The 72,089-nt window shown below is 38.5% G+C and overlaps 1 protein-coding gene and 1 pseudogene across 3 annotated transcripts; one reads left to right on the forward strand and one right to left on the reverse strand.

The window, feature by feature from the left end:
* Positions 1-11,877: 11,877 nt before the first annotated feature.
* On the reverse strand, positions 11,878-55,275 carry TMEM67 (transmembrane protein 67). 3 transcript variants are annotated; one of them, XM_043880189.1, is made up of 28 exons: positions 55,026-55,275; positions 53,282-53,370; positions 51,361-51,454; positions 50,544-50,643; positions 49,688-49,757; positions 49,513-49,587; positions 43,969-44,031; positions 42,305-42,459; positions 42,082-42,190; positions 41,233-41,319; positions 40,851-40,916; positions 38,872-39,028; positions 37,795-37,918; positions 36,253-36,358; positions 33,485-33,541; positions 31,789-31,887; positions 29,760-29,858; positions 29,444-29,530; positions 28,131-28,230; positions 27,898-28,037; positions 26,173-26,313; positions 21,709-21,789; positions 21,107-21,223; positions 17,848-17,964; positions 17,638-17,742; positions 16,973-17,075; positions 13,995-14,137; positions 11,878-13,056 (listed from the first exon to the last, which is right to left on the reverse strand). In XM_043880189.1, exons 1-28 carry the CDS (start codon positions 55,249-55,251, stop codon positions 12,976-12,978), a joined length of 2,991 nt encoding a protein of 996 aa, XP_043736124.1. In that variant the 5' UTR covers positions 55,252-55,275; the 3' UTR covers positions 11,878-12,975. The 3 variants fall into 3 exon arrangements, with proteins under 3 accessions (XP_043736124.1, XP_043736123.1, XP_043736125.1); XM_043880188.1 differs by having other exon boundaries at positions 41,233-41,322; XM_043880190.1 differs by lacking the exon at positions 43,969-44,031 and having other exon boundaries at positions 41,233-41,322.
* LOC122679642 lies at positions 23,168-23,510 on the forward strand (annotated as a pseudogene).
* Positions 55,276-72,089: the final 16,814 nt, after the last annotated feature.

Here is a 72,089-nt window from a genome sequence, read left to right on the forward strand (position 1 = left end):
CTTTCTTTTGTGAGGAGGAAGAAATGAGTTTCAGACCTTTCACGTGATCTTCATCCATTCAGACCCTCCTAAACTATTTCTTATTTATAGAGCCCCCACAAGACAACCCTAAGAACAAGGCTTGTTACTTTACACACTCAGACACATACATCATGGGATAAATTCTACTTCCCAGAACAGCAGGACTATATAAATAAGAGCCTGGTATAATCCAGTTAGTCTCTTACCATTGAGTTTATGCTGTGTGCAAGAATAACTGTTCTCTAGTATTTTAGCTCTCAAGGTCACTACCCAATGAGCCAAAGAGACTCCCTTCTTTGATGCGATGATTTTGTCTGGGAAAGCCTTTTTTTAAAATTAACTTTTATTGGTGTATAGTTGATTTACAATGTTGTATTAGTTTTTGCTATACAGTACAGTAAATCAGTTATATATATACATATATCCACTTGTTTTTAGATTCTATTCTCATATAGGCCATTACAGAGTATTGAGCAGAGTTCTCTGTGCTATATACCAGGTTCTTGTTAATTATCTATTTTATATACGGTAGCATCTATATGTTAATACCAACCCCTCAATTTACCCACCCCTGCCTGGGAAGGTTTTGTGTGCACACACAGAAGTGGCAGACTGGGAAAGGACCGTGGAATCCACGTGGCCCATACTTTTCCCAAGGAAGGTAATCTCTCCCTGCATCCCAGACTATTGCCACAGGCACGAGCAGGAAGACCTGACTGATGAGAAGCCACTGTTATTCAGGCGGCTCTAAACTATCTGAAAGGTCTTCCCTTGCTTGAGCTGAAATCCACGGTTTCATAGCTTCCAGTCATTGATTTCAAGTCAGTGGTTGGGAGCTAAATGGCCGTTATCCCCATCTTCCATGGGACAAATATTTGAAGAAGTATTTCACCGAAATCCTGGTTAATCTTTTTCAGTTCCTTCTGTTATTCTTCCTGGGGCATTTCTAGATCCTTCATCATCCTAATCACCAGCCTCCAAATAAAATCCAGTTTGTCAGGGTCCCTAAGAACCGGGTATATTTAGAGCTAGATGCCATGGAGATGAGTGGCACACAGTAGGACCACTTCCTCCTTCCTTTTGGATACTCAATCGAAGAGACCAGAACCGCATTAACAACCTCCTCCCAGTGCTGCTGCCCGGCTTTGCTGGCCCATCAGAGCTCTTTCTCTTCTCCTGGAGTACCATTGTGTGGCCAGGTCTTGCCCTCTGGATTGTCATCTCTACAATCACCTTAGATATACACAGAAGCATTCAGAGAAGTGAACGTGTCACATCAATTTGTCTTGAGGTTGTCAAGACAATAACTCAGTCACAGTGATGTACATTCACTGTGCGCTTACCTGTTCCAGGCTCTGTGCTAATGACTTGACATCTGTTACCGCCTTTGATCCTCACAATGACCCTCTTGAGACAGTGATCATTGAGTCAGATGGATGAAGAACAGACCCAAAGGGTCTACCTGTGATCCCACACAAAGGAAATGGAGGAGTGGGGAGTTCAGATTCAGATCACTCAGAATTCAAAGCTTTTGCTCTTTGCTGCAATTCTATTCTGCCTCTTTATGCTAAGCACACACACACAAAAAAAAAACAGAAAAAAGATTAAATGAGGGCTCTTTCTATCACTTTATAAGAACCAAAGAGAGAGGACATGATAAAAGAAATAGGTTTGAAGTTCTGGTTTTGTTAGTATCCAGGATAGATAGATACTCTGGTCTTATTATCTCCTAATCCTATACACGCTAGGGGTTAGAGCTCCAGTGGTCTCGTAAGTTACAGAAGTTTTGAAAATATCAATTTAATGAGTTTCCCTGGCGGCTGGCAGTGCTGCGCTCATATGATACGAGGCAGCTAAAAAGGATACATGGAATGACACTCAAATATTAATTAAAATATCGGGACTCAAAATGTCATGCAAATACCGGTTATAATTATTCCCAATGAGAGCTGGCTTGAGAAAAGTTCAATAGTGACATAAGGGGGAAAAAGAGCTCTATGATTTATTTTAAACCTATTTTTTAAATACCGTGGTCTGCTAATAGCTGTTTTTTTCTTCTGTGTCAGTTCTGTCCTTCAGAGACAGAGAATGGCTGCAAAAAGAAAACTGCCCACAGGAAAGTGTGATCAGAATAAGAAACCCGCAGCAAGGAGCAGACCATCCCCAAGTGGGACTGGGGCCTTGGTTTTGGCTTTGTGACCTTGGTCTCTCTCACTTTTACGTAACAACAAACTTTGAAACTGTGTAATGATGGCTTCAAGAAAGGCTCCAGAAAAGAAGAACTGTCCCGTGGGTGGACCCACATTTACCTAGCTAAAACAAAAGACCTGAAATCTTGTTCTGGTTTCTGCAATGCGAAAGTAGATGGACTCTAGAACTTGGTTTTTTCTTCTTGGACTCTAAGCAAATCCTCTCTGACAGTTGGTCAGTTCTGTCAAATGGCCAACCCTGAGCGTCTGTAAACAGTTACTCCGACCTCAGGGCCTTTGCTGAAGCTCTATACTGTCACCAAAAACAAGACTGGGAGCTGACTGTGGCTCAGACCATGAGCTTCTTATTGCAAAATTCAGACTTAAATTATAGAAAGTAGGGAAAACCACTAGGCCGTTCAGGTATCACCTAAATCAAATTCCTTATGATTATACAGTAGAACTGACAAATAGATTCAAGGAATTTGATCTGATAGAGTGCCTGAAGGACTATGAACAAAGGTTTGTAACATTGTATGGGAGGCGGCAACAAAAACCATCTCCAAGGGGGGAAAAAAATGCAACAAAGCAAAATGGCTGTCTGAGGAGGCCCTACAAATAGCTGAGAAAAGAAGAGAAGCAGAAGGCAAAGGAGAAAAGGAAAGATACACCCATCTAAATGCAGTTTCTGAGAATAGCAAGGAAGCCTTAAGCGAGCAATGCAAAGAAACAGAAGAAAACAATAGAATGTGAAAGACTAGAGATGTCTTCAAGAAAACTGGAGATACCAAGGGAACATTTCATGCAAAGTTGGGTACAATAAAGAACAGAAAAGGGGCAAGGACCTAACAAAGCAGAAGAGATTGAGAAGAGGTGGCAAGAATACACAAAGGAGCTATACAGAAAAGTTCTTAACCTGGATAACCACGATGGTGTGGTCACTCACCGAGTCAGACATCCTGGAGTGTGAAGTCAAGTGGGCCTTAGGAATCATTACTAGAAACAAAGCTAGTGGAGGTGATGCAATTCCAACTGAGCTATTTCAAATCCAAAAGGATGACACTGTTAAAGTGCTGCACTAAATACGCCAGCAAATTTGGAAAACTCAGCAGTGACCACAGGAATAGAAAGTCAGTTTTCATTCCAATCCCAAAGAAGGGCAATGCCAAAGAATGTTCAAACTGCCATACAATTGTACTCATTTCACATGCTAGCAAGGTAATGCTCAGAATTCTTCAAACAAGGCTTCAATAGGTTGTGAAACGAGAACTTCCAAATGTTCAAGTTGGTTTTGGAAAAGGCAGAGGAACCAGAGATCAAATTGCCAACATCCATTAGATCATAGAAAAAGCAAGAGAATTCCAGAAAAACATCTACGTCTGCTTCATTGACTATGCTAGAGCCTTTGACTGTGTGGATCACAACAAACTGTGGAAAATTCTTAAGAGACAGGAATACCAGACCACCTGACCTGCCTCCTGAGAAACTTGTATACAGGACAAGAAGCAACAGATAGAACCGGACATCAAAAAACAGACTGGCTCAAAATTGGGAAGGGAGTATGTCAAGGCTGTATATTTTCACCCTGCTTATTTAACTTATATGCAGAGTACATCATGTGAAATGCTGGGCTGGAGGAATCACAAGTTGGAGTCAAGACTGCTGGGAGAAATATCAAACAAACTCAGATATGCAGATGATACCACCCTAATGGCAGAAAGTGAAGAGGAACTAAAAGAGCCCCTTGATGAGGGTGAAAGTGATGAGACTGAAAAAGCTGTCTTAAAACTCAACATTCAGTAAACTAAGATCATGTCATCTGGTTCCGCCACTTCATGGCAAATAGGTGGGGAAAAAAATGGAAACAGTGACAGACTTTATTTTCTTCGGCTCTAAAATCACTGTGGACAGTGATTGAAGCCATGAAATTAAAAGACACTTCCTCCTTGGAAGAAAAGTTATGACAAAACTAGACAGTTTTTTTAAAAGCAGAGACATTACTTTGCTGACAAAGGTCCATATGGTCAAAGCTATGGTTTTTCCAATAGTCATGTATGCATGTGAGAGTTGAACCATAAAGAAGGCTGAGCGCCAAAGAATTGATGCTTTTGAACTGTGGTGTTGGAGAAGACTCTTGAGAGTCCCTTGGACAGCAAGGAGATCTAACCAGTCAGTCCTATAGGAAATCAGTCCTGAATATTCATTGGAAGGACTGATGCTGAAGTTTCAATACTTTTGGCCACCTGATGTGAAGAAAGGACTCATTGGAAAAGACCCTGATATTGGGAAGGACTGAGGGCAGGAGGAGAAGAGGGTGACAGAGGTTGAGATGGTTGGATGGCATCACTGACTCAATGGACATGAGTTTGAGCAAACTCTGGGAGATAGTGAAGGACAGGGAAGCCTAGCGTGCTGCAGTCCACGGGGTTACGAATCAGACTCAACTGAGTTACTGAACAACAGGTCCTTTGCTCATGTTCCTTCTCTCTGCCAATCTTCATCCTCTTTCCCATCCCATCATCCTGGCTGATTCCTGCTTATTGTTTATGTCTCAGTTAAACTATTCCTCCTACATAAGGCCTTACCAGGCTACAAAACAATTTCAGGTATTTTAAGTTCTTTGTTCTTGTACCCTATAGATTTGTTTGTGGTAGGCAGAATAAGGCCCTCTGCCTCCAAAGATAGTCACATTCTAATCCCCAGGATCTCTGAATACATGACCTCACATAGTAAAAGGGACTCTGCAGGTATGATTAGGTTGAGGACCTTAAGATGGGAATTATCTGGTGGGCCCAATAATCACAGGAGTCCTTATAAGTGAAAGAAGGAGGCAGGAGATTCAGAGTCCTAGAGGGATTTGAAGATGCTATGCTGCTGGTCTTGAAGAAAGAGGAAGGAGCCAAGAGGCAAAGAATACAGGTGGCATTCTAGAAGCTGGAAAAGGCACAGAAGCAGAGTGTGCGCTTGAGTCTTCACAAGGAACACAGCCCTGCTGACAACTTTGTTTTAGCCTGGTGAGACCCATTTCAGACTTCTGCTGTCTAGAACTGTGACACCAAAAGTTTATGTTGTTTTAAGCCACTAAATTGTGGTCATTTGTTATAGCTGCTATAAGAGACTAGTAGAATACTTATTACAGTTGCATTTTTTTGGTTATTCTGCCTTTTTTGTTTACCTTTAAGTTCTATAAAAGCAGAGCCGAGTATCTGGCATATATGAGCACTGGATAAATATTTGAAAATTGATTGTGCTCCATAAAGGCAAGCCGTAATGGCATCAAGAGATCTTCCCCAGTCTTTGTGACAGTAGACAATACCCCTGACCAGAATACCCATTCATTCATTCACCCATCCATTTTCATCCCTTCACACATTTGCTATTATTTTTGAGGTGTAATGTCAGACAATTAGGATAAGAAAGTAATCAAAACAGACCTGATCTTTCGCTTAAGATGAATTTAAGTGGTGCCTCTTGCTACCCAAGAGCTTCCTTTTATGTCTCACGGTGGTGCCCAAGTAGCCAAAATAACTGACTTTTGGGGGGTGGTAGTCCAAATCTTTGGTGAGAAAGCTTGTTTATATTTGCTACATCATTTAAACATGGATTTGTAATTGGAAGATGTATATAAGAAAGTTGTTTGTAAGTTCATACAGTTACAGGATATAATTTTAATGAATGCAGTAAAATTATATCAATTATATACTGATGTAAACTCCACTATTCTTTCCCCATGGAAAAGAAACAGGTACAAGTTAAAGATGATCAGATTGGTAGAGACCAGGCCCAGTGACAGCACCGACCATGGCTCTCTCAGTCAGGTCAAGACTGTGTGATTATTTTTTTCTGATTCTGTCAGGTAAAAGAATATGAGATATAAAGTAGAAAAGTAACAGTATAATAGTATTAGAAAGTACAAATATTGCACAAGCAAAAAATAGGGGGTAAGCACACACATGTCAACATGCCACATACTTACTGAAAAACTTCTCTTGGAGAAGGAAATGGCAGCCGACTCCAGTGTTCTTGCCTGGAGAATCCCAGGGACGGGGGAGCCTGGTGGGCTGCCGTCTATGGGGTCACAGTGAGTCAGACATGACTGAAGTGGCTTAGCAGCAGCAGCATATTATCTTGCTTAATATAGGGGCCTCACGTAAAGACAGTGGGCTGCACAGTTCTGGAAACTATACTGCCTTTTGCTGAAGGTTTAAAGTTGCCACAATTAAAATATATAACATATATTATTAATATATGTCATATTTTACATTGTGATATATCATATATCATAGCATACAAGGAAAATACCATACAGAGTCCCATTTGATGAGATTGTATGCATAAAAGAGGCCTTACATACTCTGGAAGATGGTGTGATTTTAAGATTTTAATGTGAATGTGTAATTTTTTATTAAAAATGAAGGGAGGGGGACTCCACAATCATTGGATTTTTAATGAGCTTTTTCTTCCCCAGAACATAACTGCTTTTGTGAGTCTCTTCCTTCCATTTCTATTTTTAGCATTCAGTTCCTAAACCTGGGTTGGGAAAAACCTCAGCGTTACGTATACAGGAGGGACAGTGGAAGTGGGGAGCGGCCACACGGTCGAGGTCGCGCAGCCGGCCGCGGGGAGCGCAGCCCGCAGGCCCGCAGCCGCAGGCCCGGAGGGCGGCCGGCCGGCCCAGCGCGCGCTCTGCCGCCACCTGCGGGCGGCGGGGCTCAGTCAACCGGCAGAGACGTCGAGTCTCCACATCTTTGAGAGACGGAGAACAGTCCAACCCAGTAAGACAAATCCTCTCACTTTATATGATAAACATAGTATCAACGGTCCTTCGCTCCACCTCCTTACCGTGCTGTTATTTTAAGGCTTAACCATTTTGGTGGTTTGGTAGTCGTGGTACCTCCTTGATTTTATTTTGCCTTCTCATGATGACTAAGGTTGAGGCCTGTTCGTATGTGTCTGTTGGTCACTGAAATCCCTCTTTTGGGAGATGCATACTTCAGTTTTTTTTTAACCAATTCTTCCACTGGGTTGTCTGTCTTTTCCTTACTGGTTTGAGTTCTTTAATTCTGAATGGGAGCACTTTGTCAGATACAAGTTAAAAAATTTTTTTTCCCTCATTCTTGGAAGTTTCTCTTTTCATTCTTATAACAGTATCTTTTGATGAACAGAGTTCCTAATTTCAGTGTAAATGGAAAATTTACATTTATTGTAAATACGCACAATTATAAACACTGTAAATTGTGAAGTCCAACTTATCAGTGTTTTCCTTCACGGTCAGTTTTTTCTGGGTCTTGTTTAAGAAATCTTGGCCTACACCAATGTTATGAACATATTTTCCAGTGCTATTTTCTAGAAGCTTTATCACTTAACCTTCCACATTTAGATCTACCATCTACCTGAAACTGAATTTTGTGTAAGTGTGACTCTGGGGTCAAGATTCCTTTTTTTCTGCTGCACTATTCAGTTGACCACTGCGAAACCACCCTTTCCTCACGGTGCTGCCCTTGTCCTAAATCAAGTGACTGTATGTGTGTCTGTGGCTCTGTTTCTAGTCTCCGTCCCACCGGCATTTGTTTATCCTTGGGCCGCAGACATGTATTTCTTTTGTAATGTAACTATAATAGAAGCAAAGTTACTTTTTAAGATCCACAGATTGCTTTGGTTAGACAGTTTGTCTGCTGTTACTTCTAGCATTCCCAGCAATTCCTGAGGGACTAATCTAGGTCTTTCTTTCAGAATTAAATATTAATGGGACTTACTACTACTAAAGAGCTAAAGAGCCTCTTGATGAAAGTGGAAGAGGACAGTGACAAGTTTGGCTTAAAACTCAACATTCAGAAAACTAAGATCATGGCATCTGGTCCCATCACTTCATGGCAAATAGATGGGGAAACAATGGAAACAGTGACAGACTTTATTTTGGGGGGCTCCAAAATCACTGCAGATGGTGACTGCAGCCATGAAATTTAAAAACACTTGCTCCTTGGAAGAAAAGTTATGACAAACCTGGGCAATGCATTAAAAAGCAGAGACATCACTTGGCCAACAAAGGTCCTCATAGTCAAACTATGGTTTTTCCAAAGCTATATATGGATGTGAGAGTTGGACCGTAAAGAAGGCTGAATGCTGAAGAACTGTGCTTTTGAACTGTGGTGTTGGAGAAGACTCTTGAGAGTCCCTTGGACTGCAAGGAGATCCAACCAGTACATCCTAAAGGAAATCAGTCCTGGGTGTTCATTGGAAGGACTGATGCTGAAGCTGAAACTGCAATAATTTGGCCACCTGATGCGAAGAACTGAGTCATCTGAAAAGACCCTGATGCTGGGAAAGATTGAGGGCAGGTGGAGAAGGGGCGACAGAGGATGAGAGGGTTGGATGGCATCACTGACTCAATGGACATGAGTTTGAGTAAACTCTGGGAGTTGGTGATGAACAGGGAAGCCTGGCGTGCTGTAGTCCATGGGGTTGCAAAGAGTCGGACACGACTGAGTGACTGAACTGACTGAACTATGACTACATAGTATTTACTATGTGCCAGGTACTCTTCTAAGCACTATACACACATTAAACTCATTTAATCTTCCCAGTAGCTCTATGAACTAGGTATAGATGAGGATGAGATGGTTGGATGGCATCATGGACTCAATGGACATGAGCTTGAGCAAGCTTTGAGAGATGATGAAGGATAGGGAAGCCTGGCATACTGCAGCTCACTGGGTCGCAAAGAGGTGGACATGACTGAGTGACTGAACAACAACAGCTGAGGAAGCCATCCCAGATCACCCAACTAGTAAGCGGTGGAGGCAGGACTTGAACACAGGCAGTAGGCCCTAGAGTCTGTATACTCAGCCACTAACCCCTTCACTGCCTTACCACCTCTCTTAGGCAATATATGTTCTTGTTAACACGCAGCCAGGCAACAGAGGGGCAGGAGCACCAACGTCCCAGCCCCAGAGCATCAGTAATACCAGAGCACTCTGACTGGGGAAGGCCCTCTCTTGCCCCGTCTATTCACTCATTCGCTGGGGTGCTGAGTATTCATTTGAAGGCAGACTGGGAAACTTAGCTTGGCTAACCCTCCACACACTGGGGCTTGATATAAAGACCTTTAGAGATATGGCTCCTGTTTTCCTTTCCAATCACCTCCCTCCAAAATCCCCAAATGCGCTGTCCTGAGTTCTTCTATGGGAGACTCAGTCAGGTTCAGCCCCAAGAGGAGACACAGGAGAGGCTCAGGAAAACAGGTGATTATACTCGCAGGTCCTAGGAACAGGAGGCACCCACACCACGCAGAGCCACATGGGGAAGCACCAGCGTTGGTCGGGAGGCGGAGAGACAGGAGCGAGGGGTGAGCCTGGGCCCTGGCCGCTATCAGTTTCCGCATTCTGCAGGAAAGGCAAGGCAGGGCAGGGTAACGACTTAGGACTGGCTAGCTCGAATCATCCCAGCAGGCCCTGAGCTGAAGGAGCTCCCTGGTTGCCTGGATGATGAAGGCGGAGGGATGTTGCTTTCTGGGGATAAGGACCAGATAGTGCAGGTATGGCTCTGGATTGGTGAGTTTTGCTATCAGAGGTCTGCTACTGGCTGAGCCCTTTGCTACCTCTAAGAATTGGCTAGTCCCAATAGGGCAGTCTCTCCCTAGCCAGGGGGAAAAAAAAATTAAGATGTTAAAATGTAATATACAGAGCATTTTTAAAAAGCATAAATATACCTATTCAAACTACCTATAGTACTCAATGGCCATGTGCTTCATCTCAGAGCTTGTACTGCACTCATCTAAATCTTAGATCAAATACCACTTCGTCACGTCAAAGCCGTGATGACCAGATACCTAAGAGCTTTCCCCGCATCACACCCTAGTGGCTGTAGCCCTTTTCAGATTGCTGTAATTGCTGGTTAACATGTCTGTGTCCTCTACTAATTGTCTTACCCTTCTGAGCACCTCCGGAGTGGGAATGGGAAGCAATGTCACTTGAATGAACATGTGAGAGAGAAACCCTCCCTTCCAGAGACGATATTCCACTCTTTACTCCTTTTTTCTAACGTGTACCACAAGCACGCTTACAATATGGTGTCAAAACTCCTTCTTGCCTCCTTTCACTAAAGGCTGTGACACCTCCTGAGGCCTCTTCCTCACTGAGGCTGGGGTGACTGAAGCAGAAGGCCCAGGATCTTCACTGGTTAACTACTGAAATGAGTAACCTGTTTTAATATCATAGAATTTATTAGCAAAGCGGCACAAATTTCAAACTAAAGTATATAAAAATTCCAGTGTTTATGGTTATTATAAGTCTATCCTAATGAATCACAACAAGTGATAAGCAAAGGATATCATTTCCATTGTAAAGATGTGGAATGAAACTCAAAGATGCCAAATGACTTGGTATAATAAAGTCACAAAGCTAGTGAGTGACAAAGGGCAACATTTTAATTCAAATTCATAGCTTCTGCTGTTAAATTTGAAGCATTTTCCATTAAGCCACACTGCTCTTCCATTTACATTTACTTCCTCTCAGCTTTTATTGTCAATGTTTACAGACAACAAAAAAGTACCTGTTTTCCTGTTTCATGCCTGCAAGCACTGAATTAATGGGCACTTTGAATGCTTCTCCATCTAGGTAAATAGCAGAACCTTTTCAAAAGGCAGTTTGGTAGGGAAGCAGTACGAGAAGTAAGCAAACATAAACATCACATAATAGAGACTGATCTGCAGTTATTTTAAGGGCCTGTGCATTTCTAAGGAGCGTAAAGCACACAGCAGCTGGTAAAGGACCTCCAGGTGAACCTAGGGTTGTTTCATTATGAAATGACCAAGAGATTTATCAAATGTTTCTATGTAATCAGAAAAATTAGGGATATAAGATACAAAGTACAGTGGGTTGGGAGCTTCCTGGGTGGCTCAGTGGTAAAGAATCTGCCTGCCAATGCAAGAGACACAGGAGACGCAGGCTCAATCCCTGGGTTGAGAAGATTCCCTTGAGGAGGTAATGTCAACCCACTCCAGTATTCTTGCCTGGATAATCCTGTGGACAGATGAGCCTGGCAGGGTGCAGTCCATGGGGTCGCAAAAGAGCTGGACACGACTGAACGACTAAGCACACACACACAGTGGGTTGGTGTTACAGAAACAGACAAAAGATTACAGGTCTAGCAGAGAATTAAGCATGTGATCCCAAAGTTTAAATCCTGCAATGTGAACACAGGAGCCAGTAATCCAGGAAAACCCGAATGCACTCTTATGTACCTAACCAAAGTAAAAATAATACTGTATAAAACTACTTTAAATGTCTTTTCTCTGCCTTAATTTATCAGCAGATGAGCCAACTGACCTGTTTTTTGAAATTTCCACTTACATTCACATGAATATTAACTTCTCATATGTGGAATGAGAGTTGTATTTTTTTCATAAGCTTCTGAGTAGGTGGCTTTACAAATACAGGCTGATATGTTTTTACTTACTTCTTTAAGAAACGCATCTCTGTACGCTGACCCTTAAGAAAGCAGAGTTTGAGATCCTCAACTTATTAGCTTCCCCTCTTTCTCCTCAGTCATCCTCAATGTTCTGGTAACGCTTTTAAAGGATTCGACTCCAGCAATGGCTGGGGACACCAGATCCAGTACTGCTGTATTCTTAAATGCTATTTCACAAAATACATATTAATCAAACAGGAAAGAGAAACACTAAATGTTTTATTCTATATTTTCAATTTAGTAATATAAACAATATTTACATAGCAATACATTTAAGTATTTACACAGCATTAACCAGAAGGCAGAAAGAAATGTTGCTTTGGGCATTAATGACCATTATACTTGAATAAGGTGACCTTCAAGTTCATAGTACACAATGAAAAGGATTATTAAAGAGTATTTTGGAAAAAAAATGATATCATGGAGAATTATTGGCTACGTGGCTCAGGCCTAAGTTTGCTTTCAATAAACCACTTTCACATAACATGATAACTTACAGTTCATTTGTTATTTATAATCTTTAAACACAATTGAAAAGCAAAAGTTTGGAAGTGCTTTTAAAATGTTGAGTAATCAAATGTACAAAAAACTAACTTGGGGAAAATGTCACATATTACAGCTCAATAATATAAATGATATTTATATATTATAGATATAAATATACTTCATGGAAACAGCATATTGACCTAATAATGCAGGTAAACAAAGGAATGAGAATGTACCATTTCACAAACTGCCTATTAATCCAATGGTGAATCAGTTCACTGCCAGAGCGAGCAATTGAGTCAGCCCACATACAATTTCAAATATCTAAGTAAACTTGAAAATATTTTCAACATTTATTTAAACATAAAATATGTAAAACAAAATGAACTGAAAACTAGGCTTGAACTGGAATCAATTTTTTTTTTTCAGTGTGAGAAAATATACACAAATCTAGTTTACAAAATAATCTTACAGACACAAATGATAGGGACTGTTTTGATTACTATTTAAAAAATGTTATGATGAAAGCAATTTAGACTTTTTTTTGTCCCATTGTCAGAGCTATCTAGTTTACGAACTGGTGAATTAAATACCATGCATAACAGGAAAACAATATTTTTCATTGCATCATATTACATATTCACAAATCAAGTTTATGTTTCTATGAGTTATAAAAATAAATCTTCCTGTAGATTAAAAAACAAAAATAGAATAATTTGTATTACAAGTTTTAAAAAATATGGCAAACTAACTTGATAATCATGACTTTTTTTTTTGCCATGATTATAACTGTCTTTATCTATTCAATAAATTAAATCAGGAATCTCTGATCCACCAGTGTTTTGGATGCCAAATTCTTCTGTCCTACTGCATTACGAATAAATCTAAAAATCTGAAAGAAAAAAGTAAAAACAATTCAGAGGGAAAATACATATAAAGGAAATTAAATGTGCATGTCAGTTAAAATATCTAAATTAAACTAGCCAATTCTCGCAACTATTTATTTTCATGTATCAGACACCTGAATTCCATGGTGATACACAAAACTATTTCAAGACTATCATCTTTCATAATACTGAAGCAGCGTATGTCACTATTCAGAATATGTTTTAATAAATTAATACAAATTCCCTTATGTTCGTAGGAATATACTTTTAAATATATGGCAAGACAAGTTTCCCCTGGCTCTAAAATCTATGGAAATATCAAAAGAACTGTTAGGAACAAAATTTGTTCATAATTCTAGATCTCTATCAAGAACTAACCCATCATTCCACTAACCCATACATGACTTTGACCTAAGTGGGGAATATGTGGGTGATACGAATGCTAACATTTCTAGAAAAAACTTGGCTTTTCTTGAAGTCTCCATTTCAGGCTCCACACTGATCCACACAGCTGTTTTTGCATCCAAGCAGCTAGGTAATGTGTGAATTGAAAGTTACACTGGCTGAGCCCTGAGCTAGATCTCAGAGTTTGCCTTTTTGTTATGGTAACATCTGGTGCAGATGGTAAATGGGATTCTAGTTCTGCTCAACGCTGGCATCTAAGAGAGAAGGGTAACTTAAATGTCTTCCTACTGGATTTCTTTCACATTTGCTCAAGCAACTTATGCCCTCCACAAGTCCTTGGTATTTCACCAACTCTGAAGGAGAGTGTAGAATGAACTTGGCTGAAATGTTTTTCCTTTTTTTTGGCAGGGCTAATCATATTTTAAATCTTTATAAATTCTGAGTGAAAGAAGACATTGTTACTCTCTGAAATAAAAATAAATATCTGCTTCTCACATATTTCTCTTCAAAGAAATCCACAAAAAATTCTTAAATTTACCTCTTGTTGTAGGTATGTAAGGAAGGCTGCTAAAATAAAATTTTGGCAAGCCAAATCCACAACACAGAAGAACATCAGATCATAAATAAGAAGAGTAGCTTCATTTCCATAATACAGAACACTGCTGAAAGAATATCCTTCATCTATTTTAAAAAAAGCAATTTAGAAGATATAAATTAGAAATTTAAAAATAGAATAATAAACATGTGATCAATTTCTGGTGATAAAACTTGGATATTTAAAAACAACTAGTTACTATAATATTTCAGGACTATTACATGTCAATTATACTTGAATTTAAAAAGAAGAAAAAATACTTCATGACTTATGAAAAATAAACAAGGGGTATTAAACAATGGATATTAAATTTGCTAATCTAAAAGGTTAACCAAGGAAAGCAGTTTTAACATTTGCAGCAAAAGCTTGGTAACTGCTAGTAATTTAAGTATACAGTCTATATTTTTCAATGACCAGGTAATGAATATCCTTTCTCTATTTGTTTATATAACTAAAGTTTAAAGAATCTGAAAAATTCTCGAAGATAGGTTAGTTTAAAAAGCAAAACACAAGGACTAGAATAGTGTATTACAATTTATGCCTCAAACAGTTCCGCAAGGTTCTGTTCTGAGATGTCTTTTCACTCTCCAAGCAGGGGTGGGTTCATCCTTTTGGGGATGTGAACACCCTTTTAAGATTCTAATGAAAGGTACAGACCCTTTCACAAGAGGCAGTGGGGAAAGCACAAATATATGATTCTCGCACACAATTTCAGGGAGGACCAGAGAGCCTCTTCAGAGATGCAGCGGCCCATCAGCACCCAGTTAGGACCCTTGTCTTTAGACAAGAGGGCACCTGGCTTGCTTATAGCACTCTTTTTAGATCAGGATGCTAGTTATAGGAATATATTCAGTTTGTGAGAATTCACTGAGCATTGCCTTACAGGATGTGCACTTCTGTACATATACTATATACATATTCTAACAAATAAACAAGCCAGCTCTGTATACTCCTCCTGGGCAATCTGTCACTGCTGTTGCTCCAGCAATGAGCTCCTCTGATGAGACTTCCCACTTACTGTGCACTTTTACCTTCCCCTCAGATCCAGTCCCCCAGTCCCTTACATGTAATGGCTGATTGGACATCTCTTCCGAGATGTCCCAAAGGTACCACAAGACAACATATTCAAAACCGAACGAATCCTCTTCCCCTCACCACCTATCTCCACCTGCTCTCCGTGTCTCAGTGAGGGGTGGCTCGGCCATCAACCATCTCATCGAGCTGTAAGCCCACATCATTGCTGACTGCTCTTTCTCTCCTACCCTTTCTCTTCCTTAACATTTCTGGCAATCTTTTCCTCTTTATCCCCATCACTACTGCCTTTGCCCATATTCTCCTTTCCCAACAGAGATGAAGATGATGATGATGACTGTATTATTATTATTAGAAATGGTAACAGCATCACTTTACTAAGTGCCTACCCACACCGGGGTCTTTACACGATTACACGTGTGTAAACCCAACAACCTTTAGAAGGTTATACTTTACAGAAATTTAATAATTAAAGTTCAGAAAGGAAAACAACTTTCTCAAGTTCACAAAACTAGTAGCAGATTTCAAACCCAAGAACAGAAGACTCTGAAAGCTATATTCTTAATGACTAAATTATATTATTATAGTCCTGCATCTGTTTAACTCCTGCCAAAATAATTCTTCCAATTTATGAATCAGATATGAAGGCTTTCTTATGACACCCATGTTTATTAGAAGCGGTTTCCAAATTATTCTGATCATGTATCCCTATCAGAATAAAATGCTGAATGTGCATCTCATAATAGGCATAGTTTATGAATTACTACTACATATAATTTTAAATATATATAAATTAAGAATGGTGGAATTGCAAACAGACATTTTAATATTTTCTTCTCATACCTTCATGGAGCACCCAGTGCATGTCTTGTAGGACAAAACATTTTTAAAAAATGTCTTTGAAAACAAGTGCTCTACAGAATAAAATAAAGCAAAACTCCTTAAGGTGTCAGACAAGGCCTTCGGGATTCGGTCTCTGCCCTCTTTATCATGCATGCACTCTCACTCCATTCCAGGCTTCAATCATAAAGCTCGTAAGTGCATAATGCCCTTTCCCCCTCTGCACAAATGTCTTCACCTCTCTTCCCTGGACCCTCCTGTTTGACTTATTTTTAAGACACAGCTCAAACTTCACCACGTTGTCTCTCTGGCTTCACTCTGTCTAGTTAAGTTTCCTTTCCACACCCAGTTTAACTTGTGTCTGCACACACTTCTATCCCAGCATCACTCCACTCATCCGTCACATGCCTGCCTTCCACAGTCTGCTATCAAGATGCCCAAGGGAGGGACCGTCGGTCTGTGTATCCCGGGGCTGGCACGGCATGCGGTTCTCAGTAAGACACAGCGAGTGACATCCAGGCCAGGGCACTGGGTATAGCGTACCATTTCCAGTCTTCCCAAGCCACACAGAGGTTATTAACATATATATTAAAAGTGACATGTATCCTTTCTTCTTAATGATAAAAAACCATTTAGTCACTATTCCTGTCATAGATATGTGCCATTTTTAAGAAGTAGGATAAAATGAAAACTTAAAGATAAATCATGAACATTATTCTTCTTTAAATGTTTTAAAAGTGTGCCACTGAATGAATATTTCAATAATATTTCAATACATAAACTTTTATGTATTTGTTTTACTATCTCTTCCATGTGTACAATTGATTTTAAAATTCAGCTTCATTTTTTACTTTTTTGTAGAATAATTATTTCGTATATATGTTTCTTCCTACATGACGTATAATAAAATGGGATTTAGAAAACTACTATAATTCCTTGAAGTTTACTAAGTTTCCTCGATAAAAGTATAAAATCAAAAGACAATAACTACAATTATGTTCTTCAAGCTTGGAAAATAATCAAGTTCAGCAAAGGCATTTGAAGAATACCATTGTAAAAGATGCTTTTTTCCATTGGTTCCATGAATTCCATTCCAAGAATTCTTTCAAGAAGCAATTTATCTTTTATAAAGTAGTCCATTTCCTTATGAACCTAATATAAAAAATAAGAGTCATTTGAAACATAGCAGTGAAATATATGCTTCCCAATTTTTATAAAATCAAAAGGAGAGAAAAAGAAAAATGAAAGTACCCAAAGAAAATCTTTGGGTTTGGTTCTTCAAAGACAATTTATTACAATGGACTTTATAACAAAATTCTCTTTAAGAATGTTTTAAGTTTTAAATGCTGTTAGTAGTACTTAGGGCTAGATGTACTGAAAATAAGTTTATAAAGAGCTTTTCATGAATACAACCACAGCATATCTCTATAATAAATAACTGATAATATTTGGTAACTAACAAAATTCCAGTATAGACATATTTTAAGCTAATCATCATGCTAATAGACGTATAAAAATCTCATTTTGCTTTTACATAACCTAACTCCATCCACGAAGTATTAATTTTTTCAGCAAAAACAACCAACCAACCAACCAACCCCACAAGGGTTCTAAGTTCATTGACTTAGTTGACTGAAGAAATAATTGACATTCCTGGCTAACCTTTTAAATACTGCATTTTGACTCTAGCTTAAAAATAAATGATGATACATACATGATCGATGAAAGAGCCAAGAAATTTATTCATAGTATGATATGCTTTTACACTCTGCTCAAAAGTACTTCCTGATGAACTCAATAGTCTAGCAGGGCCATTTTTCTAATGTGAAAAAGAGACAAGGGTAAATGAAACATGCCTTACGTTCTTGGTATCTAAATAACACGAAATATTGAGAAAATATATCTGAATTGTAGTTATACAAACCCTTGTTAGTGTCTCATGAATTCTGTCATAGTGTTGCCTCATCTGACTAGAAATTGCAATCTGAAAAGTCTGACCATCTGTGTTAGGTACCAAACCTCTTTGGCTACACAAATTTTCCTGAAAAGTTAAAAAAATTCATGTTAAGATCAAGATAATGAAAATTCTGCCTATCTTAAAAAGAAAATGCAATATTTAATATTATAAGACTTGGAAGCCAACTGAAGTTGTACTGGAACTCTATCTGAGACAAAGCAATTTTAATAGTATCCAAGGTTGCCACTACCCTCCAGGTCTTACTAATTTCTACTTCATCATACCTCTGTGCAGGTGGCTTTACTTCTCCCTACTTTAAAAAAAACAAAAAACAAAAAAACCTCATACTAGTTTCACCATATATTGATATTCTTTGCTTTCTTTATAATCAATTTATTGCTCTTTAATAAATGATAAAAAGTCTGGTCTTAGAATTAGCAACTTTTATAAATGGTTGTTTTTTGTTCTCTAAACACTCTGAATACACTTCCTTGATTAATTTCACTAAAAAGGTAGTGATACATCACCCAATGGTTAATGTTACAGACCAGATGTCTACTGCAAGTCTCTCTGACACAACCTGATTCCTGAGAACCATGTGTCTGTAACATTTTACCCTACCCCTGACCTAGCCAATTCTCACAGATGCTTCAAGGTTCAGCATAAGTATTCTTGCCTCCATTCTTAACTTTATTTGTCTACTCTGGAGCTTAACATTCTTCTCCTTTGTCTAAACCTAAGCTACAAATATGACACTTGGTTTTCTACTGACTTAAAGGCGTCTATGTGTAGTGAATTTCTTTATTAAAAAAAAATTCTGATTATAAAGAATTTATAAAATACAGAGAAATACAAAATGAAAAAAATCTTCTATAATTGCAACACCAAGAGATGCCAGTATTTTAAGGTATTTCATTACTTGCGGTCTACGCATATACATAGAGATGGTATAAAATCTGGATCATACTGATTTCTTTTTCATGTAACATTATATCCTGAGCAACTCTTAGTACCATTAAATGTTCTACAAAACATGAGTTTTAATGTTTACCTAATGTTTCACTGTTTAGATAAACCAGTTTACTTAATATTCTCTCATTTTTATGTATTCTTTGTCCTTATAAATAACCCCTGTGATTAAGATCCTGAACATAATCAGTTATTCACATTGTTAATTATTTCCTTGAGTTAGTCAGATTCATAGAATCAGTAAGTCGAAGATAATGAACTCTCAGAAAGCTCTTGGTATATACTGTCAAATGCTTTCTAGCAGGTTTATGAAAATGTATCCTAAGATCAGTGACCATTACACCCTGTCCTTGATGCTACTAAGTATTAGCTTTTTAAATTAAAATTTTGTAATTTGAAGAAAGTAAATATGTTATTTTTACATTCATTTCCTCCATGATTCGTGAGTTTAATATTTTTAGAGGTTTTTAGTCTATTCTGTTTATTTACTTGTTTTAAAAAATCTTTTTGTCATTGAAGGGTTTTTTTTTGGCGTGGTTTTTTCCTTTTCTTGGCTGTGCTCCTGTGACAAGCGGAATCTTAGCTTCCCAGCCAGGGCCAACCAGTCCCCCTGCAAAGGAAGCATGGAGTCTTAACCACTGGATTGCCGGGGAATTCCCTCTGTTAAGCTTTTAACTTAGTTTGCTTATTGATTTCTATGATTTTAAGTACTGTGATCAATATCTTTGTGTCATATTTACTATGGAAATTTTACCATATGTCTTTTATCTATATAATTGTGGCTACATAAATGTTCTATACATTAAGAAAATAAAATTAATAAATAATACTTTTTTTGATACTTTCTGTATTTTGTCATCTCCCAAACTGAGATATTCTTTTCTAGGTTTTCATAGTTTCATTTTTAAAATTTAACCCTTCAATCCAGGTATAAGTTCTCACAGTTAACCAACTGATTCAGTTCAATGTATTAAATAAATTGTTCCTCTCTGAGATGTTGTGACCATGTATTAAATTCTTGTGAGTCACAGGTATGGTCCCTTAATCAATAAATCCTCTTGGTTTTTCCTCTCAGGTACATATTTTTCTTTTTTAAATTTTCTCATGGAAGTTTCCTAAAACATATAGTAGAGAGAACCGTCTGACACTCAACTTCAACAACTACCATTTTACCAATTTTGTTTCATCTATCTTCCCAACTTTTTTCTTTTAAAGCAAACCCCAGATACCATGTCATTTCATTTGCAAATTAGTATCTCTAACCAATAAGACCTTCAAAAAATGCCATTTTCACACCTAATAAATCTGATCTTTCCTTAATATAATTGAATATTTAGCCCATTAAATTGCCAAGATTTTTTCCAAAGGTTTTTTTTACTTGATAGTTGGTTCTTTGAATCAGGATCCAAAGTCTACACGTTGTATTTGATTTTTTTTTCCTTAAAATTAACATCTAACAACTTTCTTCTACCACCACCATCACTTCTTTTCTTTTCATGCCTCTAATTTGTTGGGGGCACTGGGTCATTTGTCCTATGAGATATCCTAACATTCTGCATCTGGCTAAACGCTTCTGTGGTATTACTTATTTTGTCTCTCTATCCCCGCTATTTACTGCAAACTAGAGACTTGATTCCCTGTTAGAGCTAGAGGCTTGATTACATTCAGGCTCAATTTTCTCAGGCAAGAGTATTCCATGGGTGATACTATGTACTTCCTCACTGCACCATAATAGGAAGTACGTAATGTCAGTCTTCCTGATTTTACATGTTCTAAGATTGAGCTAGTGTGTTCAGATAATGTCAACCTGATTATAACCTAACAGGTTGTACGTAATGTCAGTCTTCCTAATTTTTACATGTTCTAAGATTGAGCTAGTGTGTTCAGATAATGTCAACCTGATTATAAAGTTCCCTGTTATCTTTCACTTAATTGTTTTGGCATCCACTGATGATTGTAGCCTATATGCATTAATTCATTAGTCAATACAAAATGGTGATTTTCTAACTTAGAATTCTTTTATTTGCTTCCATTAGGAAGATCTTTCCCTCATGAATTATTCAGTTTACCTTGAAATACACTCCATAAAGGAACTGCAGGATGATATGTGATTCGTTCCCTTTTAATGTTCAGGCTAGTGAGTTGATATTGTAGCAACTTTTAAAAGTAATCAATGAGGATTTTTAAAAAATACTACTACAAATCCCAGATTATGAGAACCTCTCAGCTTAAAAAAATAAAAAGATGTAAAACATACTGCTTCTCTTTTAAGATTCATATTCATTTCTTCCATATTAGTATCAGCATGCCCATGTACTGATCTACCATGAATGTAGTAGCCGAAACATCTGTGGGATAACAGAAACACTGATATCTATAAAAAGAGAAAGACCAGTTAGCAATTCATCTGCAAAACAATAAAAATTAAGTTCTTCTTGAAATTGCTTCCTTCCTCTCAAAATAATGAGAGTTGAATTCTTAGAAAATATATAAAGGGAATAATAAGGTAATAAAGGATAATGAGGTATTTTAAAAAGTAGATGGAAAAGAGACTGAAGACACTTCCAAGAAAAGAAGAAACAGGACTGATATATGAAAACCTTTCAGGGATTTCAGGCTGAGTCAACTATTTGGCAGCATAAGGGATTTACAATTAAGAAGTTGCAAATAAAGAAGGAAAATTTCAGGCAGCAAATATTAACTTGTAGCTCATTATAACCATCTCTGGAATTAACCACCAGTGGAAATCAGACTAAAAATCCAATCATAGAAAATCACTTTTAAAGCCTCTTTTAATGTACTCATGACCTTTAAAAAGGGAGAAATAACAGTTTCAAGATAAAGTCAGAAAGTACTTACATTACTCATACAGCACAAATCAACAAACTGTCGAATTTTATCTTCTATAAATCTCTCATAGAAGACAGCAAAGAACACAATCTGAAACATTAAGCCAAGTTCATGCTTATTAGATTTTAGGATTTAATTTTCTTTTATAGCCACAGTATACTATATTAAGAAAAACTAAGTTCCAAACAAGAACATAGGGGCCAATAATGATTCTTGTGGGATAAAATCCTACTTAGCATTTCCTATTCTTCTGTTAAAGGAAGAGTGTTTTGGAATTCTGTTAAGATTCACTGAGGGGGCTTATTTTGAATTTAAAAACTTTTCTGTGTCATTAAAATAAGATAGGACAAACACAGGGAGAGGAAGTAAGGGGCTTTGAAAACCTTAGGATAAACCAATGCATTATGGCCAGTTTAGGTCTAGTTCTACAATTCTGCTCATCTCCTAAATCCCAAAGTCTACTAGAGAAACTGCATGTTTTTCAAATTAATCTTCTCTGATAAGAGTAGCATATAAAAAGCATATGTCAAGTATTCTGTTTCAACTACAGATAATGTGTTAAACATTCAAATGAAATGGTTTCAAGTGTTTTCTTAGACAGATTTAATAATACTGCAAAGGGGAGTTACACAAATCAGAAGAGAAGAGCTTACACTATAGACCTTAGATACCCTTCAGAGAAAGAAAACACTTCCTAACCACCCTATTCAAAGCTGTCCCCACTCCTAACTTTCCTTCCCCTTACCTCCCTCTACTTGCTGTCTCATCTGCCTGCTGACGCCCTTCACAGCACTTGTCACAAGTTGTAACTTATTCCTGTTAGAGCCTATCTTTGGGCTCGCCAGTGCCTCCCACATAAAATACACTCAGATATGGGAATGAATACTTAAATGAATCTGCAGCAGCTGAATACTGAAAACCCTTTCCTAAAAACACCACGTACGTATTTTAAAGCTCCTTTAAATGACATGAAAAACAGTAACAAAGTTTAAAAACGAAGAGATACCACTTAAAAATTGAAGAAGCTGGGCTGGGGAGTGAATAATAAAACCTAACGTTATGAGAATCAAGAACAGTTTGTAGAGACAAATTTATCGAACTGCTACAGGTTAAAGGAACTCTTAAGGATGCATAAACACTGATAATCTGAGGATGCGACCATGGAGACATCCGTCTCTATCAAACGACAGCAGAGTGAGAAACAAACGAGGTCAGACGGTAGTGCCCAGAGCGGCTAGCTGCTGCTCCTACAAGCCTGTCCCCTCTCCTAGGGACAGACCCTTGTGTGGGCACGCTGTTGCCCTGCAGACGGGGGGCGGGTGGGGGGCGGGCACGTGATCAAGTTCTGGCCAAGGAGAGGTGGAAGACACCTCTGAAAAGGCTCTCAAGGAGAAAGGGGTGAGTGGTCATCACACTCCCCGACTCAGCCCACCCTCCAGTCTGCAGGGAGGACCAGCCCCCGGCCCGTATGGCCCCTGAGCTGGGGTCCTTGCCCCATGCCCGCCTGCTCACAGAGCATCCGGACTCACTGCTCACACTCAAGGATTACAAGGGCCAGGCGCTAGCTGAACAAATGTTTCAGGAGGTGACTCTTTTCTACAGCACTTGGATTTATATATGTGCATGTGGCTAAACAGCCAGGGTGGGCTACATAGTTATAGCAGGATTTGCCTTATTGGGTTTGCTGATGTTTCCTTCATGGCCCATTTATCACCAACACCCCCTCAAGGGGTTACCTGTTCAAGACTCCAGCACAGAAGACAAGAAACCAGGGGAAAAAGAAAATTAAGAAGCATGCCAAAAATAATTAATAGGGGTTTTCACAGTTCAGCTTTACTACTTCACCTGCTTGTTTCATGTGAAATGAGCTAAACTGTTTTCATACCTAAAATATGAGCTAAAAACCACCTACACTCAGCTATACACAGATTTTGTTCTCCCTGTGTTTTACTTCTCAATTAGGTTTTGATTTATAAAACTTTTAGACTTTCTCTTCACAATCTTCCTCTGAAATGGAGAACAGAAAATACAAGTATGCAAAGTTTCCTGCTGGTCTATAAAATAAGGAAGAATAAATGCCTCATAAATGATAATAATAATTTAACTACTGAAGTTTCATATTTCATTATGGGTAGTTAAGCTGTTGTAATGTTTTCAATTAAAATTCATAGTGGAAAGAAAAAAAAAAAAGAGGAAAGGGTGAGGTCTCCTCCCCTGGTTCACACCTGCAACCCCATCAGCCATTATGGCCCACGAGGTGACGTTAGAGGTGAAGTCCTGAGGGGCAAAGCAGAACAACAGGCCTCCAGGTCTGACGGCAGCCACCCTGCTGGCCCTGCACTGCTTACCCCTACTCTCTTTCTCATGAGACAGAGAAAAGCTACTTTTATTTCAGGCCTGTCAGTGTGGCTTATTTTTTTTTAGTTGTTGTACTCAACCAATATGAAAAGCTTCAGATGGTATTCCTTTAAGTTCTCTACATCCAGAAAAATCTGATCTGTTCACAAAAACTTATACTGGTATAAGTAAATATAAATATTTACTTACTATTATACTGATGATAAATATCAAACTCCAGAGTATTATGACAGAGTAACTAGATCAACATGACGATCACTTTGAAATGTATAGAAATATCAAATCACTATGCTGTGTGCGAGGAACTAGCACTGTGCTGTCAATTACACTTGAAAAACAGACTAATGAACAAACTCTTGAAAAACAGATCAGATTCCTGGTTACCAGAGGTGGTGGCTGGAGGGGGAAATGGGTAGAATTTGATAAAGACAATCAAAAAGTACAAACTTCCAGTTATAACATAAGTAAGTACTAAAGATATAATGTATAACATTGTAAATATAATTAACATTATTGTATGTTATATGTAAAAGAGAATAAATTCTAAGAGGTCTCATCACAAGGGAAAAGTATTTTTCTATTTCTTTAGTTTTGCATTTATATGAGGTGATGGACGTTCACTAAACTTATGGTGGTGATCGTTTCATAACACATGTAAGTTAAACCACTGACACCTTATACTAACACAGCGCTGCATGTCGCTGCATTGGTGACCTACAGCGACAAACGACAGTCACTGTCACTGTCGGCTGTCACCGGGGCTCCCCCGGTGGCGCAGCTGGTGAAGAGTCTGCCTGCGATGCAGGAGACCCGGGTGAAGGGAGCGGCTACCCACTCCAGTATTCTGGCCTGAGTCCATGGAATCACAAAGAGTCAGACACGACTGAGCAACTTTCACTTTCACGTCAGTTATAGCTCAATAAAACTGAAACGGGAAAAAAAATCAAACCCCATATTATTTTAATCTAATTTTACTTCAAATCCTAATTTGTTTGTCTCTCTCCTGTGATTGTCAAACTATCCCTCACTAGCTCTATTCTACAGCTCTAAGTTTGCACAAGTCTTAACAATTTAAAATAAATACAAATTTAAACAGTAGTCTCAGGTCACAGAATGACACCTAGATCCAATTCTGTAGGAATTTGGGGACTTCAATTCCAAAATCTTTTAAAATTTCGTTTTTAAGGCAAATATAAGCTCTCCAGTTTATAGGAAGTCCCACCTTCCTTTGCTTATTTAAAAGTTAAAGAAATCTTAATCAAACTGAAAGGCTTTTCCCACTCATGGGAGTGTCTGTAAGCAAGAGAAAGAAATGCAGAGACTAGAGTTAGTTAAGCGCTGTAGCTCCTGCTTCTCTCTCTCTTTTTCCTTTCATTCTTTTTATTTTCTTTTAGCTATAAGAAGATAAAGGAAATAAGCATAGCAAAGATCCTCTGCTAGAGCCCTGGGTCCTCAGATTTATTTTTAGTGTCAGCTATTTCAATTAATACTTCAAAGAAAATTTCAGCAGGGGTACTGGTAATTTGAGTGAGATTTAATGATATGCAAATGAATGTAAACAATATGTTAGTTTTAAAGCAAAGATTGAGGGTACCTTAGCAATTCCTATCATTATATATAAACTAAATCCTGCAGACTCTGAAAGACCCTTCAGAGCCCCACTATTGATAAGAAATGAAATCTGAAATCAGATTGCCTGAGTTCAAATTTCTGTTCTGCTGATTTCTTTTTCTGTTTTTGTTCTGCTGATTTCTAATTGTTCTGGGCTCAAATTCCAGTTCTGCTCATTTCTAATAGATTTCTAATATCATATTTGGGCAAATATTTAACCTTTCTGTGCCACCACATCCTCATCTATAAAATGAGGATATTTAAAAGAATCTATCTCTGAGGGCTACTATAAAGATTAAGTAAGTTCCTTTGTGTAATGCAATTAACACAGTGCCTAGATTAGCATACTATGTAAGAATTAGCTATTAGCTATCTTTATTATTGTTCTTGTCACCTTCTTTATACTATAGAAACCCTGTTGTGTTCAAGAGCTGAAGATCAGTATATAAACAGAGTTAAAAATATAGAGAGGTAATGTTGCTTCAAAGTATAATCTCCTGTTACCTGTATAATTCCAATGACCAGCCAAAGAGCAGAAGACACAGCATATCTCAAAATGCGGCTGTAAGGAGCTATGTAGCTAGGTGGGCTTCTGGAAAGACTAGAGGATGAGTCCATTAATGCTAAGTTCTTGAATCCCACAACCTTAAATAAAAAGAAAAAATAATTTTAAAAGATACGGATAAAGAAAACTCCTGTAGTCTGAAAATGAGACACCTCTCTCTACTCCTTCCCTTGAAAAACTGAAGTATTCAAGTTTGTACAAACAGTAGAAAATCTAGATAAAAATAATTATCCAGTATTTTAATTACAAAGTATTGAATACAAAATTTTAGCTAGTTCATTAGGTAGTCTCTTCAATATGGCTCAAGGCCAGTTCAGTTCAGTTGCTCAGTCGTGTCTGACTTTTTGTGACCCCAACGACTGCAGCACACCAGGCTTCCCTGTTCATCACCAACTCCTGGAGCTTGCTCAAACTCAAGTCCATCAAGTCAGTAATGCCATTCAACCATCTCATCCTCTGTCATCCCCTTCGACTCAAGGCCAAATATAACCTTATTATCATATATACTGACAAAGCTTAAAAATTTCTATCAAAAAAATAAAGTTGTGGCTCAGCTGGTAAAGAATCCGCTTGCAATGCAGGAGACCTGGGTTCGATCCCTGAGTTGGGAAGATTCCCTGGAGAAGGGAAAGGCTACCTACTCCAGTATCCTGGCCTAGAGAATTCCATAGACTATAGTCCACGGAGTCGCAAAGAGTCGGACACAACTGAGCGATTTTCACTTTCACTTTTCACTTTCAGTAAACTACCAATGAACAACCAGCAATCTATGCCAGGCACTACGCAAAATACTTTTTATACTTTAAAACACTATTTTCCAAAATGCCTTTTGAGGAAGATATCATGTTATACTCACCTCTATGCCTTCTACTCTCATACATTAAAGGCTCTGGAAAGTTTTATGGTAAAGAAGTTACATGACTTTATGGAATACAGTATTTTCCAAACTTACTTGATTATAAAACTACTTTCTCACACAATCCCTTTTAAGCTTTAAAAAACAGGACTATAAGTAAGTTTTTGAGACAGTGTTCTTATGTCCCAGAGACACACACGTTCTTCTAGGTTCAAAAAAGGAAAGGAAGGAGAAAGGCAAGAAAGAAGGAAAAAGGAAGGCAGACAAACAAAGGAGTCTGACAAAATTTATATCAAACCTTACTTAAGCAGCTAGTTCTACAGAAAATGTTACTCATATAGTTTCCGTATTTCAGTCTCATATTCAGTACTGAATATTTCCTTTGATAATTCTACCCAGGTCCATCAAATAACTGTAAAGGGATCATAAGCATGTACCCACTGAGTGTGTCCTGTTAGGCTGTAGCCCCAAATCCTAACACAGGACATGGCCCTTAGTAGGTGTTCAAGGACAGAAAGTAGAATGGGGGTTCCAGGTCTGGGGAGAGGGAAGAAGACGGGCACAGAGTTTTACTTCTGCAAGATGAAGAGATCTAGCGATGGACTGTACAACAACAGGAGTGCACCTAACAGTACTGAACTGTACACTTAAAATGATTAAGATGGTAAATTTCATGTTATGTGTATTTTTTAATGGCTCGGTAACAATATTTTAAACTTCTCCCACTGATAGGAAAATCTAGTTGGAATTAAATTAACATTTATGAGGCACCCATAAATTGAATACAATTATATCAAATAGTTTATACCTCCAAAAGGAAGAGGACAGTAAGTACTTGGAAAAGTGGGTTAATTTTTCTCACAGTCTGAATTTCGTTCCATTCATTTGCCACAAAATAAGTTCTCCATATGCTTACAGGAACAGTAGCACTCCGAACACCACCCTCACCTGGTTGGGGAGATAAAATGAGTAAAACGTTTCACCTTCTTTGCTTTACAACGGTGGCAAAAGAAATTTGGTGCAAATGGTTACTTTCATTACCTTCAACAGCTTTAAGAACCTTTCCTTTAGGCCGCTCCCAATCGATAAAGAATATGTCTATGGTAATCTGGGAGATGAGCTTATGCAAAAATTGCAGAGCCTGAGAATGACAAACAAAACACCTTAAAGTACTGGCATCAACCCTGCTTATGAAACCAACGCTGATTCTTTAAGAAACGAACATCTGCAATCACAAGAAGATATATGGGGCTTCTCGGTGCTCAAATGGTAAACAAGCTGCCTGCAATGGGGGAGACCCAGGTTCAACCCCTGGGTCAGGAAGATCCCCTGGAGAAGGGAATGGCAACCCACTCCAGTATTCTTGCAGAGAATCCCATGGACAGGGAAGCCTGGCAGGCTACGGTCCATCGGGTCGCAAAGAGTCAAAGAGTCAGAGTGACTAACATTTTCACTGTAAGTTTCACAAGTGACAAAGTCATAATACCATTAGGGGCTCACCAGAACCTCATCAACTAACAATCACCAAATTCATAGACTTTTTACACACATATTAATTCACCTTCCCTTCTTCTTTCTTTGAAATAGGAATATGAAAGGAGACATACTACCTCCCTCCTCACACAGGGATCTTGAGTAATTGACTCTTTCCCAAGGTTTCCAAAAGCCTTTAACTTCTTCATAAGGAAAGGTATTACCAACTGTAATTTGTTTGTCCTAATGAAAGTTTTAGGATGTTCTTACTGTCTTTTTCTCTATTTCTGCTATTAAGATTTCTGATGAAAAAAATCCTTTTCATTTCAGAATATGTTTAAACTGAGGATTCTTCTGCGAAGGTGCATTATTGATCAAACAAAGGTTAAAAATCTAAGTATGGGATGATTCCTCTCTTCCTGGGGCTCACAGATCAGTGGGAATAGCAGTCACTTAATAATCACAACACAACTGGATGAGATGTACGGCAGAGGCATGTAAAGAGCATCATGTCCACTGAAAGAACAGTGAAGCAGGGAGGGGGCTGCCATGGGAAGAGGAGGAAAGGAAAGTGGAAGCAGAGAGAACCAAGGCTGAGTTCAGCACTTTATCCAGTGTGGTACCGTTCACTCTCAACTAACAGTCTACATTAAAGAATAAAAAAGTATTTAAGGTAGAGCTTCAGAATGAGACACCTATTATAAATAAATGCAGACTTCCTAGTAAAATTAAACAATTCATACTTTCTTCTAAAATTAAACTAAATTTTACACCAAAGATTTTGAAAGCGTTTTAACTCTGAAGACTTACATGTTTATTAGCAGACCTTTTTTTTTTTAAGCAGAGTTTTAAAATTCAGTAACCTATGCTTTGAAACTTACCTTCAGAGCAAAACCACATCCCACATAAGTAACAAAACGTTCTTCTTGAGCTGGCACTGGTAGCAAAACAGAGACAGATTTCTGCGCCTGTGATGAAAATTACACTAAGTATGACCACACAAGGTTTTTACTAGGCACAGTTTATAACCCAAAGAAAGCATAAAATAAACACAACACACTTAGGTTACGGTGAGTTTAGCACTTGCCCCAATATTCTTGATTAGAAACACCCTCAAGTAAAAACAGTTGCTTTATAAAGAGAGCTTACAATTTATTCAGGTTGTGGCACTAAGGTTAAATCCAGAAAATCACTTACTTTAAAGAAAATAAGCCAGTAAAGACCTGTTCCTACAGTGATGATAAAGAAAACATTGGCCAGATCACCAGCATAGTAAACCAAGAATTTCGTAACTGTCTGCAATTTAAAAAGAGAATCACAGCTGTTATAGACTCAATCTATTTATACTACTTTATAACATATTATTATTAATAACGTTATTATCAACCCAGTTTCTCAAGCTTGAAGTCTTATTTCATGTATCCATGAATCAGTCAGGACTGACTGCAGCCACTTCCTAGATACCTTTTGGGTCCTAACCTTTTGATCCATTCCCAATAACTTCTATCTTATTCAACTCTTCTCATCTTTCACCAACTAAGAACTTTAGAACCGCTTTCTAATTTTCTTCAACTTTGGAATCCTTCTCCCCAACGTACCCTCCATACCACCATCAGAGTTGGCTTTCTAAAATGTAAATTGGACTGTGTCACTCTCTTTCTTAAAAATGTACAGTGATGCCTCATTAAAATGTAAATTCCTGATCCACAAGGTCCTTTACAACCTAGGCCAAAATTAAATTTTAGCCTCATCTGTCCGTTCCAACAACTTGCTCAATAATTAACCACTCCACACATCCATCCCAAGTGTTTTGGGGAATGAAATGAGTATTATTTCAACATATTCTTCTCTTCTTCGCTCTGGCAAACTCTCTAGAGCTCTGGGGGCAGAGACCACGTCTCCCTGTGCCCATTACCACATCTCCCAGCACCTCGTAGAGTATCTGGCACTCAGACAGCAGACCATCAGTGACTATTTGTGGAATGCGAAGATCGTTGCTGCTGTTCCGTTGCTAAGTTGTGTCTGACTTTTTGCAACCCCATGAACTGCAGCGTGCCGGGCTTCCCTGTCCTTCACTATCTCCAGGAGTGTGCTCAAATTCAGATAATGCATAGATAATCCAGCTTAAACTTCACTTCTCTTGGATGCCTTTCTTGACCCTCCCAAACAGTAAATCAAGCCCCCCTCCTCTGATTTCCAGGCACATTAGCTCTGGAGACAGGAAGATAACCCAACACAAACCAGTTTACTGTGCTGCCTTTCTTATGTTCTTAATCAGCTAACTGGAAATACTACCTACATTTTGATATGGTAAACATTAAATGAATAGGACATTTACTTAATCTCTACAATTTCAGCATGTATAAAATGGGAATGATCACGATACCTAACTTCATAGAGCTATTGTGAGGACTAAATGAATTACACGTCTCAAGGTTTAAAAAGTGCCTGGCTTACAGTAATATTCAATAAATGACAGATGAAAATAAAAACAAGAACAAATGTAAAAACAATTAAATGAGAAATGAAACCATAAAGTTAATAGAATAAAATATGGGAGAGTATCTTTTTGATAGGGGAGGATATCTTAAACAAGATCCTAAAAGCACACACCATAATATGAAAACCTATTCAGATTTGACAGTATTAAAATCAAGAGTTTCTACTAAACAAAGTAACATATAGGTAAAATAACAGATGGATTTACCCTTGGAGAAGAAACTTCAATGTCAAAAACCAAAAGAAGATTTATATTTAGAAAATACAAAAAAACGAAATAAAATAAAATATAAAAAATTTGTTTAAATAAATAAGAAAAACTGGAAACAACAGAAAAATGAGCAAGTGATATAAATAAGAAGTTCACAGAAGGGGAAGCCCAAATGATTAATAAAGTATATGAAGAGTAATCAAAGAAATGGAAATTGATGACAAACTACTCATCCCACCAGATCGGCAAAAAATGGGAAAGGGTGGGAAAACAGCAAGTGTTGCTGAGGATTCAAGGAAACAAGAAGAGCACGGCTGGTGGGTGCAGACTGGCCACCAGCCGTGGTGCACGCTGGAGGGGAAACGAGGGTACATTTCCTACTCATGAACGTCTCCTAGTCAGGTACCCCAGAGAAACTCAAGGCAACTTTTTACTCATCCGCTAGCTGTGTCTTATTAGAAGGATATAAAATAGCCAAAAGATAAAAATATACTTTAAAAAGCCCTGTGATTATACCTGTAAGTCAATCATGGGACTCCCAATGCGTCTCTTCCAACCTGCTGTCTTCAAAAGAGATGATAAAATAGCGAGTCCACCCAACACACCTAAAGCAATCTAAAGTAAAAAAAAAAATTGAGATTTATGTAATTTCATAATGCAATTTCATCAAAGTTCAAAGATACTGTAAATAAAAAGTAACAAAGTACTTAAAAAAGGGCTCAAAAATTAGAAGGTACACTAAAAGGACATAGGCGCCAAACTGAAGAAACTCGCGCCAAACTGAAGAAACTCCCAATGGACAAATCTGGGACAATTTGAGCAAGAAAATGAAGGTAACGAATTAAAATTGCTAGAATAAATAAATATTCATGAGTCCATACTGACTTAATAATAAATGAATAAATAAATCCACGTGGACAAAGGGAGAGTTCCTATTTACAGAATTCTAATCAATATAGAAGAAATGATGGAAAAACACAACCACCACCAGACAAATATCACAGTAATATTTTTTACTGGCCAAGAATTATTAATGGATGCTAAAATTAGAGGGCAAAAGAATAAAAAGGAGCAGGAGATTTGCACAATGTCAAGTATTTTCCCACAAGACACTTATTAATTATAAGTAGAAAATGACAATGGAGAACTCTGAAGATATCATCTTAGCCATACGATCGAAGTTGACATCAACGTTAACAACATATGTGTGTGCTAAGTAGCTTCGGTCATATCTGACTCTTTGCAATCCTATGGACCTTAGCCTGCCAGACTTCTCTGTCCATGGGATTCTCTAGACAAGAATACTGGAATGAGTTGCCCTGTCCTCTTCCAGGGGATCTTCCTGACCCAGGGATCGAAGCCGGGTCTCTTATCTCTCCTGCATTGGCAGGAGGGTCTTTACCACTAGCGCTACCTGGGAAGTCCATTAATAAGATATACTGACACCAAGTGTCTTCTGATACGACTCACTGAGAAGGGTATAACATCACTTTCATGGTATGTATGCTAAAACTACATTTAATCATGGGAAAATACCAGATAAAACCAACTGAAGGACAAAATACCAGTGTTAGGGTCAGTCATGAGACAAAGAATGACTGTCGACCTGTCACAGACCTAAGGAGACTAAGGAGACACACGATGGTTGGGTCCTAAAACAGAAAAAGGATAGTGAAAAAAATCCGTAAAATCCAAAGAGTATTTACATTAGTTAATTTGTTGTTGTTTAGTCACTAAATCATGTCCAACTCTTCGTGACCCCTTGGACTGCAGCCCACCAGGCTCCTCTGTCCATGGGATTTCCCAAGTAAGAATACTAGAGTGGGTTATCATTACCTTCTTCAAGTGATCTTCCCGACCCAGGAATCGAACCTGCGTCTTTGCATTGGCAGGTGGGTTCTTTACCACTGAGCCACCAGGAAAGCCCAGATTAGTTAACAGGACTACATCAATATTAATTTCCTGATTATGACCACTGTACTACAGTATGCAGACTGGCGTGCTGCAGTCCATGGGAGTCGCAAAGAGGTGGACACGACCAACGACTGAATAACAATAACTACAGTTATGTAAGATGTTAACCCTAAGGGAGACTTGGTGAGGGATATATGGCAAATCTCTTTATTTTGACAACTTTCCTGAACATGTAAAAAAATTTTGTTTTAATTAAACAATATACTGAAAGTATTTTGACAGGTTAAAAGAAACTCACATCTGTCTGGACATGTGCTTCTCCTTGATCCATTTCATATGTGACTGAGAAAGAAACCTGATATTTAAAAGAAAGCAAATTAGCCATACTGGTTATATGATACAAACCTATTTTTACTATAAAAATACATTCACAGTTGAATTTTACCAAAAATATCATACTTTTAAATTATCAATATTGCTAGAGTTGACTTTTACTTATACATAAATAAATACACTTTGGGGAATTACCCATACCCACACTACTTTAATTATCCATTTAGAGTACATATTAAAGAAAGAGGGTTTCATTAGAAGGTAGATTAGGTTCATTAACGGCAGTCAAGTCAAACTAATCGTATTTCATTTTCTGATAGGTTTCTGTAACTGAGGCATGTGACCTATCCTGTGTATCAAGAGTTCAGCAACTGGCTAAACAATCACATAGGAAGAAGGCAGATTAATCAAAGGTGTAAACAAGAATCTTAGGGACACAATTATACAGAGACAGGAGAGAGATGAATCATAAAGGATTAAGAGAAACAGTAGCATGAGAAATAGGAGAGGGAAGACACCTAAGTCTTGCCAGGGCCACAGAACAGGGAACTTCGAGGAGGAGGGGGTCACGAGTAGAGTCAAATGTTGCACAACTGACCCCTGAACAATACAGGGGTTGGGCATCAATTCCGATGCAGTCAAAAATCCAGACAGAACTTTAGAGTTGGTCCTCCACATCCATGAATTCGACCAACTTTGCAGACTGCTGCAGTACATATTTAGTTAAAAAAATTTTTTAAAGTCCACATATAAGCAGAACCATGCAGTTCAAATCTATGTTGTTCAAGGGGCAACTGTTTAAGTGGCAAGTTAAAGAAATAAAGCCAGCGTATGTGGACTACCTCACTGACTTCATTCAAGAGGTTTTCAAAGAAGCAAAATGGCAGGACCCAAACTGCAAATGATGAAAGAATAAATGGTTGGGAAATCAAGGAAAGACACATGATAGCAAGCTGAATTGTTGACAGAACTGACAGAAGATTTTATGGTTTGGTTGTGCTAATTTGTTTTTAAGATAGGGCAACCTGAAAGGAAAGGAACCAGCAGAGAAACTGGCCGAATAAAGGGATGGGGGTGAAACAGGAGAAAATACACATTAATATGTTATAATAAAATATGTAAAATTAAATAGGAGAAAACACCCTAAACAAGTATGGGTTTAAAATTCGCTTAAGAAAGTGGGAAGAGTCCTTTATTCTTAGAAATAGGAACCGGAGTCGAGAAAGATAATGAAACAGAGATACTGAAGTATTAAAGAGGAAATTGAGGGAATTCATATTGGATGGTTTTGATCTGCTCAGAAAAACAGGAAGATTAGGTTACTTGCAGAGATGGTAAGACAGCAGAGATACAGCTGCTCAAAATGAATGTAGAATTTTTACAATAGCTGTCATGAGAAATTAAGAAATGATGAAAAGTGTGCATTCTATAATTAGAATGAATTGAGGTGGGCTTCCTCAGTATAGTTTTATGATTCTCTCAACTTTTTTCCTACCTCTTATTTTCCAATTTGTCAAAACAGCTTAGATATATTTTGGACATGAAAAATATTTAAAGAAAACATCCAGAAGTGTTTTACATTAAGATAAATATATTCTTAACTACCCAAAAATGACATTCCAGGAAAATCTAAACAAGGCAGTCTTTTGTTGTTACTAAGCTGTTCCTGGATTTTCTCCTCTCATTACAGTGTATATAAATTCAGGCAACAGAAACGAATTTAACATCAAATCAGGTAATAAAACTGAGGATGTGCACTCTTTCAGAGAAACGTCCGATCAGGTGGCTGCTTTTCGCTTTATGAGAGCCTGAATCCAACAGCAGCTGAGCAGAGGTGCGAGCACAGTAGCGAGGCCCAGGACACTGGCGGAAGAACTAGAGCACGAAACGTCAGCAAAGTGAGACAGTGGAAATGTAAAGCTTTAGTGAGTCTTAGAGGCAGGGAATGTGCACCTTCCAACTGTCATGCTTCCGGAGGAGAGAGGGGATGAGGGAGAAGTCTAGAAGGGTGAGCTCTGGTCCCGATCTCCATCCTCCTCAGGCAGGGACACTTCAGTCGCCTGGCGAGGCAGAGCTCGGCCTCTGCCAGGCTCCTTCTTTGGAGCGGCCTGCTCTCAGCGTGTGCACGGTCTCACTTCCACACTCAGGCCCTTCCAGGCAGGGGAGGACTCGGGTTCTGGGGTGAAGTTTAACTGAGTTGGGAAACTGTCAGAAGACTAATTGGTTGTGGGTCCAAACTGCATTCTCTATTTCACTTTAGTGAAATAGTTATAAACTATTTCATAAACTATAACTATAAACTAGTTATAACTAGTTCTACTAGTTATAAAGCTAATAATTTGATTCTCTTTCTGCCTGTTTAAGTATGCCTCTATCAAGTGGGCAAGACTGGTGAGAAGAGAAACACATATGCCCACTAAGGGTTTGAGTCCCTGGTTTAGTCAGGCAAGGAGACAAATCTTAACGGAAGCAAGGTGGCCAAAGAGAACGAGAAATGTCCTGGCATCCAGAACAGGGAGGCCCAGCGGCTGGTGACACTATCTGCTGGCAAACTTAGTTCTTGCCTTTTTATGTGCAGAATCCATAAGAACTCACCTCTTACCACCATTAGTAAAAAACAACTGTCTTGACTATTTAAAACTCTGAAAAGGACTAACAGTCTTTGGACCATAATGCAAACTCTATCAGTTTTACACTAACACATAGAGAGGCAATGACCAAGAAGGAACTCACCTTCACAGACTGGCTGTTGGGATCTTTGACATCAATGTCACTGTAGGCAATGGTAATTAAGGGAGGGTAAATGTTTCCATTTTTTGTGTTGGGTACAAGGTGGATGCTGTTTAAAAGAAAATTCATTTTTAGTTAAAAATACACTGAGGCCCTTAAGCATACATATAACTTACTGTTTCCTCTGAATGTGATATGAATAGTCTTGGTGATCTCAGAACCACCAGTTATTAAAAACTAGAGAAGGTTAAACATAAACTAATGGTAACAACACAGGCTAGCTGAAGTGGTCAAAACTTTAGATTAAAATACACCCTCAAAAAATGCTTCTTGATCTAGGTCCTACAAAGTTTACAAATAAAATCAATGAAGTACTATGTACCACTTTTGAGGAATACTCAAGAGTAACACCTAGAGAAAGGCAGATAATATCCTGATTTTGGAAAAAAGATGAATTCTTGGTGACATCCCTGGTGGTCCAGTGGCTAAGACTCCACACACCCAACGCAGGGGCCCAGATTCAATCCCTGATCAGGGAACCAGATCCCACATGCCACAACTAATGATTCTACGTGCCACAACTAAGATCCGGCACAGCCAAATAAATAAATAAAATAAAAATAAATATTAAAAAAAGATGAATTCTTAAACAAAGATAACGTGGCATATCTAGTACTATCTATGGCACATAATAGGGTACATTTTGCTGAATTCAACACATTAGTAACATACCGTTTGTAAACTCAGAAAGGAAAATGCCAAGTACCACTGGCCAACATGGTTTCATCAAGATAAAGTCAGGCCTGGCTAGTTTCAACTTCATTTTCACTACATTGGGGAATCTACATTGGCAGATTGAGGGAATGCTAAAAACAGTACAGGTAGATTTCAGAAAGGTATATGACAAAGCTTCTGTACTGCCTACCTCATGCAAGGTTATCGTGAAAATCAAAATGAAAAAACAGTGTATGTTGAAATGCCATAAAGATGATGGCATTGGCTTTCATCAGTGTATTCAAGGTGCACATCATAAGATACTAGAGTAGAAAAGCCAGATAAGGTTAGAGATAGGAATCTCACAGCGGAGGAGAGATGGTGAGGGCTGCATGGCACTAAGGCAGGGCCATCATCAAAGTATCTGAGCAAGAGTGAGGTGTTGATAACTAGTGAGGGCCAACCTAGAGCAGAGGGTGCTGAAGGAGATGGAGCCACAGAAGGCCCGCCTGCTGCAATCACCTGGCAGGCTCTAACACACCCGCGTCAGCCCGCTGATCTTACCGCTCCCCACCTCTCAACTCACTCTAGCTTGGCAAGTCTAGAGTGGAGCTTAGGATACGAATTTTGGCAAACTCTTTAAGCCCTTCTGAAGTAATTATCCCCTCTATTAGTCTATCCCAATGTATATAGACATCTGAGAACACATTATGTATCATTCCAGTTGAGGTGTTCTTACTGTTTTAATCTGATAATTACAAGTCAACACTTTCACTATGACATTTTCCCATATAGTCCAAGCCTCATTCAGTAAATTAGATGTTTGTTTACCTCAGTGATATTTGGGTGGCGACTCTAATTAAACTTGGCTGGCTTCCTAAGTCATTTTCCCATCCACTTACTGCATCCACTAAGAAAATGCGCCGAGTCAGAAGCCACTTGCCCGAACTACTGTCTTTTATAAAAAAAAAAAAAAAAAAGATGGGTTTAAAAAAATACTTTCAATTATTCAAGGTGGCACAAAGTGAAGATTACTGGACAATTTTAAAACATAAAATTAGTACACTTTCTTTTCAAAAGATGGCTGCAAAAACAACTCCCGCTGTAAGAAATTCCTAGTAACAGCCTTCCCCACCGCACTTGAATGTTTTCTGATTGTTTGGACTTTTCATCAGTTTGGAAGGATTTTCCCTGCAAATTACCTGAATAAATAGGATTTTATAAAATGAGAAACAACAAAAGAAACTAATTTGTCCACAAAGCAGCTCAATGGTTTGAAGAAGCCCTGACTTTACAGTTCTACCGTTTTTCTCAGGATAAACTTTCAGGAATGATAAAATTTCTTAATAAAAAGCCTGATATATTTAGTAAATAAGGCTTCCCCGGTGGTTTAGACAGTAAAGAATCTGCCTGCAATGCAGGAGACCTGGATTTGATCCCTGGGTGGGGAAGATCCCCTGGAGAAAGGAAGGGCAACCCACTCCAGTATTCTTGCTTGGAGAATCCCATGGACAGAGGAGACTGGCGGGCTACAGCCCATGGCATCGCAGTCTGATATGACTGAGTGACTAAGCACATTGAGTAAATATACCAACAACCTTACTGTTTTACTGTGGGGCATGCTATATAAAACCTTACAATCAGGGACTTCCCTGGTGGCCCAGTGGCTAAGGCACCGTGCTCCCAAGGCAGGGGCCCAGGTTCGATCCGTCGTCAGGGAACTAGACCCCACATGGTGCAACTAAGACCTGGTGCAGTCAAATAGATAAATATTTTAAAAAAACAAACAAGCTTACAATCATAGAGAATCCATGACTTTTCTTATAATCTGTGGTTTATTAAGCTGTGTTGGTTGACTTATTTATTGATTTCAGCTCAGAGAAAGAGTGGTGTGTATAGATGCCTTACCTTGGTTCACAAACATTTTCTTGTGCTGAAGATTTAAGTTTAACACAGGCACAGCCCAGATATATTGGTGTTGATTCTCATCAGTATATTCAAGGTACACATCATAAAATGTAGGATTAGGAAAGTCAGTTAAGATCTTAGGGATAGGAATCTCACACTGAAAAATAAAATTAAAAGTACCCAAATTGAAAGTTGGAAAGCATATTTATTATCTTTAAAAGATTTGTCATTATAAAAGAAAGTATCTTCCAACTATACTGTTTATACACATTTTCATACGTCTTTTAAAACATGAATACTATATATGAACTCTTTTATAAGGGCCAAAATAACTAAAAGTAAAGAACCACCTGAATCTTGTCCTACAACCCAGCTGGAGAGGCTATATATTCATTCTCAACTGTAACTGTACAGCAATAAAAAGGTTTAAAAACTCCTATCCTGTGGGATGAGGTCCCAACTCTTTCTCCTGATATACACTGTTTATGATGTGACTCCCCTTAATAGTGCCAGGTTTATCTCCCACTGCTTCCTCTTTGTCTGTGGTTCAGTCACACTAACCTACTTATAGTCCCTAAATATGCTATGCTATTCTACATCTCTCTGACACTGCAAATGGTATTCCTGCCTGGTATCCCCTTCCCCACTGTGCTCCCTGGTAAACTCATATTCATTCTGCAGGCTCAAGTGTCACTCACTGTGTAAAGCCTTTCTGAACTTCCCGAGGAACCGTTAAGGACCCTTCTTTGGACCAACATGGTTCCTTGTTCATATCTATAGACCAACACATCACATTCTTTTCAATTCTTTGTCTATACAGCTGTTTTCTTTACTAGGCTGTGAACTCCCTGAGAGGCAACTGGGTTTGATGGAAAAAACCACGGTTAAAGCCTAACAGAACATTTACTTGATGAAAGAATTTCAACAAATTACCTAATCTTACTGAGCAACATTTCCTCATCCATAAAATACAACTGGTATGTATTTTACAAAGCTATTTCAGGGATCAGATGAGATAAAAATGATAAAATGCTGAGGACAGAGCAGTGGGCATTTAACAGGTATTGATTATTCTGGCCCAAAGTACAACACGCAACAGTTTTTTAAAGTAACACAGAAGTCATTTCTGATAATAAAAGCAAATTCAAGTTCATGATAGAAAATATGAAAAAGAAAGAAAATAATCTGTAATTCCACCATCCAGAGATAACCACTGTTAAAAATGTTTCTTTTTCTCATCTGTTTTCCCCAATGGTGCTTTTTGTTATTTTAACAAAGCTGGAATCACAGTTTTGTTCTGTGGTGTGTGTATATGCATTTTATCAAGAAGTATTTTTGTAGACTATTGAAGGTCTTTCAAATGTTTAACGGCTCATAATGTTGCTTTGTCCCATACTGTAGTTTTAAAATGCACTACCAAAGGAAGGAAGGTCAGGGAGGGAGGGAGGTGAGCATGGAGGGAGAGAAAAGGAAGCATTTTGTTACTGGAGGGTGGAGGGAGGAGGCAGTGATAACACTTTATTAAAAATGAAGTACTTCTACTTCATTCTAAAATGCTCAAAAGTAGAGATTATTTTTAAGACCTATATGCCAGAAGCAAATACACAATTATGATGTTTAAGACTCTATGGATGACAAGGTACTGTTTTCATGCTGATTATATTAATAAAAATCATCCATAAATTATTCATTAGCCCGCAATGCGGGAGACCCAGGTTTGATGCCTGGGTCAGGAAGATGCCCTGGAGAAGGAAATGGCAACCCACTCTAGTCCTCTTGCCTAGAAAATTCCATGGATGGAGGAGCCTGGTGGGCTATAGTCCATGGGGTTGCAAAGAGTCAGACACAACTGAACGACTTCACTTCCACTTTCTTTTCACAAAAAATTACTAATTTCAAAAATTCAGTAATTATTCCAATTATTGCTGATGTGAAAAATGAAGCCAAAATGTAGACTGTCTAAAATAGTTCCAACTTACACTTTGTTGATAGGTTGTTCCAAAAGAATAAGCAGCATTTAGTCTCGTCTCTGTGTCTGGACAAAGCTACAACAAAAGAACACAACTGATAAATATCTCTCATGAATCTTTTCTTTGCTTATAGTCAAGGGTTCTCAAGACTTAACATGGATATATACTTTATATAATACTTATTTAAGGTTATCAAGGGAGTGAAAAGTTAAGGGGGTATCTCTGTTATAACTTAAAGTAGTTTTAAGAAATTCCAATTTAAAACAAAACAAGAAAAATCAACTCTAGTAAGCAAATGATGCTCTATTCAAGCGATAATCTAGTTTTTTCTTCATCTTCGCCTCAGTCAAAAATAAGACACGTTAGGGATTCTCTCTAGAATCATATTCACCTGTAAAACTCCTCCTTCTAAAGTTTGCCACTTGAGAAAATTTCCTCTCACATCATAGGAAGCAGCAACAAACTTCAGTTTTGTATTCTGCTTAAAGAAAACAAGAATAAAATAATGTCATGTACTCTGAAAGTCTATAAATATATATAATGGTCTATAAAGACTTTCAGAGTTTAGGCTTTCAGAGTATATACAATAGTCTATATAAATTTTTTCATTGCCAATTGATCTTTTCTTTTTCTAGAGATCAAATACTGAATTCATCGATCATTACTTTGAGGCAAAATTAATCAGTGTATCTCTCTGATTAAACACACTTAATATAAATAAATGGACTGGGTTTTTGCACAATAACTATTACTTCAGAATTGAGAGGCAGTGACAGATAACTTCTTTTCAAACCTGTTAAATTAGTGTGTGTGTACGTGAATGGGGGATGAATAGAGGAGGAAATAATCTATTCTTTCATTCTAGAGGGTCAAAAAAATGAAGGTAAGAATTTGGACCTGTGACATGCTGAGGAAACGCATAGAATCCCACTCAATCTTTGGCAGCCCTTTTTAAAATGTGGAGATCTAGGGCAGAGAAGGCTTTGCGTTTGGTGATGACAACCTTCCCAAACCACAAATACTTCTTGCTACAATAACACACAATCCAGAGGTATCCACACTCTCAAGTAAGAAAACTAAACTCGATATTGTTTAGTTCCTCAGCAGCTAATATCTAGATTTAATTTAGTCATTAAAATTTTTAAAAATCTATCAAGAATTATGTCTAGTAATATTCTTATTACCTTTCAAAATTATAAATCAAAATGTAGTTAACCTTCAACAATATAGAGATTTGTACCTGGTTTTCCCCTTTAAAACTGAAATTTGTAGGAAGAGGTGTAGTACTAAGTATTTGAGGTGCTAATCCTAGCTGGTCTCCATAGAACAGCCATGGAAGATTCTGTCTCCTATAAACAATCACAATTGTTTTAATAAAGGGGGAACGGTCTTAGTACATATTTGTGAAAGTAATTGCACTGAATTTGGTCAAAATGATGGTTCATTAATTAGAATAACCTTACCAAAAGGAAACAGAACGAACAGTGCCCAGTGCAGCAGTATTTTCAAAGATAACCTGAAACAATCCACATGCATCAAAAGTAGAGGAGTCATAAGAATTCATGTTCATTACACACATATTTCCGAGAGCTTGGCAAGATGTTAGATTGCCATACACCTACAGGAAAACAATGACAAAGAAATATATGGACTTTAATATCCTAAACAAAAGTTGATACAAAAACTGTGCCTAGTTTTAATTTAATTATGCTTAGAATTTGAATTCTGCAAATTCTTTTTTTGGATATTCTTTTGCTTTTAATACCTTTCCTCTAACTAAAGTAGAAAAGAACTTTCCATATGGCAGGTTAATAATTTATAAATTTTACCTGAAATTTTAGGTGAAGATATAAAGACAAGCAACTGAAAGAAGAAGAACTAAAAACTTACAGCATGACATTTAAAAAAACTATTACATGAAATAATTATATTTGAAATAATAATAATTGGTTCCTAATATTAGAATAGAAATCTAACCTACTTATATTTTATTTAATCTATTTTATATCTATTGCATATAAATCTAATCTATTTTAAGCAACTGGTTTTATGAACAACAAAATATCATCTGTTGAGTTTGACCCTCAAACTTCTTTCTCAATTTTCCCTTTCAGGAAAAGACCACTTCATTTTTACAGTTATTCAAATAAAAATCATTGCAGTAATCTTCTCTCCCTTCTCAAATCCAACTCATCACTAAGTCTGGTTGGCTCAATTTTAAACATATATATCCAGAAGCTAAACACTTCTTTCATTTCCATGGTACCACCCTTGTCCAAAGGTCCATTTTTCTCTCACTTGGATTACTCTAATAACCTCCTAATTGGTCCCCCTGCTTGTCTTTGCCCCAACAAAACCTACTTTCCATGCTAGAATGATCTTTTTCAAAACCTGAGGCCGACCACTGTCTTCCTTTTGCACAAAACCCTCTACATCCGTTCCAGTAAATTCTAGGTCTCACAGTCTTCATCCTTGAACTCATTTCTCCACTTTCCCTGCTCACTGCTCTGGCCACTTAGGTCTCCCTCCTGTTTCTTTAGCATGAACATGCCAGAGAACCCCTGCTTTGGGACCTCTGCACTTGCTGTGGTCTCTGCTTAGAATTCTCTTCCCCTAGATATTTTCATGGCTCACTTCTTGTTCAAATATCATACTCTCAGAGACGCCTGTCCTGACCACCCTCCATAAGTTAGGACCACTTCTACTCTCTATGCTCTTTATCCCGATTTGCTTGTCTTCATAGCACTTGGCATAACCTCACAATTACTTACAATTCCACACGGGATTTTTCTGTCTTTTCCTAAAATAGATAACTGAAGAGATTTCAGAACAGGGCCTGACATACAGCAGGTCATCAACAAACATTTACTAAATGATAGTACAAATTAAGTCTCCCCTAACATTCAATTTCAGCTAAGTAAGTTTGGACATATTTAATTTATGTATAATAAATGTGAAATGAATAACATTTTCTTTATTAGTCTCTTTCAGTTCACTTAGAAAGGGTTTTAATAGAATATGACCAAGGAGACATATCTACTTAGAAAGTTTTATTAACTGGGGAAAAAATGGTACCACAGTTTCTTTGAAATGAAATAAAAACTACTTTCTAGAAATTCAAACATACCCAACAAGCAGCTGCTGATGACTGCAAATACTTTGCAAACCATTCTGAAGGGAAAGATACGCCCTGTAAACAAAAAGATGAATGCTAGTTTTACGTTTAAATAGAAATTCCTTAACTCTACACTATTAGGAAGACATTACTATGCACATTGCTGAGTGGGAAATAACTAATATTACTTTCCCAGTGTTATCAGAAAAATAGACTTGAATAAGAAGAAAAGAATTAATTCCAACCAATGTCAGTAATTACAAGTAGGACTGAATTACAAAATCACATTGCTCAGACAAAAGATACAAGGAAATAACCTATGTTTATAATAATAAGAAAAAAACTATTATGCCCATTTCACTAAAATGAAAATCAAAGTGCAAAAGAATAAAAGAAAAATTAGATCTTGACTTAGATTTGGTTAATATTTGGTGATTTCGGATTATTACACTGTATTAAATTGCAAGTAATAAAAAAGAAATATTTGTGAATGATTTCTAAGCAACAGGAGATTGGGGATACACAGAGAAACTAACATTTAAAATCTCCAAAGTGGTGATTCTCAAACAATGATGAATATCAGAATCAACTGTGGAATTTCCTGAAAACAGAAAATGCCTGGCTTCATTCTAAACCAAATGAATCAGAATCTCTAGAATGAGACAAGGCACACACATCCCCTGAAAACCGCAGACACGGCCTCCCTCTAGTTAAGAACCACTGCTGCAAAGCTCATCTGCACGTCCTGCTAAAAGTGAGACACCGAGAAACTCCATCTGTGGTAAATTCTCTGAACGTGAACAAGGGTGATAAAACCAAATTATATGAAATATGGCACCATAACTGTTCAAGAAATCTAAAATAAAATTATTATGAGTCACCATTTTCATCTCTTCAATAAGCAAAAATTCTCATTTTGTAAGAAAAAAACATATGTGTAGAATGTTGGCTAACACACACAAAAAAACCTAGTAAAAATGGAAAGTATTGACAACAGTATTGGCAAATGCATGTAAAATGAAGCCACAGACAAATGCCAGGGATAAAGTTGCATGATCCTTTATAAAACAATATCCACATACTTTAACCCAGGAATTCAGAAACACTTAGGACATGTGCCTTAAGTCAATAATCTCTTCAAAAGGAAAAACACATCTATGGGCATAAAATGGTTGACAGCAATATTATTAATAACAAAAAACCTAAATATTCAATAGACATACAATTACGTGAATCTCAACACATAAACTAGAGTATTATGTGACAATTTAAAATTATAATTATTGGTTGAGACTGGAACATGGTATAGAGAAACCAAGGTAGTGCCTGAAGACTGAAGGAGACATGTTAAAATAACACAGGAACTCATTATCAGAGAAATGCAAATCAAAACCACAATGAGGTACCATTACACGCCAGTCAGGATGGCTGCTATCCAAAAGTCTACAAGCAATAAATGCTGGAGAGGGTGTGGAGAAAAGGGAACCCTCTTACACTGTTGGTGGGAATGCAAACTAGTGCAGCTGCTATGGAGAACAGTGTGGAGATTTCTTAAAAAACTGGAAATAGAACTGCCATATGACCCAGCAATCCCACTTCTGGGCATACACACCGAGGAAACCAGATCTGAAAGAGACACGTGCACCCCAATGTTCATCACAGCACTGTTTATAATAGCCAGGACATGGAAGCAACCTGGATGTCCATCAGCAGACAAATGGATAAGGAAGCTGTGGTACATATACACCATGGAATATTAATCAGCCATTAAAAAGAATTCATTTGAATCAGTTCTAATGAGATGGATGAAACTGGAGCCCATTATACAGAGCGAAGTAAGCCAGAAAGATAAAGACCAATACAGTATACTAACGCATATATATGGAATTTAGTAAGATGGTAACGATAACCCTCTATGCAAAACAGAAAAAGAGACACAGATGTAAAGAACAGAATTGTGGACTCTGTGGGAGAAGGCGAGGGTGGGATGTTTTGAGAGAACAGCACCGAAACGTGATATATTATCTAGGGTCAAACAGATCACCAGCCCAGGCTGGATGCATGAGACAAGTGCTCGGGCCTGGTGCACTGGGAAGACCCAGAGGAATCGGGTGGAGAGGGAGGTGGGAGGGGGGATCGGGATGGGGAATACATGTAAATCCATGGCTGATTCATGTCAATGTATGACAAAACCCACTTCAATATTGTAAAGTAATTAGCCTCCAACTAATAAAAATAAATGAAAAAAATAAAAAATAAAATAAAATAACACAGGAGCTATACCAAAGGGAAGTCCAAATTTGGGACAATTTGAGCTTTCAAAATTTGGCCACTAAAAAAAAAAAAAAATTTGGCCACTGCTGAGCAAATCTGGAAATCTCAGTAGTGGTCACAGGACTGGAAAAGGTCAGTTTTCATTCCAATCCCAAAGAAAGGCAATGCCAAACAATGTTCAAACTACTACACAATTGCACTCATCTCACACACTAGCAAAGTAACGCTCAAAAATTCTCCAAGCCAGGCTTCAACAGTCCGTGAACCATGAACTTCCAGGTGTTCAAGCTGGATTTAGAAAAAGCAGAGGAACCAGAGACCAAATTGCCGACGTCTTCTGGATCATCAAAAAAGCAAGAGAGTTCCAGACAAACATCTGTTTCTGCTTTATTGACTATGCCAAAGCCTTTGACTGTGTGGATCACAACAAACTGTGGAAAATTCTTCAAGAAATGGGACTACCAGACCATCTGACCTGCCTCCTGAGAAATCTGTATGCAGGTCAAGAAGCAACATTTAGAACCAGACATGGAACAACAGACTGGTTCCAAATTGGGAAAGGAGTACTCCAAGGCTGTATATTGTCACTGTGCTTATTTAATTTCTTCTTTTTTTTTTTTTTTTGCTTATTTAACTTCTATGCAGAGCTTGTCATGTAAAACGCTGGGCTGGATGAAGCATAAGCTGGAATCAAGATTGCCAGGAGAAATATCAATAACTTCAAATACGCAGATGATACCACTCTTAAGGAAGAAAGCAAAGAACTAAAGAGCCTCTTAATGAAAGTCAAAGACGACAGTGAAGAAGCTGGCTTAAAACTCAACATTCAGAAAACTTAGATCATGGCATCTGGTCCCATCATTTCATGGCAAATAGACGGGGAAACAATGGAAACAGTGACAGACTTTATTTTTTTGGGCTCCAAAATCATTGTGGATGGTGGCTGCAGCCATGAAATTAAAAGACACTTGCTCCTTGGAAGAAATGCTATGACCAACCTAGACAGCACATTACTTTGCTGACAAAGGACCATCTACTCAAAGCTATGGTTTTCCCAGTGGTCATGTATGGATGTGAGAGTTGGACTATAAGGAAAGCTGAGTACTGAAGAATTGATGTTTTTGAACTGTGGTGTTGGAGAAGACTCTTGAGAGTCCCTTGGACTGCAAGGACATCAAACCAATCAATCCTAAAGGAAATCAGTTCTGAATATTCACTGGAAGGACTGATGCTCAAGTGCAAGCTCCAATACTTTGGCCACCTGACGCAAAGAACTGACTCATTGGAAGAGACCCTGATGCTGGGAAAGATTGAAGGCAGAAGAGGACGACAGAGAATGAGATGGTTGGATGGCATCACCGACTCGATGGACATGAGTTTGAGTAAGCTCTGGGAGTTGGTGATGGACAGGGAGGCCTGGCGTGCTGCAGTCCATGGGATTGCAAAGAGTCGGACACGACTGAGCAACTGAACTGAACCGAACTACACTTTGAAAAGAAGAATAACAGTGACAGTTCATAACATACTCATGATACCAGGGGTTTGCAGTAAAGCTAAAGAGAAAAAAAGCACAGAGAGAAAAGAACACACTCTATAGAGGATTGTCAACTTAAAAATATAAAAAGGAACAATAAAATTGTGAAACCATTTTGATATAACAATTTAATAACTAATTCAGATAAGGTTCATCAATGACTGCTAAAAAGGATATGTACATGGTCTCAAAGTAAAATCTCAGACTAACTTATTAGTCACAGTACCTTTACAAGGGAGAGAAATGGCAGACAGCACCATGCCCAGGCAGTCAAAATTAGCATCACCAATAACTGGATATTCTGACATTATGTGCTCCATGTTATGATACAATGGGCTATACACAGCACCCACGTCATATTTTTCCAAAAACATGTTTCACAGAGTCTAATCATAAGAAAAACATGAGAAAAATGAAGACTCTGGGATGCTCTACAAGAAAGCTGGCCCTGACTCTGCAAGAGTCAATGACCATAAAAGAAAAAAAAAAAGAAAAAAAAATCCAAAAAGAAAAACAGGATAAGAATCTCTGTTCTAAATTAAAGGGGACTAAAGAGATTTAATTTCAATGTGGGATCTTTCACTGATCCTGGGTCCCTTTGCCAAAAAAGTGGGCAGGGATAAAAGACTTTATTGAAACAAGTAGGCAAATTTGGATATGAACAGTGTATCAAATAATTCTACTAATCTTTTGAGGTATGATATCAGAAAAATGCCATTTTCCTTAGGAGCTACAAAATATTTAGGAGTAAAACATTACATAGCTACAACTTATTTTCAAATGGTTCAGAAAAAATTACGAATGTATGTGTGTGTATGCATGTTTACATTCACAGAGAGAAAGAGAAAGCAAATGTGGCGAAACATTAATAATTGGTTAAACTAGTAAAAGATACATGCACAGTCATTGTTTTTTTTTTTTCTTTGTTAACTTTTCTGCAATAAAAATTTTTCAAAATTAAAGTTGGGAAAGCAAACCAAGATGTAAGCTCATTGTCTTTGGGGAAAGGGAATGTGAAGACACTGACTCAAATATTTGGAAATTCTTTATTGACTGTCTGATATATTACTACAGAGGATTGGATGTCTCTCTCAGAAATTACAGAAAACAATAAGATAAACAAAGAAATAGTTATAGATGTGTGTATGCATATGCCTGGCCTTCCCAGGTGGTGCAGTGATAAAGAATCTGCCTGCCAATGTGGCAGACACAAGAGCAGTGGGTTCAATTCCTAGGTCAGGAAGATCCCCTGGAGTAAGAAATGGCAATCCAATCCAGTATTCTTGCTTGGAAAATTCCATGAACAGAGGAACCTGGTGGGCTTAAGTCCACGGGGTCGCAAAGAGTCAGACACGACTGAGCAGCTGAGCACACACTCACACACATGTTTATACATAATGTGTGTATATGTTTTCTAGCTATGCCTGCTAATGAGGGCATACCAAGCATGGTAATCTTTGTTTCTAAATATTATCCTTAAGAGCTTCTTAGAGATTTAGTTGTTTCCAGGAAAGAAGCAGGAAAAGTATAAGATAAGCCTGGAAATCTTTCCTGCCAGACAGGAAATGCTCCAAGAAAGATACAGTTATGTCCAAAAGACATAGGAACAAACTCAAAGGGCTTCTAATGGCCAAACCTATGAAAATTTGAGCAACAATGGACTGAGCTCATTTTAGCCCCAAATTACCAAAGGAAGAAAAGCAGAAATATCCTTAAACACTAGAACAAAAAAACTGAAGCATACTCACAAGCTCTCCATAACGTGCAGTTGAAATCATACGTAGAGGAAAATTCCCTGTGCTGCTGAAACATAATCCCCCTGTCTTCATAAATAAAAAAAAAAAAACAAAAAAAAACAGTTTATGTAAGAATATCAGCAATTCAATTTAAAAATATATACATTATCAATGTAATTAGCCTTACTAAAATGTTAGGTTCTGAACATGCACAGGACCTGTTGGTATTAATGAATGTTGGTTCACATCGGACACACCTGTCAATACAACAAAAATTATTTTTAAAACATTAATTAATTAATTATAATTTTTAATTATAAAAAATTAATGTCTCTAATTGAGAGCTTATCTTTCTAACTTAATAGATTAGAATAGGTTCATTCAACTAAGTAATTACTTGCAATAAAGCGAACATATCTAAAGTATACACTACTCTTTGTATTATAAGGCACCATATAAATAAAATCAATAATATATATAAATATAGTACCTAGAAAATACTAAGTAGATTGCAAATAAAAGTTACATAACATCAATAATAAAACAAAATAGCTACAAATAGCTACCTTTTACTAAGCACTTACTCTATAGTACTTCTTTAGGTATGTAAAGTATGTTTCTGAGCTGTGATAACAGCCTATGAAGTGGATGGTATGTCCCCTTTCTGAAGACAAGAACACTAGCTTAAACAAAGGTCAAACAACCAGCAAGAGACAGAAACAAGATTTAAATCTTCTTTGTGACCCCATGGACTATATATTCCATGGAATTCTCCAGACCAGAATACTGGAGTGGGTGGCCTTTCCCTTCTCCAGAGGATCATCCCCGCCCAGGGATTGAACCCAGGTCTCCCACAATGCAGGCGGATTCTCAACCAGCTGAGCCACCAGGAAAGCCCATTTAAATCCTATTCTGTCTCATTCTCTGGACCTCAGCTTCTTTACCTGTTAATGCCTTCTCCTAGCCTAAGGAATATGACACGAAAGACACAAATTCTATGTAAATAAGATATTAATGAAGACAACACTCAGCATACTGCTTACCTGTTTCCTAAAGCATTTGCTACCATAAAAGAGTTTTCACTTTTATCACAGAGCTCACAAGTTGCTTGAGACAACAATGTTCCATTAACATTTCTTTCCACTAAACAATTTAGAGACAATAAGACGTAATTCATAATCAATATACAAGCTTCTATACATTTAGTAAAACCCACTTGTAATTATTCTAATAATTCTCAAAACACCTTGTTAGAACAAAACATATGTCAATATTTTACATAAAGTTTGAAAAGTGAAGCCTTCCCCATTCCCACATTAAAAAAAAAATACAGAAATTTCCAAATCATCATCATCATAATAAATTAATATATTTTCCTTAAAAATTTTCTTTCCTCTTACCTGCATATTCCTGTTACACTAAGTTTGGGGAAGCAAGTATTTTCACAGACTTCTGTTAAGTTTCTCAACTTGAGAGGGCTTTTGGTGGTATGTATTAAAACTATAAATTCACATACTCTATAATACATAATACTAAAACTTCATTTTTAGATACCTAACCTACAGAAACACTTGACTATGTATATAAAAATATTCATCAAAACATTACTAGTTTGAAAACAATCTAAATATTTAAAACAACAAAAAGTTATAAAACACCATGGAGTGGATTAAAAAGAATGAGGTAGATCATACCATTAACTGAAAAGAACATGCTAGAGAACAGCCTATGAAATAGCTACATAAAAAATACCACTTATATTTCCTGTGGTTACAATGTATACAAAGTACAATGTATACATTAAAAACAGAAAGAAAAAAAGAAGAGTCTAGAGGACACATTCTAGACTCTACTTCTCACCTAAAATATGGCCAGTGGGACAGTGGCATTTTCCTTCTGCAGTTAAACCACTAGGGCAAGAAATACAGTTCCAGCCATCTTCAGTAACACCTTTCTAAATTAATAAATAAATAAATAAATTATTTCCCCTTTCTTTAATTAATGTTCTCCTTCTTAAAATGACCATGTGAGTTTAAAAAGTCACAATAAGGTATAATTTGTAGACAATATGTAAATAAATTATACATATATGAGCTACATAAAAATTTCCTGGAAAGACAATTTGTGCTTATATTCAAACATTGAGCTACACATTATTACTATGCACTGACTACTATTAACTACTAAGAACTAAAGGCAATAGTTCTTTGTGATTTTCAATTCAAATGAGCTTTTATTACCATGATTAATATGGTCATCCAGTTTTTCAATTTACCAAGATAAAATGCAACAAAATTCAACGGTATTGAATCAACAAACAGCCAATTAATAGTTTAGCCTTACCTGTTCTAAAATAATTATTCTAATTTTTAAAAATTCAAATATATTAGCTTTCAGCAATTAAGTTATGATCCAAAATGGATGAATCTTATGGTAAATAAATATACTTAAAGTTGTTTAAATTATGAGATCTTTTTTAATCCACTAATAGTTTGTACTGGTAAAGATTTCTGATAAAATATGACACCATCCAAAACTGAACTTATATGATTTAGAAAAAAACCTGTGGTAAAAATACAGTAATTTTATTACAAACATGGATATAAACAAAATAAATAGAAAACAATGGTAATAATAAAACAATGACACAAATTATGTTAAGTTTTGGCCAAAAAGAATGGATATATGAAGAAATGCCCCTGTATTTCATACATTTACACATATAGGGCTATTTAAAAAGTATGATAGCTTAGTTGTGTGTGTGTGTGCTTCGTCATATCTGATTCTTTGTGACCCAATGGACTGTAGTCCACCAGGCTCCTCCGTCCATGGGATTTTCCAGGCAAGAATACTGGAGAGGGTTTCCATTTCTTACTCCAGGGGATATTCCCGGCCCAGGGATAGAACCTGCATCTCCTGTGTCTCCTGTATTGTAGGTGGGTTTTTACCACTTGAGCCATCAGGGAAGCCCCACTAGCTTAGTAACATCACTGAAAAATTAGTCTGCTTTGGCACCATTTCATATTAGCACCTTTTTCTCATCCTAATTCAGCTAGGGTCACTATTTCCAAAAATATAAAGTATCAAAATGATTCATCAAACCTATAAGTACTAGTCATAAATCAGGACAAATGGTAAATATTAAATTCCCAGATTAAATTTTTTTAAAATACAATAATGAGAAGACATAACACTGCATTTTAAAACAAAAATGTGAAGAAACATTACTATGAAAGTTAGAACTGCCACACTAAGACTCTTCATTATTCAAAATGATTGGAAGATACATTTCTGTTAATCAAGAATCATCATATATAGTTACTATTAATACACGAATTTTCCAAAAATTATGATACAATGAAATGATTAATAAAACAGCATCAGATATTATTTAATCTATTTAGTGATGAAATTGGCATTTGATGAACTTATCACTCAGATGTCATTATGAACATGAATCATTATATAAAACTGTTGACATTATTATATTCACTCAGTATATATCATTCATCTATTTTCCTTTATAAATCAGTTTCTCTATGAAATAGAAATAAAGACAAATTATAGCTTTTTTTTTTAATTTCAGATTTTAAAAATACCTTTTTGTTTTTCCCCAAATTTGCAAAATTTCACTGATCTCCCATAGTTTAGTAAAAACAAAGCTGGCTTAATAATTTTAAAGTCTGTGGGAAAATATTAGAGTACAGCATTAAATTGCAGTTTAAAAAATGATATTTGCTATTTTTTACAGTAAGATTAAAAAATAATAAATACTCCATACCATGTGTTCTGGGCACTTTTTACAAATAACATCAGGTCCTCCATTATTAGAGATCATCTGAAATCCTGGCAGACACACACATGAAGTTCCTAAAAAGAAGAGCCAATTTTGACCTTGATAAATAAAATTCCAAGATAGGAAAATTTTAATAACTCTTAAGATCTTGAGAAGCAGGACCTAAGAGCAAGACGGTGAAGCGAGTACTGCCTGGGTTCTAATCTTGATTCTGCCACTTAGTTTTGTGACCCTGGGCAAGGAACTGTTCTGTGCCTTTGCTTCCAATTAGGTAAAATGGGAACAACAGTACCTACCTTGTGTGGTTAATATGAGTACTAAATTAGTCATTATAAGCATATAGAAAGTGCTCTATTTACATCTTACAATGTGTCTGGCATACACTAGGTACTGTGTTTGCTACAATTTTAAGTGCAAACATAAATAAATTATTAAATTATAAATATTAAACTAATAACCAAACTACTGACTAACCGCTTAGGGAGATTTTACAAGTCTATTTCACCCAACCATACACATATACTCACTGAATTCAAATTTTGTCAAAACAAAATCTTATTAGGAAAGTTATCTTGATTCAAATAAATCACTGTTTTCCTCTGTTTGGAAAGACTGAAGTAACTTTATAAGATAATCACTATTCAACTTGCTGGAGAGGTAAGGACAGTATTCTCTAAGAAGGCATTAAGTGGACACTTAATAGGAATCCATGTAGTAGAATGCTTATGATATCAGGGTGCATGACTATGAACCTTACACTTTATAGAATGAGTCTGGGAATGCTTTCTTCTTACTTCCTAACCTGAGAAGCCTGACTTGTCCTACACAATGACTTAAATCAAATTTCAAGATGGCAGAAAGTTAATACCATGGGTGACCAAATTGAGATTAAAAACATCCTAGACTTTAGAATATGGGAAAAGTCTTATCCTGAGCAGTTTCAGAGACAACTAGGACCAAATGATGAACATCTCAAGAAAAAAAAATGTTTAACCTAAAGAGACTTTGGAGGGAATAAGTAATATTCAACAAAGAAAGGGCTAAGTCCTTCGGAAATCTATATTATTATGGACGTTTTGTACAGAGGAAACACAAAGGTCAAGACAGACGGCAAAGAGATAAACGAATTCTTCCTGTCTCCAATTTACAGGACAAAGAAGGCTTGACGACCTCATCCGGACTTCCATTTCTTTAGCCCTAAAGTGAGAAGGCTGGACCATAAATGGTTAAGGTCCCAACCAGCTCTACATTTCTGGATTTAAGATTAAAAAAAAAAAAAACTACCAAAGTTTCCAAGCGCTAATTTGCATTCCCTCCCAAACAGGTCCTTGTCACCTGCTCTTAGCACCTCAGATTAACCTGGTTGTTGTTCACTCAGTCCGACTCTCTGCGACCCTAAAGATTACTTCATTTCTCTTTCTTCCGTAGTCAGCTTTCCAGGGGCCTCCCTAAAGGCCCCCTGATGAGGGGTAGGGGCCTGGAGACAATAAATTCATTACGAGGCCTTCGGGGTAGCGGACTCAAGGTTTCCCCAACCTCATTCGTTGTGTGTTTAAGCTTCAATCCTCCGAGGAGACCCTCCTCTGAGGCGCAGGCAGTTAACCTTTCTGAAACATTCTTTCCGCAGGGGGAAAAAAAAAGAAAAAGATGTTTCAGCGACGCCGGGATCTGGGCACGACACCAAGCGGGGACTGCTCCTTCGGCCAGGGCCCGTCCCGAGCCGTCTCACCTCGGGCATCCTGCCTCTGATTGGCGCCACACGCCACACAGGAGAGCGCCGAGATATCGAAGTATTGGTTGTGGCCGCACGTCTCCGGCTGCCGGAAAGGGAGAAAGAAGGTCTGAGCTTGTGAGACGCGAGGGAGCACCAGCAAGAGGAACAGAGGCACACTCGCAGCCGAGAGGGTGGACCCAGCGGCCATCGCCACCACAGGCCCGCGGCCGCCCGTCGCCATGGTACAGACGCCGGCGGCCAGACAGTCGCCGGCGGCCCGTCAGCCTCAGCGGCGACTCTGCAGAGCTGATTGGATCGCGGCGCCACGGTGTTCCGGAAGTGTCTGCCTGCTTCTCCTGGTTGCTAGGTTACCAAAAGCCGCGGGAAGCTGGCGATCTGGAAAGGATGGGTTCGGTTCAGTTCAGTTCTGTCGCTCAGTCGTGTCAGACTCTTTGCGACCCCATGGACTGCAGCATGCCAGGCCTCCCTGTCCATCACCGACTCCCGGAGTTTACACAAACTCATGTCCATTGAGTCGGTGATGCCATCCAACCATCTCATCCTCTGTCGTCCCCTTCTGCCGCCTTCAATCATTCCCAGCATCAGGGTCTTTTCCAATGAGTCAGTTCTTCGCATCAGGTTGCCAAAGTATTGGAGCTTCTGCTTCAGCATCAGTCCTTCCATTGAATATTCAGGACTGATTTCCTTTAGGGTGGACTGGTTGGATCTCCTTGCAGTCCAAGAGACTCTCAAGAGTCTTCTCCAACACTACAATTCAAAAGCATCAATTAGAGGCAAGCTAACCCTGGAGCCTGGCAGGCACGGCCAGATTTCAGACTCTAGGAAGCGACCCGTTTGCCGGACGTGAAATCAATTTCAGAAGTCGCAAAATAGGTAACCGCAGCCAAGAAAATATCTGATTTTACCACACAAATTAAAAGTATTGTTTCATTAAGTCTTTAAATGATACTTACATTAAAACTTATGGTCATTTTCATGTTAAAGGACACAGCCCAACAATGTATTTGTCCAAATACACTTGTCCAAAAAGTAGGGGAAAAAAACAACACTGATTTGAAATATGCAATGTTGGATGATTGGCTCGAACACTGAAAAAGAGGGCTTCCCTGGTAGCTTAGATGGTAAAGAATCTGCCTGCAATGCCGGAGACCCAGGTTCAATCCCTGGATCAGGAAGATCCCCAGAGAAACCTGCTGCTGGGGGTGAAACCGGCTCCAGTACTCTTGCCAGGAAAATCCTGTGGACGGAGAAGCCTGGTGGGCTACACTCCATGGGATTGCAAAGAGTGGGACACGACTGAGTGACTTTCACTTCACTGAAAAAAGATCTTTCCTGACAGACCTTTTTTTGTGTTTCTATGTTCTTTGTTTTGAGCATAGAAATCATGTTCATAAAATGAGATCTTTAGTCCAGTTGTAAATAAAGAAGGAATCTATTTTTTAAGTCAAATATACACATACATGATTGTTCTCTTTCAAAATGGGCACTCTTAGAGGCTGTTGGGCCCGAAACATTTTAGAATTACCTTCAAAGCCAGTTTCTGTTTCTTAATATTTAAATTTCATCTCCTCTTTTGTTGTATTCTGTTTGTTTTATTGTTTTATTTTGTCCTTCCTCCCCAATAAAACTGGCATATTTTGAAACCACCTTATTCATCAGTATATCTTGAAATGACTTTCAGCTTCCCCCCAAAACCACAAACTTTGTAATGAAAATGATGGCTTATTACTATTAAGGAGAACACACACACACACACACACACATAATATCTTCAGTATGTGTGGGAAAATACATCTAAGAAATTTAGATAAATTTATTAACCATATTTAGGCCTAGTATTTGTCATGTGACCATCTGCAAAAGACCAGCGTTCATTCTGTTGCTAATGTCTATGACAGAAAGAGGTGTATATTCTGAAAACTCTTCCTTAAACAGGCATTATAAAAGATGTTTTTGAGTAATTACCATGTTGTTAAAGTCTATAATTTGAAGTAGAAGTTATTTATCTGAAAAAATTTTTGAAGAACATATGACTGTACAAATGTTAATAGGAGCTCAGAAAGGGTATGGTCAGAATAGTTGAGATTAATCTACAAAAGCTTCTTATGGGTGAATTTTAACTCATCTTTTTTAATGCTCTGTGAGAGGCTTCAGGGTGGTAATATTTACTCACTGTCTACTATATAATTGAAGCAGTAAAAGAGCAGGTTATTTGTGTTCCACACTGTGTACTGTGCTAGGCATTTGGCAGCATTAACGTTAACTCTTCATAATAACCTTCTGCAGGAATACTTTCCCCCCTTTTTTGGGTACTTTATAATCAAAGAAACTGAAGATCAAAAAAGTTACATTTTAGGAAGTGGTGAAATCAAACTTTATCTCCATCTGACCAACTCCTAAACCTGTTATCTTTTCAATCTACTAAGTGACTTCTTTGCGGAATAGTTTGGAAAAAAAAAATCTGGCATATTGTATATGCAGGACAAACCTGTTGTCTTTAGTTAACAAGATGATACTGCCATTTTACACCACAGGCAGGGGAACTATGGTTGTCTAAGACCTTCCAGCATTGCACCTAAAAAAAATCTTTCCCAAAGAGCTAAATAGAGAGTTTATTTGTAGCAGAAGTATTCAAAATAGATGTAGTTAAATTTGAAATAACTGTGGATACTCTGGGTTCATCTTTATAAACTGCCTAGAAGGATAACAGAAAGACTGTCAGCTAAAACCGTGAAGCATAAACTGGGACTGTATCATTAGGAATATTTTCACTGCACGTAATAGAAAATCACATAGTTTAAGCCAGTTTACAATGGCTTAACAAAAGCAAACATGAAAATTCTGACATAGGGGCTGCTGACGTTTATTCAACGATATCAGATGGTCATCTCTGCAGTTCTCTTGGTTTTTCTCTCCTAGTTGCCATGTGATTGCCTTCTATCAGAAATCAACATTCAGGTTTAAGACAAGAAGAAGGAAAGTTACTGAATCAGAGATGTTTTCTCTGTCTCTTTAGTCAGGAAAGCAAGTATTTTCTTAATGCCAGATGTTATGCTAAAGTTAAACTTCTTACATGCATCATTTCAATCTTTTTATGAATAAGTAGTATTCTCCATTTATCAGGCTTAAAGACTTGCCCAATATCACCCAGCTAAGAAGTTAAAGAGTTATACATAGAAGTGGATGAGAAGAAGAACATGGTTTAAATAAGCTTAGGAAGAACTTTACCCCCCAAAAGTGAAAGGGTGGGCTCAAACACAATTGTAAATGCTTATTGAGTATCTATGAGATAGGCACTGCAACATGTGTTACCAAAACTATCATCCACTCAACAACCTTATGAAACCTATACCGTTATTCTCATTTCTTTTTATAGATGATTAATGGAGCAACAAGGAGGTTTTTCACACTTACCAAAATACAAAGATTTCAATTTACAGAAGTAACTTTAAATTATGGCAGTTTAACTCTTAGGGCTTCTTAGCCACAATGCTGTGTGTCCTAACAATATAAATGCTACAAAAAGGCAAGGGGCTGAGGATGGAGGAAAAGTCTTTGGATTTGGCAATTAGGGGATCATTAGTTATCTTTTACAGTGCAGTTATTACAGCGATAAGGGTAGAAGTAAGTCACAGAGCAGTACTAAGAAAGAGTAACCAACAGATGTAGATTATTTTGACATTGAAAAGAAAACAAAAGAAGGGACTGAGCTAAAAGAATTTTTATTTTTTCTTAGGATAAGAATAATACGGCTATAAATGGAGAGAAAAGGAAAGGAGTAGTAGAAGAGAGATTCAAAATAAAGAAGGAATAATTGACTCTCTCTTGAGCCTCTGGGAAGGGGTCAAAGACTTGGATGTAACACTGGGAGAAGGACCACCTAAGGGGAAGAGAGTCATTCTTTCTCAGACTAGAAGAAAAGAGAAAGGTAAGTGAAGCCATCCAGAAATCTTGAACTAGGTATCAGAGAAGTTGAGTAAGATCAGTTTTCTAAGTAAAGAACATACGTAAAAGTAAGAAATTCTTTGAAAAGATAGAGTAGATAATTGGAAGGAAAATCATCTAGAGTTGAAAGTTGGCAGCAAGTCTAGATCTTACCTACAAGGCTGAATCATGTTGGAGTGGGAGCAGATGGAGGGTAGGTTAGGAAGGTTCTAGGGTCAAAATGAACAGTTTATGGAGAAGATGGGTATAGTTTGATTATGTCGAGCAAGTTGCCTACTCAGGTAGAGAGGTATAACAAAAATGGATGTGACGGTCTCGGGCTTGATGAAGAGTTTGGAACCAGAAATGGAAATCATTTTGAGTATCCCAAAGACTATTGTGTATTTGAATCCCTAAACGAAGTTAAGAGAGGCAGAATCGCAAGGGAAGAAGAGAACCTGAGGTGAGAAGTCAGAAGGCAGCTCATCTTTGGTGGAGAATTTTCCAAACATGTATTGAGCACTTCTTGGATCCCTGGGTCAGGAAGATCTCCTGGAGGAGGAAATAGCTACCCACTCCAGTATACTTGCCTGGAAAAATTCTATGGACAGAGGGGCCTAGCGGGCTACAGTCCACGGGGTCACATAGAATCCGGACACAACTAAGTGACTGAGCATACACATACATGAGTAGACACTTGCTGGAGACAAGAGCTATCTCTGGTGCTTTTGCTCAGCGGCTTCATAATCTTGTAGAGAAACAGACATAGAAACAATTACTTTGAGACAAATGCTGTCATTGAGACTGTGTAACTGGCAGATGTTATTACCCCTGCCTTAGTGGGCAGGCGGGAGATCAGTGAAGATTCAAAGGACAGGACAGGTCGTGGCTCCACCAGAGCAGAACCAGAGGCATGAGGGAGCAGGCACATGGGCAAATGACACGTATCTCAGCATCCCTGAGGTGTGGGGTGTGTGTGGTCAGTGGCAGGAGATGAGGCTAGAAAGGTAAAAAGAAATAAAAATGAAGGTTCTTAAATGCTTATTATTTGTCTTCTACGGTTGATCAGATTTGCATTTTAGAAAATATCCTAGAAAAAAAGCATGTTGAAACCTCTAGAGGTAGAGATGCCTTGGAAAGTTAAAGCAGAAATCTAGGGTCTAAGGGCAGGGGAAGAAGGGAGAAGCAGGAGAAGATAAATGAAAGAGCTGTTTTAGGAGGAAGAACTGTGAGAATTTTAGACTTGGATGGAATAAGTAAAGAAACAGGAGCAAGGATCATTCCCAGGTTTCCTGATTTAGGTGGCTGGGTGGATGGTGACAATAAAGGAACATTGCAAATACTTGGGGCAGATAAAGACTTTTCACCAAATTAAAAAAAAAATTAAAGTAGAAATTCAATTTACAGGAATCTTCTAGGATGTTGGTGGGAGTTAGGACCATGGATAATAATTGAAATAATTGATATTAATTGCTTGCTTTCAATGTGCCAGGCACTGCAATACCTCATTTAATACTAAATTGGGACCATTATCATCACCTTTACTTTACAGATGAGAAAACCAAGGCATAGAAAGCATCTGTGACTTTCTAGGGTCACACTCACATCATGATTCTAACCCTGGCAACTGACCTGCTTTTAACCCTGATTCTGTACTCATGCTCCTGAATCCCTGGATGTGCTTTCCTGGGCATTAATAAATAAAAGGAAAAGGCAAGTGAGTCCATGAGGGGATTAAGGAATTAAAATATTGCGAAGAATGTGAAGGCCAAATTCAAAGTGCAAAAGTGGAGGTTGTGGTCAAAAGAGGAATTAGGTCAAGATCCCTCAGTTGGGGCACCTTTGTGTGGTGAGTCCCGCACCCTTTCCCAGTCTCCAGACTCTGATTATAAACAACTAGATATAAACAACTGCTGCTTCGTATTCAGTCTGTTCTAAACGGAACTTGACTTCCATGAGAGAACACTCTTCCGGTTTTCCTCCAGGTTATACCCAGAATAAACCTTCCGGTCATTCCTGCGCTCTGACCCCGTTACCTAGCCATGAGATATGGAATCCCTCGGATCTCAGCCCTAGACTTTTGACTCCTCTCATTCTTTGATTTTCCCCTCCTGGGGAAAGTCATGTCCATGACTTCATTGACTACTTTTTGCAGATGACTCACATACGTATGTAAATTCAGGACAAATAAATTTTCTGAGCTCTGAATCAGTATTTCCACTGTTTTCCTGAAAAACTCCGTTTGGGTGGAATGAAGCATCTTTCAATCCAAGTGTCCAAAAACAGCTCATGGGCTCCAGCCTGTTCCACACTCCCCAAACGTGCCCTCTTCTAAGTGTACTCCATCCCAGGTAATGGCAGTCATCAAACCATGAAAAAAGCCAAAAATCCAGGGGTAGCTTTTGATGCTTTACTTTCCTTCAACTTAGGATATCGGCCCACTGGCAAGACTTCTTGGTTTTTATCTTCTAAATATCTCTTGAATTTATTGCACAAATATCCTTTGAAATCTTACTTTTCTTAGTCTCTATCATCACTGGCACCCAAAGTACAACCTTTCCCTCCTCTAAATTACTGCAGCAGCCTATTTTAAACTTAATTTTTCAGCTGTAGGCATTATCCATTCTCTGCCTGCTATGAAAGATGAAGATTTGCTTTTTATCACATTTTCTGGACCTCTCCATCTTTCTAATATATATTATTTATTTTACATTTTCAGTTGGAGTAGTAATCATTTTTCACACTACTGTTTAAATGCTAGTCACATTTGAGTCATGTACCATACCAGGGCTTCCCTCGTGGCTCAGACAGTAAAGCCTCTACCTGCAATGCAAGAGACCCAGGTTCGATCCCTGGGTCAGGAAGACCCCCTGGAGAAGGGAATGGCAACGCACTCCATTACTCTTGCCTGGACAATCCCATGACAGAGGAGCCTGGTGGGCTACAGTCCATGGGGTCACAAAGAGTCGGACATGACTGAGTGACTTCACTTCACTCACCATACCATAATTATTACCATTCTCTTATTTGAATAAGTGTTTTCTTTGTTTCTTTGATTATCTTGTGCTATCATTAAAAAGTCCTCAATTCTTCCTTAGAACTATGATTCTCCTTTAAGTATATTCAGTACATTTACTATGTGCCACATTCTCCTCCAGTGGTTTTGATCTTTAATAGTAGCCCTTTGAAGTAGGTCTTGTTATACCCAATTTATAAATGAGGAAATTTAGGAACAGAGCAAGCCAATAAGAACTTATATTAGGATCCAGGCAACTATATTCCTTTTCTTTTTTAAGGAAAATACTTAATTTTATTTATTTATTTACTTTTATTGAGGTATAACTGACACATAATCTTAGATTAGTTTCAGGTGTACAACATAAGGATTCAATATTTGTATATATTGCAATATGATCACCACCATAAGTTTAGTTAACGTCTGTCACCACAGTTCTGTTCAGTTCAATTGCTCAGTCGTGTCTGACTCTTTGTGACCCCGTGAATCGCAGCACGCCAGACCTCCCTGTCCATCACCAACTCCCAGAGTCCACCCAAACCCATGTCCATTGAGTCGGTGATACCATCCAACCATCTCATCCTCTGTCATCCCCTTCTCTTCTTGCCCCCAATGCCTCCCAGCATCAGGGTCTTTTCCAATGAGTCAGCTCTTCACAGGTGGCCAAAGTCTTGGAGTTTCAGCTTCAGCATCAGTCCTTCCAATGAACATCCAGGACTGATCTCCTTTAGGATGGACTGGTTGGATCTCCTTGCAGTCCAAGGGCCTCTCAAGAGTCTTCTCCAACAACACAATTCAAAAACATCAATTCTCTGGTGCTCAGCTTTCTTTACAGTCCAACCCTCACATCCATACATGACCACTGGGAAAACCATAGCCTTGACTAGACGGACCTTTGTTGGCAAAGTAATGTCTCTGCTTTTTAATATGCTATCTAGGTTGGTCATAACTTTCCGTCCAAGGAGTAAGCGTCTCTTAATTTCATGACTGCAATTACCATCTGCAGTGATTTTGGAGCCAAGAAAAATAAAGTCAGCCACTGTTTCCACTGTTTCCCCATCTATTTGCCATGAAGTGGTGGGACCAGATGCCATGATCTTAGTTTTCTGAATGTTGAGCTTTAAGCCAACTTTTTCACTCTCTTCTTTCACTTTCTTCAATAGGCTCTTTAGTTCTTCACTTTCTGCCATGAGGGTGGTGTCATCTGCATATCTGAGGTTATTGATATTTCTCCCAGCAATCTTGATTCCAGCCTGTGCTTCTTCCAGCCCGGCGTTTCTCGTGATGTACTCTGCATATAAGTTAAATAAGCAGGGTGACAATATACAGCCTTGACACACTCCATTCCCTATTTGGAACCAGTCTGTTGTTCCAAGTCCAGTTCTAACTGTTGCTTCCTGACCTGCATACAGATTTCTCAAGAGGCAAGTCAGGTGGTCTGGTATTCCCATCTCTTTCAGAATTTTCCAGTTTGTTGTGATCCACACAGTCAAAGGCTTTGGCATAGTCAATAAAGCAGAAATAGATGTTTTTCTGGAATTCTCGCTTTTTCGATGATCCAGCGGATGTTGGCAATTTGATCTCTGGTTCCTCTTTCTTTTCTAAAACCAGCTTGAACATCTGGAAGTTCACGGTTTACGTATTGCTGAAGCCTGGCTTGGAGAATTTTAAGCATCATTTTACTAGCGTGTGAGATGAGTGCAATTGTGTGGTAGTTTGAGCATTCTTTGGCATTGCCTTTCTTTGGGATTGGAATGAAAACTGACCTTTTCCAGTCCTGTGGCCACTGGTGAGTTTTCCACATTTGCTGGCATATTGAGTGCAGCACTTTCACAACACCATCTTTCAGGATTTGAAATAGCTCAACTGGAATTCCATCACCTCCACTAGCTTTGTTCGTAGTGATGCTTCCTAAGGCCCACTTGACTTCACATTCCAGGATGTCTGGCTCTAGGTGTGATTAGGTGTGGTGTCTGTCACCACACAAAGGTACAATTTTTTTCTTGTGATGAAAACTTTTAAGATCTACTCTCTTTAGCAACTTTCAAATATACATTACAGTATTATTAATTATATTCACAATGCTATTGGAGAAGGGAATGGCAACCCACTCCAGTGTCCTTGCCTGGAGAATCCCATGGACAGAGGAGCTAGGTGGGCTGCAGTCCATGGGGTCACAAAGAGTCGGATACAACTGAGTGACTAACACACACACACAATGCTATACATTATATCCCCATGAGTTATTTTATAATGAAAGTTTGTACCTTTTGAAGCCTTCCACCCTGTTTTCTCACCTCCTGCCTCTGGCAACCACCAATTTGCTCTTTGTATCTATGATCTCTGTTTTATTTTTATTTTTTTAAGATCCCACACATAACTGAAATCATATGATCATGTGGTATTCTCTGTCAGACTTATCATTTAGTATAATGCCTTCAAGATTCATTTATGTTATTGCAGATGGCAAGGTTTCAGTCTTTTTGGTGGCTGAGTGATATTCCCTTTTGAATAAATGAATATATATCTATCTCCCAATTTCATTATCCATTCATCTGTTGATGGATGCTTAGGTCATTTTTTATATCTTAGCTATTGTAAGTTCTACAATGCACATAGGGGTGCATACATCTTTTTGAACTAGTATTTTCATTTTCTTCAGGTAAATACTCAGAAGTAGAGTTGCTGGATCATATGACAGTTCTATTTTTAACTTTTTAGGAACCTCCATGCTGTTTTCCATAATGATTCACCAATTTACATTTCCACCAACAGTGCACAAGGGTTCTCTTTTCTCTATATGCTGGATAATGTTTCCTTCTTGTATTTTTGATAATAAGCATTCTCACAGATATTAGATGTTATCCCATTGTGATTTTGATTTGGATTTCCTGAATAATTAGTGATGTTGAGCTCCATTTCACTTGCCTGTTGGCCACCTGTATGTCTTCTTTGGAAAAATGTCTATTCAGATCTTATACACATTTTAAAATCAGATTATTTTGGGGGGGTTGCTATTGAATTGTATGAGTGCTTTATATATTTCAGATACTATTATTAGATATTTGTTGTTGTTCAGTTGCTCAGTCCTGCCCGACTCTGAGACCCCATGGACTGTAGCACGCCAGGCTTCCCTGTCCTTCACCATCTCCCAGAGCTTGCTCAAACTCATGCCCATTTAGTTGGTGATGCCATCCAACCATCTCATCCTCTGTCGTCCCCTTCTCCTGCCTTCAATCTTTCCCAGCATCAGGGTCTTTTCTAATGAGTCAGTTCTTCGCTTCAGATGGCCAAAGTATTGGAACTCCTGCTTCAGCGTCAGCCCTTCCAAAGAATATTCAGGACTGATTTCTTTTAGGATTGACTGGTTTGATCTCCTTGCCATCCAAGGGACTCTCAAGAGTCTCAAGACTCTCAAGAGTCAACACCACAGTTCAAAAGCATCAGTTCTTTGGCATTTAGCCTACTTTGTGGTCCAACTCTCACATCCATACATGACTATTGGAAAAACCATAGATTTGACTAGACGGACCTTTGTCAGCAAAGTAATGTCTCTGCTTTTTAATACATTGTCTAGGTTTGTCATAGCTTTTCTTCCAAGAAGCAAGCTTATTAGATATATGATTTGCATTTGGTAGGTTGCCTTTTCATTTAATTTTATTCACGGTTCCCTTTGTTGTGCAGAAGAGTTTTTAGTTTTATGTAGTCTCACTAGTTTATTTTTGCTTTTAGTGTCTCAGGCATCCCATGTTCTAACCACTGTGTTATGTGAACCCTCCTTAAGGGAATAAACCAAGACTGAAGAGAATACACAATCTATTAAGCTGGAAGAGGAAAAGAGAGATCTCAAGTTTAGTGGGTTATATATATCCTCTCTTTTTTGGTTCACTTCCTTGTTTGGGCAAAGTACATACTTCACCAGCTTCCTGAGAGGGTGCATAACATGTAAATTTTAGAGAACTTGCATGTCTGAAAGCATCTTTACTCTTCCCCCACACTTGGTAGTTTCACCCCTGTGTGCTGATCGAATTCCCCAGAAATAATCTCCCTGAAGGATTTACGTCTGTCTGCCAGGTTTAGTGGGGAAATAGAGTGTTTCATGATTCAATTTCATCATTGACATGATATCCTTTTTTCTATATCAAGCCCCTGATCTCACCTATACTCATTGTCCGCTAGTCTTACTCTCTCCAGAGAATAAACCTTCGATCTAGTGCTATAGTCTGGGAGAGACAGGTTTCTTGTAGGAAAGAACCTTAAGAGTGTGTCTTCAGTGCTTTATAAATTGATGTTCAATCAGCTATTTTCACTTCCTTCCCCAGCAGAAGGTATTGAAGCCTCTTAAGCCTCTGAGAACTTATTTGCTGAATATCAGGTCACGTCTTAACTTTTTCCACTGTCAATTCAGAATCCTCTTGGATTCACAAAAGAAATGATAATCTATCCATCTGCTTCCCACTTGCAAAGTTTTATTGCTGCTGTCTCCTACCCTATCTCCTTCATTCTTGTCAGAAACCCTGTAAAACTTCCTTTTCTGACATTTGATTAGGACTTCTGAAAGGAGTGAAAGTAAATACAGTTCAAACTGTCACCTTAAACTGGAAGTCAAAATAACCTGTTAACCTCTCTCTATGTGTACATACTCTTGCCACAGTCTAATCCATTCTCCAGAACTCAGCTGGAGTCATCTTTTGAAATGCAAATCTAACGTGTCGCCTCTCTACTGAAAATAGTTCACTGGTTTTCCAGTGGGAAGCTCAAAGTCTTTACCATGACCCACAACCCCTAGCAGGGCCTGACCTCTTCCTGCAGCCTCTCATTGTCCTGGACACTCTGCCCACACTGGTCTCTCTCGGTTCTCTGTGGCCACTGAGCCTGTGCACTTCTCTGCCTGCATCACCCCTCCTCCTCTCCACTTCCCAGCGAGTTCCCTTTCCCGTATTAACTCATCCTTTTCTTCCAGCTCATCTACCACCTCTCTCCCTGCCTTCCACCACCAGGCCAGCCCTTCTTATGAAATGCTCTTAGAACAACACGTACTTCCCTTTCATAACTCTTATCCCTGTTGTAAATTTACATTTAGCTGAATAATTCTTTCATTTGTTTTCCTCTCTTCTCCTGGACTTACAGGCTTCACGAGAGCAATGACCATGTCCATTTTTGTTCACCATTGTCTCGTGGAATTGTGTGTCATGCATTATAAGCATTTAAAGCACATTTGTTGAACTGAAAATGGGTCAAAACTCGCTTCTTTTCCTCAGTCTCTGGTTTATTGTCACCTTCCAAACTCTAAAGGGAGCTCAGTGCTCTCTCCTCGCCTTTCATCCCTGGGAAGGGGCCAGAGGACCGACGTGGGTTATACCTAGACCACCAGGCCTCTGGTCACAGTCCTTAGGGCCAGAATTTTTGGTGTCCACACGGCATGGTGTCAAGCAGAGCACCGTGCCCTGATGATCGATCCTAGGGGAAAACTCCAAACACTTCGGCCCATTGCATCTCGGTATTGACTGGAGTTTCCAAAAAAAAAGATACAATGCAGTCAAGCCCTATTTGGGACAGCATTTTACTTACACAGAGAAGAGGCAGAACGAGATCAGCTTTAATAGTGGGCATCTGTACCCCATAGCTAGCGGGTCTCTCCCAGCTGCCAACACAAGGTAATTCGCCAGGCTCTGCACCCATTCCCGCTGCAGTGAAAGGAACCCTGTTCCCTCACCTCAGAGGATGTCATAACAGTTAGGATTGGCCAGGTACCATGTGACACATGTGTTTTAAGCAGAGATGAGAGTACTCATTAAGATTATAACAAGGAAAGATTTTCCCACACAGGTAATAAACCAGACATAGTCTGTGTGGGCTCTTTAGCAGTTGATGAGGAAGCGTTCCAGACCCGAGGTCCATTCTTATGCAGCTGAGTGGGGGCTCCATGAGACTGCCTTTTCCAACGCGAGTTCTTCTGGATTCTCTCTCTCTCTTTTATTTTTTGGCTTTCCCCTTATGTTCTCTCTTTGGAATTTCAGTATAGACTCTTAGATCTTCCTCTTGCTTCTTCCTTTTGCTTTACATTCTTAGGTCTGGATGGAATCCAGGGGAAGAAAGCCTAAGGAGAATGGGACATCTTGTTTCACACATGGTTTTGCCTATTCACTAGAAGTAGGTTCTACAGTGAGATTCAGGGTTGAAGCTTCATCAGTAAAACCCAGAGATTTTATCCAGTACCCGTTCTGCATGACTCCTTTTGGAGTTAAGCTATAGCATCTATGGACTATTCAGAACTCAGTCACCTCCATATTTCTACAGTGGAGATAAGACTGTCATTTATATCAGGTAAGAGGTTATCCAAGTTATAATGCAGGGGTCCTCCTCAAATCTGATTGACCACACATCATCCATTGATTCTGTTAAGTCTTTTGGATCTGACTTCGGTCACACACAACTGAGCCAGTTCCTTTATGGAATCAGTAGTGTCTAAACAGTGCTCCAGTGATCCCTAGAGGTTTTGTAGACGTGCTTCTGAGAACCACTGCAGGGGACAAACTGGAAAGGAGCATGCAGGCCACCAGAGTGACATGTAAGATCTCATGTTATATGCTTTTCTTGGTGCTTTTATTTACACAACTACTCTACTACTGTCATCTTCATTTGATGGGTGAAGAAACTAGAGAGGTTTAGCAACTTAAATGATACAGTTAGCAAGTGCTGGATTTAGGCTTTGAACTATGGTATTCTGATTTCTGAGCCTACTTTCTTGATATCTAAGTTATATAGTTGGCCCTTTGTATCCATGGGTTTCACATCCATTGATTCAACCAACTGCAGCCTGAAAATAATTGGAGAAAAATTTCAGAAAGTTCCAAAAAGCAAAACTTTAATTTGCCACATATTGACAACTATTTAGCTTCCCTGGTGGTTCAGTGGTAAAGAATCCACCAGCAAAGCAGGAGATGCAGGAGACTCGGACTTGATGCCTGGGTTGGGAAGATCCCCTGGAGGAGGAAATGGCAACTCCAATATTCTTGCCTGGAGAATTCTAGGGACAGAGGAGCCTTGTGGGCTACAGTGACATGGGGTCACAAAGAGTGGGACATGACTGAGCTACTGAATACATATGCATGGCAACTATTTACATAGCATTTATACTGTATTAAGTATTATGAAAAAATATCAATAACCTCAGATATACAGATGGTACCACCCTTATGGCAGAAAGGGAAGAACTAAAGAGCCTCTTGATGACAGTGAAAGAGGAGAATGAAAAAGTTGGCTTAAAGCTCAACATTCAGAAAACTAAGATCATGGCATCTGGTCCCATCACTTCATGGCAAATGGATGGGGAAATAATGGAAACAGTGAGAAACTTTATTTTTGGGGGCTCCAAAATCACTGCAGATGCAGCCATGAAATTAAAAGACGCTTGCTCCTTGGAAGAAAAGCTATGACCAACCTAGACAGCATATTAAAAAGCAGATACATTACTTTGCTAACAAAAGTCCATCTAGTCAAAGCTATAATTTTTCCAGTAGTCATGTATGGATGTGAGAGTTAGACTATAAAAAACAGCTGAACGCCGAAGAATTGATGCTTTTGAACTGTGGTGTTGAAGAAGACTCTTGAGAGTCCCTTGGACTGCAAGGAGATTTAACCAGTCCATCCTAAAGGAAGTCAGTTCTGAATATTCATTGGAAGGACTGATGCTGAAGCTGAAACTCCAATACTTTGGCCACCTGATGTGAAGAACAGACTCATTGGAAAAGACCCTGATGCTGGGAAAGATTGAAGGCAGGAGGAGAAGAGGATGACAGAGGATGAGATGGTTGGATGGCATCACTGACTCAAGGGACATGAATTTTAGTAAGCTCAGGAGTTGGTGATGGACAGGGAGGCCTGGCATGCTGCAGTCCATGGGGTCACAAAGAGTGGGACACAACTGAGTGACTGAACTGAACTGAACTGAACAGATGATTTAAAATATATAGAAAGATGTGCATAGGTTATATGCAAATACTAGGCCATTTCATATAAGGAACTTGAATATCACTGTATTAGGGCCTGGAACTAATCCCCTGAGGATACCGAGGGACAAATGTACTAGAGTTTACTGTGTGTTAAGGACTGTTCTTAAGTGCTATACAGGAATTATTTCACTCATTATTTCATATTGGCCCTGCATGGAAGGTACTATTAGCTTCCTCTACAAATGGAGAAGCTGAAGAATAAGGAATCTGTCCACAGTCTTGAAGCGGCAGAGCTGGGATTTTGAGTTGGATCTGCTTCATCCAAGAGCCATGGCCTTGATAGTCCTAGGTTCTCCACGTCCTCCTGTATGTGATGATGGGCTGCCTGTGTGGGCTTCTCTCTCCTGTGACAGTAAGAACTTTTTGAGAAAAGAGAACTATGATTTATTCAGCTTTGTCTTTCAGGAACCGTGGCAAGATTCCTGACACACAGTCCATGCTTACTAAATGCTGGCAGAATTGCATGGACGTCAGGACTTGCAAGAGGGTCCTTGGAGTTTAGAAGATGGAGGAACTCTGAGACCAAGTGATGCAATGCTGTTCTTGTGGATGTTGAAGAGCTAGGAGGGACAATTGAAAACTATCTGATGCTAAAATCATGCAGGAGGGTAGGGAGAGCTGTCATGGTGGCAACAAAGCTGACTTAGCAAAGCTGACTAGTTGGCGAGGCAGAGCCCCAGAATGGCCATGCCTCAGTGCAGTTCCCGTGTTTCAGGGTATAATTTCTTCTGTTTTGTTGTTCCAGAACTGTTCTCTCTGTTCTCAAAAATGATTAGGTTTTCATGTTGATACACTAAAGGCTCATGGAACTGTTCAGCAACCAGAGTCCCATGTATTAAACTCAATTACCTTCTCTGGAATTTTCTTCTTTTGATGGTAATGCTGCAGTCATCAGAGAAAGGCAGAAGGCAGACTAGAAAAGACAGGCAATTACTATACTGTTCTGTTTGGAGAAAATCTGTGTGGATAGAAGGGGGATGGTCATCTCTGAAAAGCAAAGACAGCTGGCAATACCTGCCTAAGCATCTCCAAGGGGAGGAGTCTGATCTAAGCACACTTGTTCAGATGAGCCTTACAGTAAGCGCTCATTAAATGACAGTCATTACTTTTGTTAAGAAGGTTTTCTTAGGTACCCTTAACTGAAAAACACTTTTTGACATTAGGTAACTCCTGTTCTATTTTCATGCTTCATAAACAGCATCTTTTGTTTGCTTCATAAACAACCCTCTCATCCTTTGACTTTATACAAGTGTTTTGGGCTTCCCTGGTGGCTCAGATGGAAAAGAATCCACCTGCAATGCAGGCGACTGGGTTCCATCACTGGATCGGAAAGATCCCCTGGAGAAAGGAATGGCTATCTACTCCAGTATTCTTGCCTGGAGAATTCTATTGACTGAGGAGCCTGGCAGGCTACAGGCTATACTCCATGGAGTTGTGAAGAGTCAGACACGACTGAGCAACTAACGCAGAGCATGTTTATGGTGCTAGTGGTAAAGAATCTGCCAACCAATACAGGAGACATAAGACATGTGGGTTCGATCCCAGGGTCAGGAAGATCCCCTGGAGGAGGGTGTGACAGCCCACTCCAGTATTCTTGCCTGGAGAATCCCACGGACAGAGGAGCCTGGGGGGCTACAGTCCACAGTGTTGCAAAGAGTCAGACACGACTGACGTAACTCAGCACGCACGCAGAGAGTGTTCACAGCCCGTAAAGTGCTGGTCAGCCTGGGATGAGCTCAGGTTCACTACACTAGTGTTTCTTCTTGTGAATTAATATTGACAATATGGACTTTTGGAGCACTGTTTCTGTATGCTTTTAAAAGAAAGCCTGCCTCAGAGGAGAGAACCTCTCCCAGTGTGAATTAGGGCAGTGTTCTCTGGAAACAAACCACTAGGGTCCAATTCCTGGTTTATACTATCTATGTTACCTTGGGCAAACTATGCAATCCTTTATGCCTCAGTTTCGGTTATTTGTAAGATAGGAAAAATAATAGTACCTACCTCCAAAAGTATTCATAAGAATAAAATGAGATAATGCACAAGAGCTGGCACATAATAAAGCCTCAATAAATGTTAGCTTTTAAGTTCAGATTCTTGAGCTTG

Source organism: Cervus elaphus, chromosome 21 (genome assembly GCF_910594005.1).
Source record: "Cervus elaphus chromosome 21, mCerEla1.1, whole genome shotgun sequence".
NCBI lineage: Eukaryota > Metazoa > Chordata > Mammalia > Artiodactyla > Cervidae > Cervus > Cervus elaphus.

What these genes read in the sequence shown, in the direction of transcription:
- TMEM67 (XM_043880188.1), bottom strand. Translation starts at nt 55,251, where the DNA reads ATGGCGACGGGCGGCCGCGGGCCTGTGGTGGCGATGGCCGCTGGGTCC. An exon ending in GTCCCATGATTGACTTACAG is followed by an intron (nt 29,859 to 31,788) that starts GTATAATCACAG and finishes TTTAAATTGCAG; the next exon opens with ACAGTTACGAAATTCTTGGT. An exon ending in AAAAAGCATCTTTTACAATG is followed by an intron (nt 14,138 to 16,972) that starts GTATTCTTCAAA and finishes TTTTTAAAATAG; the next exon opens with ATGAAGGATATTCTTTCAGC.